Below are 60,948 nucleotides of genomic sequence, written 5' to 3' on the forward strand. Positions count from 1 at the left end.
ATCTTTTAAATCCCTCCAGGGATGGTGACTCCACCACTGCCCTGGACAGCCTGCACCTTTCCAGTGAAGAAATTCTTCCTAATATCCAACCTAACCCTCCCCTGTGCAAACAAAGGTCTGTCTAAACCCATGGTGGACAGTAGCCCACAGTGGGTGGCTTCAGGACCATGTAAGAGCTGTGAAGTTTGGGGCAGTGACTTTCCCAGGACACACCACTGTGGTCACTCACTGGAGCTGCCGTGGCAGAGCTCTCTCAGCCCACTTCTTGTCCTGTCCCCTGGGCTCCTGAATGTCCTCAAGGAAGGCTAGTGAGTAGCTTTGCTCATAGAAGGTCCCAGGGTGCCTCTAGAAGATGAATTTGACTTTGACACCAATTTTTTTTTGTTCCCAATATCTAATCTAAATCTTCCCTCTGTCAGTGTGAAGCCATTCCCCCTGTCCTGTCACTCCATGTCCTTGCTCAAAGTCCCTCTCCGGCTCTCTTGGAGTCCCTTTAGGTATTGGAAGGACCAACAGCAGCTCAGTTAAAGGAGTCACTGATTTTGTGACACCTCCGTGACCCTGGTCCTGTGACAGAGCTGCTGTTCTGGGAGCACCAGAGAGCTCTGAATCATCAGCTGGATCATATCTTGCTGTCCTACCAAGCTTGTAAGGAAGTGAGAATCCTGAAAAACATAAAAATTAGAGGGTTTGGGTTGGTTGTTGGCTTTTTTCCCCTGAACAAGTGTTGTACTATTTTAATTTTACACGCATGGAATCATGGAATGGTTTGGGTTGGAAGGGACATTAAAGACCACCCAGTTCCAACCCCTGCCACGGGCAGGGACACCTCCCACTATCCCAGGGTGCTCCAAGCCGTGTCTGACCTGGCCTTGGACACTTCCAGGGACACTTAGCAAGGATTTCACAAGGGAAGGTCTCCCACGTCCTCTGGTTAACAAACCTGTTTGCAAACCAAAACAGAGGGTGCTGCAAGTTGATGGGAAGTTACTGGGAATGGAGGGAATCGTCCGCCTGCTTTGGCAGGGCGAATCCTTTGCTCTGTGCAAGTTCAAAGGCCTGGAAAGCCTAAGTCTGCTGCACAAGGTCGGTTGCCCTCTTGTGCCACGCCGCTCCTAGACTGGTGTCTGAACAAGCTCGATGGATCATACCAGGATAATACTGGACAGATGGACATAAACCTACTGAATCTTGCCCAAAACAACAGGCAGAAATATCTCCCACGATTTACAGGCAGAGCCCTGTAAATCCTGCCCACAGAGGGGCTCAGGTTAGATCAACACCAAAGACCAGGGGACGGCTGCCCAGGTCCCCATCGTTTCCTGCCCACACCAATGTGCCAAACACCAGCCTGAGCCCTGCCATGGCAAATGCGACTCCGGGGTACCATCCAGAGGAATCACCATCTTCATTATGAGCCACAGGACAAGCAGAAACTGTTGAGGCTGCTTTTGAACTTTGCTGGTATCATTTATCGACATTCAGTGCTCCAAGCCCCATCTGTCTCGCAAAGATTTTCTCTTGACATCAGCTCTTCGTGGAATTTCTTTATCAACTTCACTGCATCTTTCAGCACAAAGGCAACCTGCCACGACTCTTCCAGGAGGCTTTGTAGCAAAACAAAATGGAAATGATCCTGTTCATAATGCTTTACCTACCTTGGGAGTGATTTATGTGTGTTGCTGAATGCACTCAGAGATAAATCTCAGTCGGTTACGCCTGGCTCATCTCCTCAACACCTTTGAAGTAAAGAAGGAGAAAAAGAATCCAAACATAAAACTAGAGCAAAGACCAGCCCAGAAAAAAGGGGGATTCTTAGGGTAACACAGATCTGCAGGATCTCAAGACCTGTGAGGGAAGCTGTCGGTGCCATCTCCCCATTTTAGAGATAAGCAAACAGAGGAAATGCTGTTCCCACTTGTTTATGAAAGGGCTAATGGATTTGAATAAATAAATAAATAAATAAATAAATAATAACGCTTGCTGCCACGTTTCCTCAGCGTTAGAAATTCCTTCACTCTGCAAAACAAAAAGCAACAGGACTGTGCACTTGGGTACAAGTTTCAGCTCAAGCTCCCACTTCTTCTCAATCCCAAGCAATTTCCTTTTCATTAAAAAGGGATAAAAAATTACCAGATCACACATTTATAGCACAGCAGCTCTGACTTCCTCCAGCACTGGCTGCCCCGTGCACCCCAGAAAGGCTCCCTCGATGACAAGCAGCTCTTTTGGCCAACACTGGTGCTCCCAGGACCGGTGCAGCCACACAAACCCTGGCTATTCCCTGTGTTTGGGGTTGTCCCCACACAAACACAAGTCTGGAAGCCCAGAGCCACAGCAGACTGAGCATGCTGAGCACATCTGCCCAGAAAATATAGAGCAGAGCAGCCACACTGTGCACACACAACAAAACCCAGCTGGAGATGGAGGGAGGATGGGATGTGGGGCTGGAGGCTCCTCAGCCTTGGTGTGTTCCTCCCTGGCAGCTCAGCCCCAGGGCCTGCAGGAGCCGTCAGCAGCCCCACGTCCCTGTTAATGGTTAAACAGAATTCGTTAAAACATGAAAAAGGAGGTCCTAACACAACTGAGAGGGCCTTCAAATCCCTTTTGCTCGCCTGGGAGCAGCACTGATACGAACCTCACATCCTTAATTTCATGTTAAGGAGCATTTTGATGCTGATCAGAAAGCAAAGCCGGGAGCGGAGCTGGTGCACAAAGAAGCATTCAGTGGGTTTGTTCCCAAAATGATCTGTTTCTGAACACCTCACAGAGATGCAGCCCCCACAACCTTCTTCCAAATGCTTTTTACGTGAAAGCCCTAAAACAGCAGGCAGAGCATTTTCTCCGTTTCCCAGTGATGAGGAGCAGTTTATTCATCAGCTGTCGATTTTCACCACTTCCTTTCAGGGTGTTTTAGACACCTTTTCAGGAAAAGAAATCTGGGAGTGCTCTTAATCACCCTCATGCTTCATTAGAGGCTTTCACACTGAGCCGGGAAGGCAACACCCTGTTACATCCTCGATGTGTCTGGGGACCAAGAGGAGAAGGGATTGCTGCAAGGCCACCCAGGTTGGCGCTGGAGGGAGCAGGATGCAAGGCCAGATCCTTGGAAGCTGTGAGGATGATTTAATTACAGACCCTTCTACACCACTGCCCTGGGCAGACTGTGCCAGAGCTGGACAACGATTTCCGTAAAGAATTTTTCCCTAATATCCAACTTAAACCTGCCCTGGCACAGCTTGAGGTTGTTTCTTCTCATCCCAAACGCAACTCACTCCCACATGGTCTCCATCCTGGATTTCATCAGGGAAAGTGATCCAAACCCTTCCTGCTGCAAGAAGCCCCCCTTTCCCAGGAGATGTCACCAGGCTTGATGGCAGCCTTCCCCACACCCCCAGACCCAGCTCCCCTCTTACATCTCTCAGCACCCTCTCAGCAACTCTTTCTCCTCTGCTCCCCTCCTCTGGAACCCTCCAGAATTCATGTCCTTGGGTGTCCCACACACGTGGATCAGGCAGCATCAACTGGCCAAAAACACAGCTGAAGCTTCCTGAGGGCACCTGGGGATCTTCTGGCCATGTTATCCCCACTCATCCCGGATAAATACCAGAGCCAGGCTGAGCACTGACCTGGAGAAGAGTGCATGGACGTCCAGGAGGGGCAGGGAGTGAGAAATGGTGACTCCCATCCCACCCAGCCCTGATTTTTGGATAGTGTTCTTCATCACACCTCACTCCTCACCCACACAGCCCAGAAGAAAAGAGCAAATTAGCCACGTCACACCAAAAAAACCCCTTCCTCTGCTTTCAGCCTCGAAAAATGAAAAGCTCCTTGGCCTCTGAGTGAAAGGAAGTTTTCCCACACAATAGCTCAGATCCCATTAAAGCATTGACAAGCAACCACTTTGTGCTTCACTTAAAATTTAGCCAGGAGGGAAAATATTACTTTGGATGGCAAGAAGAGATTGCTTTTAATTGAAACTCTTTCTGCGCTGAACTGCTGTTGACACTCAGTTTTCAATTAACAGTTCCACGGGTTTTAGTTCAGTTCAAGTCAAGGCTGTAAAGTGAGAAAAAAAAAGAAGTAAAATCAAATCAGATCAGAGCTTCTGGCTGATCTTGGAGAAGTTCAAAGGGATTTAAATTCAAGTCTGTGTGGGTTTTTTCCTTCATGTCCTTGAAGGGGTGTTCTTCTATTTCCACCACAAACATTGAAGGACTGAGTTTGGGAGGGACCTCTGAGGTCTTTAGTCCAACCCTTTGGGTCAGCTTGAAGGTCAGAGCTGGCTGTCCAGAGCCTTTTCCAGGTGGGATGAATATCTCCAGCAGAGTTGGCTGCACCTTTAGGGGGAGGTTTGGGACATCCAGGTTTGGCTGCAGCTGGGATGTGCCCACCCTTGGTGCGGGAGCTACGGCCACACATCCGTACAGCACAACAGCCTGGGGCAGGGTGGGGAAAAACCATTTCTGACAATGGAGAAAGGTGCAAATCAGGTGCAATCACTGCAGACACAGATTTAACAGAATTGCACTAAAAATACTTTATATGGGCAAAGTGGAAACACCCCTTATTTTTATATCTAGAGATGTGTTTAAGTGGTGGTGATGCCTTAGGTTTTAACTTTGATATTTTTCAAACCCTGCACTGCCCAGTGTGTAGCTCTGAAGTTTCGTGTGGCCCCTCAGCTGCTGTTCTCCCATGCTGGGTAGACATAACAAACCTCTCTAGGTTTGCTCTTCAAGGACACCTTGATTGTCCCAGGCCCCAAAATGTGTAAACTAAAACCTAGAGGAGGGGCGAACTTGGGGTAATGACATCATGAACTGAGGTTATAACTGGAGAATTAACCCTGGTATGCAAATGGACCAAACTTACAAAAGTGTGAAGAACCCGTGACCCAGGGTCCATCTTGGGTGTGGCCTTTTGACTGCCCAGGGTGAGCCTTTGAAGGCCCTTCAAATAAATACCTACTTTTATTCTCTTATTCTTGTCCAGTCTCTGGTTTTAGGTGGCCACCTCAATGCATCAGTAGCCTTGGCAGTGCTGGGTTAATGCTTGGACTCGATGATCTTTGCCAACTAACTGATTCTCTTCTGTACATAAAGTCAAGGATTTACTGTTGGTATAACTGGAACCACAAGTGTGCATTCACGAAAATTATAAAAATATTTTTAAAAAGGAAACAAATTGAAAATTAAAAAATCAAAGCTGTTTTCTGGCTGTTTCCTCCAGCATTCTTACACATGAAAAAAAATCTCTCTTTACTCACCAGCACAGCCAGGGAGGTTATTTCAAGTGGAATTGCTCCAGCCAAGAGCAGGAGGATGCTGGAAGACGTTTGCTCCCGGCAAAGCCTCTCCATGGGAAAACCATTTGGAGAGGAGCAGCCCCGGCAAAGCCCAGCCCTTAAAGCCAGCTCCTGGCAGAGTGGTCCAAGCTGCAGTCAGCAAGTCTTCCCAAAAACATCAATCTTCACATTCCAGCCTGATTCAAGCACTGGAGCTTTCATTGTCTTCGGTCCCCAGAGGTCGATAGAAAGCACGTCCTGACGGTTGGGCAATTTATTTGAGTCGATGTAATGACTCTGCAATGGGCCGTGAAGGCAAAACAAGATGCTCCATGCTTGAGTCTATCCAGAGACTGCGTTTGTCCCTTTTCCCTTTCATCCCTGGTGATAAAAGTGTAACTCTCCCAGGTCCTCCAAGCTATTTGCTCTTGTTTATTACCCACAAACCCAGAGAGAAGTGCAGCTCCACCTCTTAAATTCTGTGCGGGTTGTTCGTTATCATTTTGGTGAGGTTTCTTTGGGAGGGGTGTAAAAGGAAAAGTTGATTTTGTTTGTGGATTTTTGTTTCTCTTTAGTAAAAAAGGATGATTTTAAAATTGTGCCACAGAGGTTTATGTACCACAGGCACTTTTATGGTCTTAAAACTGGCCTTGCTTTTGATCTAAATTGTCTATCCTACAGCACATCCGGGTGGAATTTCAGCCCTCTGGAATTCAGATGCCTGGATTCCATGGCCAGCCCTGCCAGAAACTCACCCCATGCCCCTGAGAAGATCACCCAGGCTTAGATTTGGGTGGGAAAACTCACCATGGAGGCACAGAATGACACAGCCATTAAGGCTGGTAAAGATCTCTAAGATCTCCAAGCCACCCCAGCACCACCACCATGTTCACCACTAATCCACATCCTCAAGTGCCACATCCACATGTTTTTGGAACACTTCCAGGGCTGCTGACTCCATTGCTGCCTTGGGCAGCCTGTTCCAGTGCTGGACAACCCTTTCTCTGTCTTGCTTTGCAAGCAGTTTGATGTGAATAATTTCACGTGCCTCCATCTGTTCCATGTGTCAATACTGCAGAATAATTGAGGTGGGAGGACAGTTTTGGAGGCCTCCAGTTCAACCTCTGGATCAAAGATGAGTCCTCTTCTAACACCAGTTTATTGCCCTTGGTTATGTCCAGCAGAATTTTGAATACCTCCAAGGATGGAGAATCCACAGCCTCTCTGATCCCCCTTGTCCTATGTTCCACTCTCACAGTGGAAACTTTTGCATCTCACTGGATTTGTCACCTCACGTCTTTCCCTGTGCACTTCCAAGAGTCCATCTTCTCTAAAACCCTCCTTTAGGGGTTGTAGACACAATTTGGATCCACCTTAGACCTTCACCTTTTCCCTACCAGTTTGCCACCTCTCCTGCAGGCACAGAGGGGACACTGGCTGGGTTTTGGGACACAGCTGCACTTCCCACGGGCACTCCACCACTCAGATGACCTCACAGATCCCAGAGGATTGGGTCTAGGCTGGTCTGCGTGAGCTACAGGAACATTTGGGCTCCTCTGGCCTGAATATTTCTGGAACTGTCAAAAGCAGCTCTGCAGCATATGGTGAGGTTATGAAGAGCTGGTATTTCACACTGAAAACAGGTAGGTTTAGCTTGGATACAGGGAAGAAATTCTTCCCTGTGAGAGTGGGGAGGCCCTGGCACAGGGTGCCCAGAGAAGCTGTGGCTGCCCCTGGATCCCTGGAAGTGTCCAAGGCCAGGCTGGATGGGGCTTGGAGCAATGTGGGCTAGTGGGAGGTGTCCCTGCCCATGGCAGGGGTTGGGATTGGATGATCTTTAAGGTCCCCTCCAACCCAAACCATTCCAGGACTCTGTGATTACGTGGTCTGGGAAGTGGTGGCTTCCCAAGTAATGAAGTTCAGTCCACCTGATTTATTCTCTGGATCAGGATGTGCAGCAAGAAAAAAAAAAAAACCAGAAAGGGAGGAGAAAAAGGGGGAAGAAAGGGAGATGTGAATCCAGCATGGAAAGCTGATGTAGGGTGGCAAAATGTGTCTGCTCAGCTCTTCACAGGATTTCTTCCACTTGAATTTGAATGGAGAAGGATGTAATTCACTGTGATATCGTAGTTCTGGTGTCCAGCGTGGGTGGAAGAAGATGTGCATGATAAGAGAACTCCAAAGATAACAGCAAATTTTTGAAAGAATTTTTTAAAATGCCATTAGAAGTGGAGGTGGCCATGCAAGCCCTGGAAACAGGCTGTGGGGATGGGTGAGTATCCAAGGTGAGGCATGGCTGGAAGTTCCTCCTGTCAGTCTTCCAGAGCTTCCCATCCACACATCCTTGGCAGGACCAGATCACTGCTGCTCTGCTGCTCTCCAAGAGTGTGCCTGTACTTTTCCCCATCCCTGGCATAGCTTCCATTTTTATTAAAAAAAAAAAAAAAAAAAAAAAAAAAAAAAAAAAAAAGTAAAAAAAGTTTTGTTTTGCTGATTTTGTTTTTTAACAGAGCCTAACAAAACTCCAGATAATGACAAACAAGTGAGCAAGACTCTGGCACAAGCAAACGAGATTTAATCTGTCAGCCCGTGGGCGGCTGGAGCAGGATAGCGCTGGCTTATTTTCTTAAGGTGGCTCTTTCCATCCCTGGAGCTGCTTAAAATAAAGCAGATGGGAATACAGAATTATCTTCGATGCTGAAATGTGGTGCTGCATGCAGGAAATGTTGCTTTTTGTGGAGTCTCTGCTCTGACACACTAAATCCACACCAGCCACTCAAGCACTGACTGGAAAATGATTGCCCAGACACTTCAGTGGCAGCGCTGGAGCCAGGGAATCAGAAACCCCGGGATGTTTCAGCCTGGTTTAGGGGTTCAGGGGATTGAAACGTATGAGGAAGGGTCACCTGGACTCGATGAAAAGAAGAAGCCTAAGATAGTTCACTGATAGTTAGAACCCAGAAAGCCCTCACTCGGCATGGGTTGCACAGGGAGGTTGGGTGTGAGAGCTCCTGGTCCATGCTGGGATCCAGCCAAGAGCTCGTTTAAGGAACCTGGGCCAAAACCATGGAGCTGTTTAAGCCACCCCATGAGCCAGGAGGTGGCAGTGGCTTTTGTCCTCCAGGTCCCGGTACATTTTTTGCTTCCCTCTGATCCAGACTGTGTTGGGGAGATAAAGGTCAGCTTGGTTCACATCAAAGACCTGATGCATTAAAGCAGTGGGTCACACCAGGGTGGGCAGACAAGACAGAACCACTTAACCACAGAATCCCAGAACCATACAATCACAGAATCCTGTCGCGGTATCCCGCAGTGGTAGGGAGGAGAAGAGAGATCCAGCAGGCAGGAATTGTGCAGCAAGATTGATTTATTTAATTATTTTACAACTCTTTTATAGACTTTTTTTCTTCATAGTCTAATTGATCAAAGGATCAGCCACCCCTTGGGGTGATTGGCTAAAATCCTAAAATATCCATTGTCGAAATATTTTTCTACTGTACTATAAACAAAGCTTTGCATGGTCACAGGTGTTTATAGCTTATAGAACTCTACTAACATCTTCCGTGAGAGAGAAAAATATCTCACAGGACTGGAAAGGAGCAAGAAAAATTCTTGCTAGCAGCATATTTGTATCCACAGAATCCCAGAACCACAGAATCTCGGAAGTGTTTGGGTTGGAAAAGCCTTCTAAGATCAACAAATCCAACTGCTTCCCCAGCACTGCCCAGGCCACCACTGACCCACGTCCCCAGGTGCCACATCCACACGGCTTTTAAATCCTTCCAAGGATGGGGACTCCAACACTGCCCTGGGCAGCTGTGCCAGGGCTGGACAGCCCTTTCCATGAAGAAATTTCCCTGAATATCCAACCTGAGCCTCCCCTGGCCCAGCCTGAGGCCGTTCCCTCTCCTCCTGTCCCTGTTCCCTGGGAGCAGAGCCCGACCCCCCCGGCTGCCCCCTCCTGTCAGGGAGTTGTGCAGAGCCACAAGGTCCCCCCTGAGCCTCCTTTGCTCCAGGCTGAGCCCCTTTCCAGCTCCCTCAGCTGCTCCTGGGGCTCCAGACCCTTCCCTATCTCCATTCCCTTCTCTGGACACTCTCCAGCCCCTCAATGTCTTCTTTGTTGGGAAGGGATAAAACTAAACCCAGGATGTTTGTCCTCTCTGCAGGCAAAGGAAAAGTCAGGAAAGGTTACGTGACTTGGGAGCGCCATGGGAGAAATGGATGAGCACAACTCCATCACTGACAGGACCCTGAAAGGACAACGCTCTCAGGCACAGGGTGGGATTGTTGGGGTAACCTGTGCAGGGCCAGGAGTTGGACTCAATGATGTTTGTGGGTCCCTTCCACCTCAGGAGATTCCATGGGTCTATGATCCTTTAAAAATTTAAGGATATATACAGATGAAAATAGGATCCCGTGGGCATTCTCATGCCTAAAGGTGATTAAAGCACCTTTTCAGCACCTCCTCCTACACATTCTGTCCTTGTGTTTCAGAAGGAGATTGGAGGACAAATCCCTGTCCCTGTCTCTTGGCTTTCACCCCTCTCTGCTGGCTCGGTGGGAGCTTGTCCAGCTCCTCTTTTTGGGGCGTCACTGCCAGACCGATGTAGCCCATCAAGCCCCTCCCTTGAGACCGGTCCAGTGGCTTCAACGGGCAGTGCCCATGGGATGGCAGCAAAATCCATCACTGGGGACATCTCCAAGCCCAGTTTTCCCGGTCCCTCTTGGCTGGGTACCACTGCTGGCACCAGGACACAGCAGGGCTGGGGCTGGCAGCACAGAGCCCAAACCGAGGCTGCAAAAGGACAGGGATGAGGGGAGGTTCAATGGTCTTTTTTCTCAGGGCTAGTTTTGCTTCTCTGTTGAAAAGCAATCCCTAAAAAAACCCCAAAAACAAACCAAAGAAGAAAAAACAATATAGCTGCAAAGCATACCATTCTTTTTGGATGAATCCTCCAGGGCTGGATGCTTTCTGTGGATGGGGAAGAAGGTGGATGGCAGGGGTGAAAAATTAAAAAACTTTGCCAAAAACCCAGCTTTTTTTTTTTCCCCCCCCACACAAATCCATATAAATATCTCAGGGTAGGATTCCAAGGCTGTCCCTCTCCAAGCAGGAACCTCTGTGGATGCTGGGAGAGCAGAAGGCACTCAGGGCAGGCAGAACAGGCTGTTCTGCTCAGGGATGAGGAGATCTCTGCCTAATGAATTGGCCCCGTTTCCGGAATGACTGCCAGGATGAAATGGGGTCTCTCCTCCACTTATTCATGGGAATTGGCTGCTTCCAACCTCTCTGCCTGTGTAATTTCTGGGATGGAAAAAAGTGAAATGGGAAGGAAAGGAATGAGTTCATATTTATGTCCTGGTAGGAATTTTGGCTGAACCCCATTAAAACCAAGGTAAATTAGGCTTTTTATCAGGGCTTTCTAAAGTAACACCTACCTGGCATCCTTTTCCTTGCTCCTCTCTTTTTTTTTGAAGCAGATAAAAATTGCAGGAGGGAGGAAAACTAAATCTGTGGGGTTTGGGATTTTTTTTTTAATTATGAAGTTTTGGGAATTAATTTTTTTTTAATTACGAATTTTGGGAATTAATTTTTTTTTTTAAATACAGTAAACATGTCCCGATTGACTTTCCCCATCCTCCTTTTTAACTTCCATCACAGAATCACGGAATGGTTTTGGTTGGAAAGGACTTTAAAGACCATCTTGTTCCATGCCCTGCCATGGGCAGGGACACCTTCCACTATCCCAGCTGGCTCCAAGCCCTGTCCAACCTGGCCTTGGACACTTCCAGGGATCCAGGGGCAGCCACAGCTGCTCTGGGAAACCTTTGCATGGCCTCACCACCCTCACAAGAAAGAATTTCTTCCCAATATCCAATCTAACCCTACTCTCTTTCAGTTTGAAGCCATTCTCCCTTGTCCTGTCACTCCATCCCTTGTCCAAAGTCCCTCTCCAGCTCTCTTGGAGCACCTTCAGGTACTGGAAGGCTGCAATGAGGTCACCCCAAAGCCTTCTCTTCTCCAGCCTGAACAGTCCCAATTCTCCCAGCCTTTCTTTATGGACAGATGCTTCACCCCTCCTTTCCCTCCAGCTCAGAACAGGAGCAAAGCACCCTCCTCCTCCCTTTTCCACCCATAGCAATTATCCAGCACCTCAGACCTGAGAGCACTGACAGAGGGGAACCTCCCCACCCATCCCACTTCCTGAAAAGGATGGGGTCATGTAATCATCTTTCCCAGCAGATTTAATTGGGAATCCGCCCCACCGACAGAGGATGGATTCACTCCATCACTTTGAGGTCAGTGCGCATACAAATTAAATTCCTGTGCCTCCAGTGTAAAGAGATCTCTTAGGACTGTAGGGTTAGGATTGAAGAGTCTAATAAGGGGAGAGAATTAAGCCTGCAATCACTTGGACTGATTTAAATTAGGGTTGGTTTTTTTCCCCTCTCGCTTTGATTAAAATAAGCCGATTTTCCCTTCCACCTGTGTTTCTTATGCGGGCAGAATTTCCATTAACTTCAGTCAAAGCTTTTTTTAACTTCTTCAAGCTAAAACTTCACGGCATCCCTTCCTCCTGGTTGCCAGGATTTTCCTTAGCACATTCCCCCCCTTGTGATATTAATTATAACATCTCCCTGCTTTATGTACCAGTCACCTCTGTTATTAAATGGACCTCCTGTGTGCCTTTCTTCTCTCTTATTAAAGAACACTGACCTTCATTATGTGTTACAGAATATGATGAATATTCATTATGGGATGGGGATGATCTTGGGCTTACATTGTCTGCAGGAAGATTTAGGTCAGGAATAAAGGAAACCCTTGCTGTGACAGGGACAGTGATGAACTGGAAGGGTTTGGAGGTGGGATAGGGCACGTGGCTTTCAAGCATTCAGCCAGATATTAGGGATGCAGCATAGAGGTGATGCTGATTTGGGGTGAATATGTGGGATCCTGGGCAGCCCTCGTCCTTTTGCACGCTTCCTATGGAAACAGGAGTACTGGAAGTCTTCCAGTAAGTTCTCCCAGTAGCCATCCACTAAAAGGGAGAGCACAATGTTTAATAGCATAATTTTCAAGCTCTGCACTAATTGTACAGTGCTTAAATCAAAGAGAAGACAAAGTAACCTGGGCACTCTTCTCTGGCCATCAATTCATCCTCCAGCCCTCTGTTAATGACACTAAAGACAGTGCCTGTCCCCATCCCCATCCCCCAGATGTATTCATCAATACCCAGGGAATCCTCCAGCAGCCACACTGAGCTCATCTCCCCACTTTTCACCTGGCTTGGAGTTGGGATAATGCCCAGCAATGGGATGGGAAGTGCCTGAGGAGCATGGAGAAGGCTATGGGAGCCCTGGGAGCTCTGGCTGGAATCCACTTTCCTGAGTGCCATGATATTCACAAGGTATCCACACCCTCCTCTTGACTTACAGGAAGCATTCCTTTAAACTCCTTGGATGGGGGCAATCCCGAGCACAAACACAGGCTGAGTGGAGAATGGATTTAAATGGATTAGAATGATTTAATTCCTGGCTGTGAGGGTGGGGAGGCCCTGGCACAGGGTGCCCAGAGAAGCTGTGGCTGCCCCTGGATCCCTGGAAGTGTCCAAGGCCAGGCTGGACGGGGCTTGGAGCCAGCTGGGATAGGGGAAGGTGTCCCTGCCCATGGCAGGGGATTGGAATTAGATGGTCTTTAAGGTCCCTTCCAACCCAAACCAGTCTGGGATTCAATTATTTGGTTGCTACTGGCAGATAAAATCCAGTGAATCTCATTTATGAGGTTACTGGGTTTGCACCTCTCTCCCAGTTTAGCCACTTTAGGACCTGCAACCCAGAGCAAAGATCATTTCTGAGCATCTTGACCTGTGCTGGAGACAGATCCTGCAGAAAGAGACTCCTGAAAAAAAGGTTTTCCCTCTGAAACTTTCTGTTCTGCTTTTAAAATGACTCCTGGAAACCTGCTGTGCTGGTCATCGAAGAAAGCAAGGAACTGGATTACCTATGCCTTGAGCCTAATCCAGCCTGACAGTCCTCACAATTCCGTGTTCCCTCAGTTATCCACAGAGCAGGGGCAGCACACACAGCTCTGTTCCCTTTTCCCCACCACCCAACCGCTAGGTAGGAGCACCCCCATTTGCGGGAAGACAAGGCAATTCAGTCCAGACATTTAACACAGGCAATAAATTCAGCACCAGCAAGGACTGGTGCCTCCTGATCCTGCTGAACCCCTGCTAAATGCTTTCATTTAAAGGATTTCTTTAATTTATTTTTAAATAAAGATACTCTGTCTTCTCCTGCTCTCCCCTGACTTCCCCCAGCAACATGATCCATTTGGATTAGCTCCAGGAAGATGAAAGCCGCCTTGCTGCTCCCAGAGTTATCTGTGTACTCCATGCAGTCCGAGGAGAAAAGCGAATATTCCTGGTCGCTGATGCAGCTCTTGGCCTGCTGTCAGCGCGGAGCTGCTGAACGGAGCAGTGGTATTTCAAAGACAGATAAGGAGACTCTGCAGGCTGCATCCACGCTCATCTCTGCTTGGACATGCAATTCCTTCTGTTTCATGGGCATTTGCAGAATTGCATCAAAATTGAGCGGTGCCTTGTCTGGCTGAATGTGGGACACCTCCAAGGGAAAGCAATGCCCCCAAGCCCTCTGGGCTCGTGGTCTAGCACTTCACCATCCTCAAAGTGAAAACATTGTTCCTTGCCTCTCAGGATGGAATTGCCCTTGCTGCAAATCCCTGTTGCTTCTCATCCTTTTATCACACCCCTCTGAGGGGAGTCAGGCTCTCCACTCTCTATAATCTTAATTTATGAAGCTGAAAAAGAAATTAGATGTCACAAGGCAAGACCACAACTGGCCAATTGTTTGTATGCAAGACTGAAAGATGGACAAACACAGGAAGTGTGGAGAAGTCTGCCACCACTAGGGCAGGGAGCATGAGGACCTGGGCTTGTCACTGCAGAAGTCTGAAAGGGAGATGAATACAGGCAGATGAACATCAGCCCTTGGGTTACACCAAGGTGCTGCTGTGACACAGACACATGTTTTGCTGATAACAAGGTTATCAGAAGCCAGGATCCATCCCCTGGCCAATCCCACCACATACTCAGGAGCACAGAGGGAAGGCAGAGGCAAAGGGATGCTGAGAACGGTGGGGAAAAGCCTTTAGAGGAGGGGAGGCTTTGCCCCAAAGACAACAGGCACCCCACAGTTCAGTCGCCAGCCAAGCCAAAATAAAAGTGCTTTCTTCTGTGCTGCATCCAGGAAGAGAAATGCAGCCCATGACTCAAGCTGCTTGTGCCAAAACCAGGATGTGAAATGGTGAGCAACGTTCCTGTTAAGCAGAGTCTGCAATCCAACTGAGTGCCCTGGATTTATGGGAGTTGGCTGGAAAGGTGGATCTTTGTAGCTAAAAGCCTCCCCTCATGCAGCAAACCCTCAGACAGCTGCAAGTCCCTGTGGTCCCTGGGGACAACCTGAGGGAGGTACTGCTTGGGCACAAGTGCTCCCCTTTTCTTCACCTGCAGCAAAGAAACCAAATTCCATTTTGGCATCTCTGGTTTTCTTTCCCCTTCGTGCTGGTGGATTTTTGGAGACAGGAGAACAGTTCTTTGTTAATTTGTGCTGGAAATCCTGATCATCCAGGTCTTGGTCACTGCTCGGGTGTTGTCAGCTGAGTCACGGACTTTGAGGGACATTTATTACAAGCAGAGCTGAGCCCGGAGAAAGAGATAGGATTGTAATTAAATGGGGTTTAATGGAAACACGGAAGGGACAGGTGAAATTAAGAGGGGCTGCAGTGACCGACTTCTTAACTAACGACTTGTAAATTGGTTACAATTTACATTTTGAAAAGATACGGGAAACTCATTAAGGCTCTAGACAAACAGCTCAATGGGCATGAGCAGAGAGGACAGAGCTCTGCAGTGGGAGCAGCTCTGACTGACAAAGAGCCAAAACAGCAGCGACCTCTGAACATTTCCACCACCGCTGTATCTGTGATGGCTGCCCTCCCCAGGACTGACTTTAGGAAGAAAAGTATTTTAATCTTTGATTTTCAGCTACAAAATGCCAGAGGAGTAGCCTGCTCAGTGCTGGGACCATGCTCAGATAATACAGCTGGAGCTAAGTCTTGGAAAAGACCTCCAAGATCAAGTCCAACTTTTGGCCCATCACCACCTTGTCAACCAGCCCAGAGCAGTGAGTGTCACCTCCAAATGTTCCTTGAACACCTCCAGGGATGGGGACTCCCAACAGGTCTTTTCTATGAATGTGCCCATTCCCAGGAAACACTGGTTAAGAGTCATATGGAATAGTTTATAGTCCAAACAGATGAAGAAAACATCATAGATGGATAGCTGGAAAGACATTCACAGATGCAGGTACAGCCACACAAGGTGTGGTCAGGGACATCCAAAACCACCAGCTGTGTGGCTGCACTGTTCACCAGAGCCTTTGAAAAGTTTTGGTTCTGTGCCCACAGGAAGGAAAGCATCTGAATTTCAGACGCAGGGATTTCACTTCACCACTATTTTTTCCTTTAATCCCCTGTAAGCACAACAATCTTGATCTTCAAATATTTTTGAAGACCTACTCAAAGAAATCCTTAGCCTGGCTGAATTTCTTTTAGACTGATATCTTTACTGGCATTATTTGTTTCAAATCCTCCCCCAGCTTTTAAGGCAAAAGAGGCCTTTATCTGATCAAGTCTCACTCTCTGCATCTCTCAGACATCCTGGCCCAGAAGCAGCTGTGGCTGAACTAGACCAGACACTCAAACCTTCAGAGCAGAAATGAGCTGCCATGAAACACAACACAGAGGGAATCACCTCACAATGATTTCAAGCCTTCAAATTTTCATGCATTTCTTAATTTTGTAATGTTGTTTTCAAGAACTGGGATTCTATTTCGATTATGACCGTTACTTGTATTTAAATTTCACTGTTCAAGGTAGATTTGGAAGGTATCTCAAGCAACAATAAACCATCTTACTTCTCCTGAAACCAATGACACAAGTAGAGCAGTGAAAAGGAAGCAGCAGGGCCTCAACAGACCAAGACAGATCTCAGAAGCTTCTTCAGAGGCTTTGGGGAGGTGCTGAGCTCCAGATGGTGCAGGGAGGTCCTGGGTGGAGCTCACTACCCTGCAATTATAGAATACACCAGCAGCTCTTTGGCACCCTGATGCAGACACTCCCAAGAGTGTGATCCTGCAATCCAGAGCGCTTCCTGGAAGGTGCTGTGTCCCACTGGCACAAAGGAGTGACGCAGAAACGCTCCCCTCCATCAGCACATTTAGAGAGGAGTTGGAAGAATAGCCGAGGTCCACATCCAAGTGCGAGGGAGGCAGCAGGCAGCACTTGTAGCGTTTCTCCGTGTAAATAAATTCTCCTGCACGAAGGTTGCATCCCTGCTGGAAAATAAGGCGTGTCCAGGCACTGGGAAGTACATCCATGGGAGAAAATTGTTAGAAAGTCCCGCTGCACAAACTTGGGTGCCAAGCTACATTTTCCTAGATAATTCCCGGTTCAAGGCACAGAGCAGTCCAGGAACACCTCCCAGCAGGCATTTTGCATCCAGCCACTCTCTCCTGGAAGGCGAGGCAAGCTGACAAGTGTGGAAGAGGGCGTTTTGTGCCAGTTGGCCCCAGGGCCCGGGATACACCGAGTTCCTGGATGCACTTTAGTTTATTAGCACGGAATTGCCTCTCCTCAGAGCCTCATTAGCGGCCATCGATACCTGACGGCCCCGCGCGTCACCGGATCAAAGCCTCGGGGCTGCTCTGCCAGCTGGGCGAGTTCTCCCGGCTGCTACGAAGAAGGGACGAGCGCTCACACGTGGATGTGCCTCCTGCCCGGCAGGGATTTAAATTTAAAGGGAGTTTAAGTGTAGAGGTGGAACTGCGGGGTGGTTTAGTGGGGCTTTGGCAGTGGGGGAATGGTTGGACTTGATGATCCAAGAGGGCTTTTCTCACCTCAATGATTCTGTGATTTTATATAATTTCTATATACAATGAGGTGTTTGAGAGGGGAATGTACTATTTGACCTTTTGTTAAAATAAAGAATAAATTGAAAAGATACCTGTTTTCCCCCAAAACTGCCTGTACTGGGACCAGGTGCTGCCCCCACGCTGGGTGAGGAAATTCCATAGGTCGGCATAAATACTGGATTGTTGTGATACGGGATTTCCAACTGCTGGGACAAGGAGAAACACTTTTAAACTAAATGAGGGCAGATTTAGATTGGATATTAGGGAAGAAATTCCCTGTGAGGGTGGGGAGGTTCTGGCACAACTTTCCCAGAGAAGCTGTGGCTGCCCCTGGATCCCTGGAAGTGTCCAAGGCCAGCTTGGATGGGGCTTGGAGCAACCTGGGACAGTGGAAGGCGTCCCTGCCCATGGCAGGGGGTGGAATGAGATGGTCTCTGAGGTTCCTCCCAACCCATATCATTCCATGATATTCTTGGAGTATTTGCATGACTGAGTGGAACAAGTCACGCTCCAGCAGCAGTCACCAAACTCCATCACCACCCACAGCTCATCACAGCCTTCACACATTCTCCCAGTGTCCTGGTAGAAAGCCAGCCTCAAAATCCTCTGGAATTTACATGGCTATTAAAGAAACCAGAGGGATTTTTCCAGACCTAATTTAGGAAAAATATAAAAAGGTTTCTGTAAAACACAACCCAAGGGATGTCAAATATTTCAGAAGAGTGGTGTCCTATCAAACTGACCTAAGCATCCCTTTGTCCTTCCTCGGGAGTTTAAGCTCAGTTTCTACACGGGGCATTGGTGACACCTACAGGAAAAACTCCTCTGCTCCCTCTGCAGCCCAGAGAGGAGCGGGTGACATCCCATCGTTAACATCACCTCCTTATAAAGGCTGTAGGGACCATGCAGGGAAATAAAGCACTCGGCACTGGAACAAGCGTGTGCTGCCTGCACACAAACAGGGGCTGGGAACCTCCAGCTTCCCCACATCTGCTTTAGCCAAAACTGAACATGAGGGAGTGTTGGGGGTGGATGAGAAGCTCACACGGCCCAGCCAGATCCCTCCGTGCCCTGGGCTGATCCCCCAGCGTGGGCAGCAGGGGAGGGGGGATTCTGCCCCTGTGCCCTGCTCAAGTGGACTCCCCCTGCAGAGCTGCCCCAGCCCTGGCGTCCAGCATAAGGAGGCCAGAGGAGGCCACGGAGCTGCTCCGAGGGCTGGAGCCCCTCTGCTCTGGAGCCAGGCTGGGAGAGCTGGGAATGTTCCCCTGGAGAAGAGAAGGCTCCGGGGAGAGCTCCGAGCCCCTTGCAGGGCCTGAAGGGGCTCCAGGAGAGCTGCAGAGGGACTGGGGCCAAGGCCTGGAGGGACAGGACAAGGGGGGACGGCTTCCCACTGCCAGAGGGCAGGGATGGATGGGATATTGGGAAGAAGTTCTTCCCTGTGAGGGTGGGGAGGGGCTGGCAGAGGGTGCCCAAGGAATGGTGGCTGCCCCTGGATCCCTTAAGTGTCCAAGGCCAGACTGGATGGGGCTTGGGGCAACCTGGGATAGTGGAAGGTGTCCTTGCCCATGGCAAGGCGTGCAATGAGATGGGTTTTAAGGCTCCTTCTAACCCAAACCATTCTACAATTCTATGAATGATTCCCAAAATAAGATTTGAAAGACTATTACAAAAATAAAAGTTTGCCATAAAACACTCAGGCTGTAGTTCAGTTCCCTTTTGAGGACTTCCCACCATGTTGCTGGTTCTACATTGCTAAAATTCAGCAAATCCCTCAGCAGAAGCTGCTTTTCATGTGCTGCCAGATCTGAACTCATCTCAAGCTCGTGACAGGGACACAGGCAGCTGTGGAGGCCACGGCAATGACTAATTAGCTAAAACAGTGCTTTTGATCACCTTTAGATGTCCCATAGCCTCTAATTTGCATTTTCAATTTATTAAAACACTTCCCACACCAAGAGTGCTTTAAAAAGCCATACTGAAGGCATTTCTGAAGCAAGAAATGATCAGCCAGAACTTCACAACTACAAAGCAAGTGAAAATGGGTAGAGCTTAAAACACTTCCCTTCCTCCCAGGATTGGGGCAGAGCCCGACAAACAGTTTCAGATCTAACAGTGGGTGACCATCCAAAGAGGGGAAATTTGTTCTCCATCTCTAGTGCAAGTTACTGCATCTTTTTGGGCTGAGACTTGTCGTGATCTAAAACCAAATTCAGAAAAAAATAAAGAATGAATTAGTTGCCTGCTCTGTCCTGTTGCATGGAGCACTGCTGCCTGCACAAGAGAGAGACAGGAGGCAAAAATCCTCATTCGGCTGCACACCAGCATCAGGCCAGCCTGAAACATTATCTGCAGCCAAAGCCCGCCCACCCGTCCTGGCTCTGCACACAAAAATGCAAACCCGGGTTTTAAACAAATCACGCAGAACCAAAGACCTCCAAGGTCATCACGTCCAACCTGCGAGCGATCCCCACCTTGTCACCAGCCCAGAGCACTGCGTGCCACGTCCAGGCGTTCCTTGGACACCTCCAGGGATGGAGACTCCACCACCTCCCTGGGCAGCCACTTCCAGTGCCTGACCACCCCTTCCATGAAGAAATTCCTGCTGGTGTCCGACCTGACCGTCCCTGACACAATCTGAGGCCGTTCCCTCTCCTCCTGTCCCTGTTCCCTGGGAGCAGAGCCCGACCCTCCCGGCTGCCCCCTCCTGTCAGGGAGTTGTGCAGAGCCAGAAATTCCCCCTGAGCCTCCTTTTTCTGCCACCTGGGAGCCCTCTTTGAGTAGCTTTGTTTCCTCCGTTTTTACCAAGTTAAGCCAGATGACTGCATCAGACAGCTGGTTGTGGGCCAGCTCAATGTCAGCCCGCCTAATTTTGCCAGGGGCACGTTTGGTTCAGGCCAAGTCAGGACATAGCTCCTGACACGCTGCTGAGCCAGGCAGCTCCAGCTTCATCCCATTCCCAGAGACCTAAAAGGCAGAAGACAGAAATTACTCGGAGGTGTAACTTAAGTTTCACCATTGCCAGGGACACCCCGACCGCTGTCAAGGCCTGCCTGCGGTGGAGCCGGTGCGGGGTCACGGCTGACGATGTGCCCAGCCTGGGCCCACCCGCCGCGTGTGGAGGACGGACGCGTCACCAGCCGCCCGCAGCACCCGTGCCGGGCGGCCAGGCCCGCGGGCGCCGCGCTCACGCCTGGTTTTGGCTCAGAGTTTTTAATTTCTCTTTTAACTCCTGCTTTAATTCCGCCTTTAATTCCTTTTTCCGCGCCCTCCCTCAACGCCCACCTCAGGGACACACCAAGACCCTTCCCGCGGGCTGCCCGTACCGCGCCTGCCCGAGCGCAGCGCGCCCGCCGCGCCGCGCCGCCACAGGCACCCCGCGGGGCAGCCCGCGCGCGGGGGGCCTTGCGGTAGGGGAAGGGGATGGGGCGTACCAAGGGTGATGTGGGCGGGGCCGCCGCTGCGGGATGGACGCGGTTCTGCTCGCCGCCGCTGCCGTGCTGCTCGCCGTCCTTCTCTTCTTCGCCACCCGCCTCCGCGGCCAAGCCAGGGCAGGTGGGTCGCGGAGCCGAGCGGACTGGCCGGGCCTCCCTCGCCCCCCCGCGGCCCGTTCCGGTGGGCGCGGCCCTGCTCTCAACCGGGTCCGCACGCGCGGGGGGTTGGGGGGGCGCGTTTCTGAGCTGCCGCCAGGGGGCGCCGTGCCGCGGGCGGCCCCCGAGGGGGACCCGCCATGCTGGGGGGAAGCGCGGATTTTGGGGCGTCCCGAGGGGTTTTGGGGTGTCCCGGGGAGGGTTCCGGGGGTGTCCCGGGGTCTTAATCCTGCCCTCCGTCCGGGTTGCCCCGCAGGCCGTGAGGTGGGAGCGCTGAGGCCTGGTGCCGCTGGTGCGGGGGGCTGGGGGTTCCCGGCCTGAGGCGGCCCCAGGGTGAGGGCGCCGGGTTGGAAGTCTGAGTTCTCTCTCGGGGGTTTTCTCAGGGGCTCTGGGACTGGGAAGGTGTCCCTGAGGTTCCTGAAAACGGGGAGGGGAATGGAGAACAGGTCCAGAGAGTCGGTGTCAGGGGCACAGTGTGTAGTGGGAGGCCTGTCACTGGTGGTGTCCTCCAGGGTTGTGTACTGAGTCCAGTGTTTGTAACTTGTTCAGCAGTGACTCTGACAAAGGAGTTGATGCTCCTTGAGTAAGTTCGCTGATGGTACAAAACAAGGAATGGCCGATGCCTCAGAGGGTTGTGCAGCCCTTCCGAGGCACCTCGAAGGGCCGGAGAGAGGATCCGAGAAAAACCTTCTGAAATTAAGCACAGACAAGTTCAGGGTCTTGCACGTGGGCAGGAACAACCCTGAGCACTGACAGAGACTGGGGTCTGCTTTCATGGGAAGGACGTGGCTGTTCTGGTGGACAACGAGCTGTTCCTGAGGCAGCAGTGTTCCCTTGTGCCAGGAAGGCCAGGGGGATCCTGGGGTGCATCAGGAAGAGCATTTCCAGCAGGTCAGGGGGCGATCCTGCCCCTCTGCTCAGCACCTGGGGGTGCTGTGTCCAGCTCTGGGCTCCTCAGGATAGGAGCGACCTGGAGTGGCTCCAGCAGAGGCTGTGAGGATGATGGAGAGGCTGCAGCATTTCCTGATGAGGAAAGGCTGAGGGAACTGAGGCTGTTCAACCTGGAGAAGAGACAACTGAGAGGGGACTTCATCCATGTCTGTCAGTATCTGCAGGGAGGGCTCCAGGCATGGCCCAGGCTCTGCTCCCTGGGGCCCAGCAATGGCACAACAGGAACAGGCAGGAACTGATCCCAGGAAGCTCCACGTGAACATGAGGAAGAATTTCTTTACTGAGAGCGCTGGAAAAGATTGCCCAGAGAGCGAGGGTGTGCAGTCTCCCTCATTGGAGATATTCCAGAGCCATCTGGATTCAATCCTGAGCCATGTCCCACTTCTCCTTCTCCACCTCTCCCAGTGCTGGCCGTGGCAGTTCAGGTGTTGAGGGAAGCAGGTGGATGATGCAGCACTTCCAGCCCTGTGTCACTGCTGACCAGTGTTAGATCAGAGAATCATCTGGGTTGGAAAAAACTTTTAAAATCACCGAGTCCAACCATAATCAGCACTGCCAATTCCACTGTGCTGGAAGTGGCCTTGTGTGGGTGGGAGCTGAGTGTTGTGGGAAGGAGTCAGATGTGGCTGTGAACTCGCTGACCTGGTTTTGTTCTCACAGTGGAAGGAGGGAGGTTGTTTGGCTGCCAGGTGTCACATTAAGATGTTTAGTCAGGACAAACTCTGAACTCCTGGTCAATACCTCCACAGATTTTGGGGATGTGGGGTGTTCGGGGATAGAATTTGTATTATTTTTCTTGTGGGGGAGTAGCTTTGATAATTTTTAATTAAGAGGAAAATAACCCCACACCTTTATTATAAACACAGTCACTCAGTGCAACATTGCCGGTAAGGAATCTGTGTCAAAAGCAGGTTTTGCTGATAATAATTAAATTTTCCAACACATTTCTCACATACCTCTGCTTCCACAAACCTGGTCTAAATCTTTCTCTTGGAAAGGTTTGGAAACTGATGTCATTTCATTGGATTCTTGTGAATGAAGAGATGAACTTCTGGTAAAAGTGAGGGATGCATGTCCTGGAAAAACCTTATCATTTCCTGAGCTTGACTCCTGTCATGATTTAAATAAATCAGGGGCTGTGGGGCTGGTGAGGATTTATTTTCTCTTTAAGCATTCAAAGTTCTAAATTGAAGCCGAAGCATTTGTTTTAAATAGTGGGAATTATTTTTTTTTAAAGTTTTAATACTGATTTTGAGTACGTTGGTTGAAGTTAATTTACATTCAGGATAATTTAATCATGTTGAAGCCTTTTATTGTGGCAACTTTTTGACATTTCCAAATTGGTCTTGCATTTTTTACTGTGGTGTCAAGATATTTTTTACTTTAATATATTGGTTTCTGTCATGATAAAGCCCTTCACAGGATTTCAGCTGCCGAGGATGACTTTGTTCTCTGTACACAACAGAAATTATTTTTCAGAACCACTGGGACTGCGGTGTATTTAATAGCTACAAAATTTAGTTTTAAGCAGGAATTTGCTTTCCTGTTCAATTTTCTTAGGTGGAAAATGGAATCTGCCACAATTCTTCCAATAAATCTGTGTTGCCACAAGGAAAGGACTTGAAACCAGGGACATTTGTCTTAAAGAAGTGGTGGGAGCTCTCACCTTTCCTCGTTAACATGCAGGGATTGGGGCAGCAGCTTCCTTTCATGTTTTCTCTTGGAAATTGCTTTTTAAAAATGTTCAAGACTTGCATGCTTTAGGGAGCTAAGGATCAGGAGAGGTAAATCCTGTACCTTTGTAGTCCTTGGAAAGGTCACTTGGAGCAGCACAGTGTTTCCAGCAGGATCATGCCTGGACTTGTTCTGCTGAAAATGAAAAAAAAATAGTATTTTTGGTTTTTCATGTGGTTGCCACATCTCTTTGTGATAAACTGCACTGGGCTAAAGCACCTCGCTGGGAGGCTTCCACCTGTTAAATTTTGAATCCCTTTCTGAATTTGACAGGTTTTGCATGGAGGCAAAAGGTGCTGGATGGTGCCACCAGCGTGGTGGGAAGTGCCACCACGTGTGAGGGTGCAGCAGGTGGAGCTCTGTCCCTTTCTGAACACCCTCCAGACCTGCCAGCCCAGGTGTCACCTGCTTGTCTGATGGAACTGAGAGGAAGGTGCTGTCATAGGCAGGGGGATCCTTCTCAAGAAAAGCAGCTTTGCTGTAAGCAGAAGTTTGCACGATTTTGTGAAGGGGCAGATTTCTACCTGGAGAGTGTAAAACCAGGTCCTGATCTGGGCTCTGAAAGATTCCATGGTGTTTTTTGCAGTGGTGCTTCACGTCCAGTTCAGGAAATATTTCTGCTTTCAGAGCACAGTTCAGTTCTCTCTCCCTTCGGGAAGCAGACACAACCAGAGTCTCCAAGCTGCTGCTGTGCCCTGGCTGACAAGTCAGCTGAAATAATCTCTTGACTGCACTGATGCTTCCTGAACACCGATGTAGAGCTGCTGTGCCCAGCACAGAGCTGTTCCTGGGCTTTGGGGGCTGAGTCAGACCCTGGACAACACAGCTTAAAATACAAACTGAGCCCATGTCCATTTCCCAGACGGCTGTTGAGTGTTTTGTTTGTATTACCTGCTAATTTGAGGGGTTTATCTCATGAATTTAGGCTGGCCTGCCATTCTGCAAAGCTTGTGGATCACTTGTCTCACCTCTTTAATGCTGGCCATTAATTTTCACTCAGATGGCTCTGGATCAAGGCTAATTAGTGCTTGTGTGACTAATCTCTGCATGATCTGACTAGCCTGGGGTGCCACTTCTGAGACCTCTGCAGCTACAGGAAAATGAAGAGATGTGTTCAGATAAGTGCAGCAGCCAAACCCCGCCCTGTGCTGCAGGAGGGGGTGAAAAAAAACCCCAGCAGGGACAGACCCCAGAGCAAATCATTCTTGAGCTCAGATCTGATGGTCAGTCCGGTTCCAAGAAAAAGCAAAAGTGATTTTTAAGTGTGTCCTCTATTCTGTGGAGCCTTCCCTCTGTGTGCCATCAGTGGCATGGGGGGAGAGAGAGCACAGCTTAACTTTCAGCGTTCTGCAACAAAGGCTGTGTCTGGAGTCACGTCGGCAAATCCCTGACCCCTGAGGGACCAGGTCCAGGTGTGTTACAGCAGAGCAAACGAGGGTTTGCTCTTCCTCCTGAGAAGGACAGGAAGAAATGCAATGAGTAACATTCGTGTTTTCCAAATGACTGCCCAGCTGAGTGCCTGGCAAACAGAAGCTGTAGAATGCTCGAGTCAGAAAGGTTGGAGAAGCCCTCTAAGATCATCCAGTACCAACCATTCCCCCAGCACTGCCAAGGCCACCACTGACCCCTGTCCCCAGGTGCCACATCCACATGGCTTTTAAATCCCTCCAGGGATGGGGACTCCAACACTGCCCTGGGCAGCTGGGCCAGGGCTGGACAGCCCTTTCCATGAAGAAATTTCCCTGAATATCCAACCTGAGCTTCCCCTGGCCCAGCCTGAGGCCGTTCCCTCTCCTCCTGTCCCTGTTCCCTGGGAGCAGAGCCCGACCCCCCCCGGCTGCCCCCTCCTGTCAGGGAGTTGTGCAGAGCCACAAGGTCCCCCCTGAGCCTCCTTTGCTCCAGCCTGAGCCCCTTTCCCAGCTCCCTCAGCCTCTCCTGGTGCTCCAGCCCCTTCCCCAGCTCCGTTCCTTTCCCTGGACACGCTCCAGCCCCTCAGAGTCTTTCTGTGAGGGGCTCAGAGCTGCCCTCAGCACTGGAGGTGCCCCAGCAGTGCCAGCACAGGGGATGGGCACTGCCCTGGCCCTGCTGCCACCCCAGTGCTGGCACAAGCCAGGTGCCACTGGCTCATGTTCAGCCAGCTGTGTGCTGCTGAAAAAGAAACTGCAGTCAGGAAAAATATTTTAGGGACTGGAAGGAAGAAAAAAGCTTCATTAAAACATTTGTTTTCCTTCTAAATGACAGTCCATAGTGGCTGGGTGTCTTCTGCTGTTAATGTGGATGTTTGGGAGATGTGACATACTCTTCAACAAGTGCTTTGTGTGTTTGACTGTGATATGGGTCAGGTTTGGTGGGGTTTACTGCATCCTGAGCCCACTCCATGCTGGTCACCTTGAGGACTTACTGAGTCTCCTGTAGAGAATTTAATGGAGAAAAGAAGAGAGCTTCGTTCATACATTTTTATCTGTGAGGGTTGAGCTCCTTGGTTTGAAATAAATGCATGACTTATAAATAGATTCCTCTTTCATGAAATGCAAAGCAGTCTCTGTTTCACAGGACAACAGGAACCAAAACCAGAATGAATGAGTGCTGGAACTGCACAGCTCATTTGCTGGGCAGGAGCATCTTTGAAATTACTGAGGGACAGTGAAGCTTGCCAGGTGGAAGGATGCTGACGTTTGAATTGGAGCCTATCTCAAGAACTTAGGAAGAGAAATATAGCATTTGTATAAAAAGCTTTTTGCAGTTTTTGGCATTTATCAGTGTCCAAGAAGGGATCTGCTGCTCTGCCTCTGCAGGAAAATGTTTCCTGTAACATTCCAAACAAGCATTATCATGCCATGAATAGCACTGGGCAAGCCTTGAAGCGGAATGATGGCATCTGGAGCTTGCACTCGGTGCTTTCTCACAGCCCTGTTTTGTCTGCAGAGGTGGATGGGACCGGGAGGGTGACAGCAGTGTGACAGTTCAGTGACTCACTTCCAAATGTCACGGCGTGCTGGGGCTGGAGTTTGTGGGGGGCCTGTGACATCTCTGCTGCAGCAGCCTGAGCTGCTGAAGGCTCTGCTGGCCAAACCCTGCCCCAGGTGGCTCTGCTCTGCAGTCCTCCTGAGCTCGGGGCTGCAGCTGTGTCCTTATCAGTCCCAAAGTCGGTGCTTTGAAGACTGAGATTACTGAGGTGAGCTGCAGGCACACCTTTGGCCGCTGCATAGATTCAGTCATAATGAACCTCATTTTCTGATCAGAGATATGCTAATAGGAGTTTTTTTAGGAAGGCATTGTTTGGATCAGGGGATGCTGGAGACTTGGCACGGTGTGCAAAGCATTTTGTGCTCCTGCTGGGACACATCATAATGCAGCAGATCACAAAATAAATGTGTCCTGAGTTGAAGTAAGTGAGTAGTTCTTACTGCAGTTTTCCGTGAGACTATTTGAATATTTGCCTGAATTAAGGCTTCAGAGTTCATACTTTGGAGGATGGAGCAGATAACACTGTACACAATATTGGTTAGGCTTATCAACAGAATATGCAAAGCAGGTATCAAGCATGATGATATTTTACCATTATCTGATTTTTTTTTTTTTTTTTTTGCATGACTGCCGTAGTTAATAGCAACAGGAGGCCTCAAAAAAAAAAAAATCTGACCGTTTTCTCTGGACAATTTCTGGAATGAACCCACTGGTCAGTTCTGTCCTCCCAGCTGCTCCTGTTAGGATATTCTTCATTTGCCAGATCTTAATTAGTGACTGCAGCATATGCTGAGAGGATGGCAGTGAGAGCTGCAGTGACCCTTGGTGTCCTGTGTGTACCTACCTGTGTTTTGGGGAGTTGGAATGAATGAAGTTACCCTGTAACTGTGTTTATTTCAACTGTAATTTGTGATCCTTGTTTGCTCTTCAGGTTTTGTTTTGTGTGTAATGATTTACATATTCCTCTCTGAAACATTCATACTCCGAGGTTTCAGTCAGACGAATCTAAGTTACACAAATACGAAATAAAAATAAATCTGAATACTTTAGAAAGAAAAATGCCCTTTTGGGTCCTTGCTGTTTGATAACTCAGAACTGGAGGCAGAAGGGAAAGTCAGATTTAATAGGAATATTTTATTTCCTTCTTGCAGCTGACGAGGAGCACCAGCAGAATGTGGCAGCAGCAGCAGCAGCAGCAGGGGCCAGGCCCTGGCCCCACGGGGAGGAACGAGGAGAGGGGATGCCCAGGCGCCGCAGGAACATGGGGAACAGGCTGATGGCCCAGAGGAGAGCCCAGCAGGCAGAGGAGTGGCTGGAAGGTAACAGCGGCTTCAGCTCGTCTTGCAAACACTGAAACGAACCTTCACGGCAGAGGCTGAGGTTGGGGAAGGGGTGCAGCTGCCTCCTGGAGGAAGTTGTTGAGTTTTTCTGATGGATTAGTTACAGTTTGTCTATAATCTGTCTTCTCTCCCTACTTCATCCCCTTTCTCTAAATACTCCTTACATTTAACCTCTGCCTCCTCCTGAGGTGAATCCTGGCTATTTGTGGTGCCACTCTTCCCCTCCTTCCTAAAATCTGCCTTTTGTATTTCTTGCTCAGCCATGCAGGGAATTAAATTAAATTTGGGAAAACAGAATCCACACCTTGCACTGAACAACAAGCTGTAGTAAAATACTGATTTCCTGCAAATTGGTGGGAAGCATTAATTCCCCAATGTAATGTCTGCAAAATGTGGAGTTGTCTCTCCGAGGAGCCATCCAGGTGGGTGATCAGGATCATTTAGATTACCTGGAGATCACCAGAGACTGCAGCATTTTGCCAGCAGGTTGTTGGCAATTTACAGTTCGCAGCTACATTTCTGTGGTGTGGTTGTAGACAAAAATATGGTGATAAATAACGTCTTTCTACACCCTGTAAGTATAACTCCCTTTTCTGGTGAAGCTTCACACGTTATTATCTTTATTGCTGGAGAGATGATATCACCATGATTCACCCCCCTGGATTCTTTCTACTTTCAGATCGTGGGTGAAGTGTTCAGGCTTTCTGCTCAAGTGGGCTCTGCTGCACTTGAGTTTGCAGTGGAGATCAGGGTGTCTTTGTGGTGTGCAGGAGGTGAAAGCACTGAGCACACACCTCTGTGATGCCTTCATTAGGGACTATTTGCCCTTTGTTCAGCTCTTCTTGCCCTGCAGTTTGCAGAAAGCCTCATGTTGGCAGGTGAACGTGCTTTTCCAGCTAATTATGCTCAGCACTTTCACAGATGGAGAATGGACAGGTGTGAACTTTTCAACTTTGGTTATTTCTTCTCATGTGATAACATCCTGGAAAGAAAATGGAGTCTAAAAATATTTGGTTTTCAACTCCATACATCAAAAGTTTGAATGCTGAAGGCCGACAGCGAAGCTGTCAAAGCAAACGGCTCATCTTATCTTATCTTATCTTACTTTGTCACTTTAGCAATAGAAGAATCTGTGTCATTGGGCTTTATAAATAATTCTTTTGCAGCTTTCTGTACATCACATGCAAGTGCTGCTGCTTTTGCATGAAGTTCCCTTTGAAATGACATGCCTCCTTTTATTTGTTTTCTCTAATTTCTTACCCAAATTAAAACGGCTTCTTGCTCTTTGCTTCTGTTTTGTGCTGCTTCTCTGGGTGGTTTTATTCGTATTTTGGGATGGTTTTTCCAAGTGGCTGAGCACAGGTGCACAGCAGCAACACCAAAGCCTTTGGAGACTGAGCACAGACTTGAGCAGAGGAGCTGTGGAGAGAAGCATCTGTCCCTGGTTCCCCAGCACTGAGGTGCTCAGTGACCAGTGGCCATTATTGATTGGGATTAGCCACCCTCTGTGCTGCAAATCCTTCAGCCTGGCCCTGAGCTACCTGTCTTACTGTGGGGTTTGGGTTTTCCCCTTACAAAATGATGTGTTGCATGATTTAAAGCCCTCTCTGTGGACATGTGGCATAAGCCTGGAATCACTCTTGGATTTATCCTCTTTTTTTTGCATTTTCTCTGTGTCACTGCAGTGTAGAGCAGTTTTGCCTAATTGCTGCCTGCATTTGAACCAGCTGGAATAGCAAGTTCTCTCCACAGCAGAGTTTTGTGCTAAAGGCTTCATTGACTCCATGGGAAGAGAGCCCAGTGCAGTGCCAGGCAGTGCAGGACAGGGCTGAAGAGCAGAGTTATTTGGCAATTTAGACAGAAACGCCAAACCCAAGCCAGTCTGCTTTCTCCACTCTTATCTTGTAAATGCTCTGAAAACTTCTGAACATCTGCAACTGAAGCAGATTTTTTTTGTTTGTTTGTTTGAATGTGTTGCAATACTTTACTGGTAAGTTTCTGTTCCGTGTGTGGAATTTCCACTCTGGGCCTCTGCTGAACTTCGGGCGAAGCTGCTTGATCCTACTCTGTCACTCTGATTCACTCCAATAAGTGATTTCTTCACCAACCCCTCACAGCAAGATACCAAGCACTGACCTCAGGGAGGGTGTGAGGATGCCGTGACCATCCCTGTGTCCCTGTAGTAGTCACAGGGTGGAGTCAGGTGGGAAGTGCTGTTGCCACCCAAGAGTTCTGCCTGTTGGGAGCCAGTTCTGCTGACTCTAGGAAATGTCCCCAAAGCAGCACTTGCAGACTTTGGAGTTGTGGTTAGCACGAGGGTTTTCTGTTTTCCATCTAACAATCAGATTTCAATTCCAGAATGAGAAAGAAGCTTCAAGGGTAAAGTTGTAGGCCACGGTTTCTGCTGCCTGTGCTGAGCTGCTGCATTTTTGCCGGGACTCAGATCTCTCACAGAGTAATGGGGGAGGAAAAACAACCCCAAACCCTGGGCATGAAGATTGAAACCTTCTAATTGTCCCTTCTGTAGCTGAAATCTTACTTGCAAGTCTGGATAAGCAGTTATTTAATACAGACAGGGATAGTAAATGATTATTTTCAGTATTCAAATCCACACCCATTGCCAGTGGAGCTAAACCAAGTTGTAATTCTTCCTTCAGCTTGCTGGGGTAGGGAAAGACCTCTAAATTAGTGATAGATTGTCACAGACAGAAAACAGTGCAGCACTAAATATCTTGACTTTCCTCCCAGAAGGAAAACCCACACAGGTGCTGGGTTCCCGATTCCTGAGTTCCATGTGGGCTGTGCTGTGGGACGGGCCTAGTCAGGTGCCCACCCTGCCTCAGTTCACTGAGCAGTGTTTCTCAGTGGGGCTTGAGTGCTCCAAGGAGGTCACCTGTCAGGAGAACATCAGCACCTGCAAATACCCTTTGATAACCAAAGATTGCTGGGAGATGGTTCTCCTTGGTGACAAAGTAATTCTCAAAATGACTGAGACCCCTGAGCCGTTCCACCAGCGTGACTTTCAGGCTGGCTTTATGGCTGAAAAATGGTCTTGATTGCCTTAAATTGCTCAATTTAATTCCAGCCACAACAATCCTGCCTTTCCTGCAGCCCTCTGCAATCTGGGTGACTTGTTAAAAAAAAGCCTCTGTGCTCTGCACATTGGAGCAGGGTGCTGCTCGTCTCCCTGGGGAAAAGGAGTCTGGAAGGAGAGTTGTGTATTCATGTGGTGAGGTTGAGATCCCAGCTAGCAGACTTAATTAACTCTGTGTGTCTTAATTTAAATTGAACCCAGACAGAGGTGGCTTTGTGGACTTGCTACAGCCAAGATGAAAATGCTGCAAGGCATAAATGGGTGAGGATTTCAGGCATTAATCATTTCGGGCAAGAGAGGCCAAGCTAAGCAGTGGGAAAAGGGGATAAATTGGAGTTGGACTGAGGGTTGTTTGGGGCATGGGGTAGTGTAAATAAATAGCATTACCCATTTCTAATTTCAAATTCCTTTTATTTACCATCCAAGGAGGGTGTGCTTGGCTCTTGTTTTGCCTGACTGATGCTCTGAGTGCATCCACTTGAACCCTGCTCACCTCTGGGTGGACATAAGGGTGTTTTGTTGAGTGCTTTTACTTGGTTGCTGATCATGTGCAGAAAAAACACTTGTCCAGCTCTCAAACTGAGCTTGTCCCTCCAAACCTGCCCGTTGTCCTTGAACACGGCAAAGAGCTCAGAGGTGAAGAAGTTGCTTCTCTTGAGACTGCGTTTTGGAGCAGAAAGTGACCCATCCATCCGATATTTACGTCAAGAATGTCATTTCCTATGAAGTAACAGGAAACTCGTGAGGATGAAATAATGACAGGTACGGTTGGGTCATCTTGATCCTGCCGTGGTAAAAATGACAAGAGTGAGGATGTGAGGCAAATGTGTTTGCTTGGAGGACTGTTGGACTTTATTTCTGACAGTGGCTTTGTAAAAACATGCAGGGAAGGAGCCTGCCTGCCTTGGCACTCTGTGCGAGGGCTTTGTGGAGAGGCAGAGGCACAAAGCCTGTCCCAGCCTTGTGAGTGGGACTCAGGTCTTGCAGTCTGAGTTTTCTGTCACTTGGAGGGATGTCTAGGCTAAAACTTGCTGCTGTTGATGTGAGGGAGAGAGAAACTCGTGAGTGTAACTGCCCTAAATCATGGTGTGGTGAGCAAGAAACAGACTTGTCTAAGAAATGACAGCACTTTCCAAAGTGTCCAACACAACAGGGACCACTGGGCAGCGCTCTGGGCCTGGCGGGGGTGTGGGTGAAGAAAAGAGGCAAAAGGGAGGGATGTGCCAGAAGAGCCTCAGCAGCCCAGTCCTTTTCCAGGGAGTACTTTGGAGGGTTTAATTTTGAAAGACACTCATTTTCACATCCTCAAAATGACCTCTCTGACTTGTTGCAAAAAGTGTTGCCAAAAAATGGGACTTAGTGCGGATTGTTACGTTTTGCTTTGGTTTTTTAACAAACAGAAAGTAAGGACTCCCTCAAAGAAATAATCTGGTTTTGGCAGGTTGCTTTTATTACTTACCCCAAACTGATACAAACTGTGGGCTCTCTACTTCTGGCAGCAACATAAAACTCCAAAAGGTTAAATATCCCAACATCTGCATGGCTTTTCTCTGAGCTTTTAGCATTGTACATCTGAGCACAGGTGTTGGAATCTCCACTACAGTGAACATCTGGTTAAATTATTTTACTTCCACAGCATCAGTAATGATAAATCCAACAGCTTTTGACAGTCTGAGTGCTCGAGCTTGTAAAATAAAACATGATAAAGAAAAGTTAATGAGTGCAACATAAATGAAATCATAATTTCCTCTCTTCTTTTGCATGGCAAGACTTGGAGATCAGAATCTCACATTTTTCTTTGTGTTAATCACTATTGAGAAAGAAAGCACAAAAGAAAGAATGTTTTTAAAGTTTTTAAAATTATAATAATTGGGCATTTTAAAATGCCCTTTATTGCTTTGTGTAGCATTTAAGATCAGCATTCAAATCTTGCAGCTAAAAAAAATCTTGTATGAATGTTTTCTGCTGTTTTTTTGGGGAAAATAATATAAAAATAATTTTTCACCCCCATTGAGTGATGGATATTGTGCATAAGTTCAAGAAGAATGTGTTTGTGCTGAAATCTCTTAAAATAAGCACTTTTTCTGAGTGCTGAAAGATCTGGAAAATGTGTAAATTTAGAACCGGTGATGTGGTCCCACGCTGTTCTTGTGAAATGGAGCTGCGTTAATTGGCGTAGTAGTTGAAATTATTTTAATGCTTAATCAGTAGGAAAACCTTTCTAGTACAGTTAAACTTTGACTAATATCCCAACTAGTGAATCAAAAGTCAATTTTGACTTGGTACCACTCATCCCGTGAGTTTGGTGTTCTCGGAGTGCCCCCAGTGAGTGTCTGATCCAGTCCAGGCACAGACAGGGTGTGGAAAGGGGAGGTGTGTGGTTTCTCACTTCTGCCAAAGGGCTTCAGCTGAGAATAAACTTTACATTCTGCTCTAAAGGTCTGCTGTCCTTTGTGTCTGCTGCACTTTTCTGTCCTAAATGTGGCCTGCTTTTTGTGGCTTCAGATTAATAAACCAGTTTCTTGTTCAGGTTCTAAAGTGGATTGCTACCAAATTAAATTTAAAATTAAAAAACACAGAAATTAAGACTAGTTATTACACTATAATTAATCCCACCACAGGGTCATGTTACTCAGGAATGGCCACACCTTCCCAGTGGCTGGTGTCACACATCTGCTGGATATTAATTACATGCTGTTAATAACATCTTCTGCTTTCAGGACGAACTATTTTGCCTGGCATCTTCCCCCCCTTCTTTCTTTCACTCCTTTTGTTAGGTGCTGCATAAATAATAAATAAGGCAGCTGGCTGTGCCCAAGGGACTTTCTGTGAGTAACCACATGTGCAGCTCTCATTCTTTTTCATGGATGGGAATCCATTTGCTTCACCCAGAACTTAGAAATAAACAAGACAAGGACAACTAGATCAGGTTGGATGGGGCTTGGAAAAACCTGGTCTAGTGGAAGGTGGGAGTGGCAGTGGGGTTGGAGTAAGATGATCTTTAAGGTCCTTTCCAATCCAAAGCATTCTGTGATTCTGGGATAACTGAAATACCTGATGCTGGTTGTTGATTTTGGAGGGTTTTGTCTGTTCTGTACACAGTACAGAATTCTGCTCAATTTCTGTCCTTACAGAGAACATCAGCACTCCAGCACTTTTTCTAATGGTACTGGCAAGCATTTTTAAAAAGAACTCTGTAAATTTCAAGAAATTCAGACACCTGTGTGACTGATAACTATTGCCTGTTGTGCTGCCTCTCAGTATGTTCAAAATATTAAGGAAAAGCAGAGATCCCCTGAAGCCACCTCTCAGCTGGGCAGCTGAGCAACCCCACGTTTGTGTAAAGCAGGATACGTCTCACTGGTTGTGCTTTCTGACTCTCGAGATGGGAACTGGTGGGAATGCTGTGCAAGCTCTGGAAATCACAGAATGGGTGGGGTTGGAAGGAATCTTAAAGATCATCCAGTCTCACCTCCTGCCATGGGCAGGGACACCTTCTGCTATCCCAGGTTGCTCCAAGCCCTGTCCAAGCTGGCCTTGGACACTTCCAGGGATCCAGGGGCAGCCACAGCTTCTCCGGGCACCCTGTGCCAGGGCCTCAGCACTTTCACAGGGATGAATTCCTTCCCAATATCCCATCTAACCCTGCCCTCTTTCAGTTTTAATGATGTCAGTGTCGTGGGGTTTCCCAGCTGGGCACAAACACAGGCTGCCCCAGCGCAGCACGTGGGGGATGCCAAACTGCTTTCACACACCATTAACTGAGCATCTTGCATCACACCCAAGGCTCAGGGACAGATGGAGTGCAAGTTCCTATGGACTCACCCCCCATGGAGTCTCCCAGTGTTGTCACAGCCACGAGTGTGTGAGAAGTGATTGTTAAAAGCTGCTGAAACAATCAGTGCTTTATTAAAATGAAATAAAGAATTGCTGGCTGTGTGTGCAGCTCCCTCCCTGCTTTTGGTGGAGCTATTCTGCTGTAACAACAAATTGATTCAGCAAATACTTGGACCATGTGTTTATGTTGCTGTCAGCATGTTCAGGTTTATTTAGTACATATTAGTTGCTGCCAGGTTTGTGTACTGGTGACCTTTCCAGCTCTGCTGAATCACGTGCTGTGTCTGCATTGCCATCTCTGTCTGTTGTTGGCTATAACTCCATGCACTGGAGAAAGCTTGGAGGAAGTGGTGCTTAAGGGGTCACATCAGATACTTCAAACAGGAGGAAAGCAAATGCTGAACAAGAAAGGCACATTTGATCCAGGACTGGAAAAAAAAGCTTTAGAAGCAAGCCTTCCTTAGATTTCTGCTTAACCTCTGGCTCAGGTGATCTTAATATAGATGAAATCTGAGAAGCCCTCAGGTGGAATAGTGTCATAGGTGGGGTTTTATACTTGAAGTGTTTGCAAGAAATAATTTTCTAAACAATTAATTTTGGAGTAATAACTGCCGGTGCTGGGTGTGCTCACTCATTGTGTTTGGAACTCCCCTTGATGCTGTATTTAAAATACAAATAAAGTTATTTTAGGCATCATTAAAATTATAGAAGCAACTGTGTCAGGTCTGAGTATCCCTCCTTGCTCTGTGTGGTGCAGGAAGGGGAACCCTTTTGATCATCTCAGTAATCAGACTCCAGGAATTCTCTGAAGCCCAACTCAGCAACCAGGCTCATCTTAATTCCATCTCCTGAAAACAGCTCAGTTATTTGAGAGCCACCTACACAGCTCTCAGATAGATTTATTTCTCATGATGTCTCGGTGGTTTAACCATAGTCCCATTCTGTGTCTTGGAATTAGTAAAACAAGAGTGTTTCCAACCTAATTCTGCATGTAAAAGAAGGGGGAGTGTCATTCCTCCATATGCTCCTTTCATAGCAGCTTTTTGGGTTCCCAGAAAAGGGGACCAGGTGCTCTGGAGAGAGCTCCCTCCAGAAAACATCCTGGCACCAGCCCTGCCAAATCTGTTGCAGTTTGGATCTGAAGTCAGCATCGAGCAGAACAGCACTGGGGATGCTCAAAGTATCAGTTATTTTACCCAAAAAGGGGATCCATGTGTGAGGCTCCTTCATTTTGATCCTGCCGTGACTGTGAATGTGTTGTGTGGTGTTTGTGCAGTGAGCTGAGGATTTCTCTTGGAGTGTTGAGGTCAGTCCCCAGTACTCTGGTGGGATCAAGGACTGATTTAGACCAGCAAATAAAGTGGCCAAATGTTCCTGAGCTTTGGGCAGGGAGGAAGTGGTTGCCTTTAAAAGCTCTTCTTCCTCAGCCCCTGAGTGAGCAGAAACCCTCATTTGCACAGCCTTTGAGCAAAACTCTTTCATATTTCCCTGCTGCAGAAATCACCTCTCTAAACAACCATTTGTCATACAACAGGCAGATATTTACATTTTGCAGGCAGACCCAAGATTTGCATTTCAAGGGGTTTTTTCCCCTCATCCCTGAATGAATGGTTAGTCCTGTCAGGCTAGAACCAGTGGATGAGGGGGATGCCCCTGAATCCCACTTTTTCAAGGGATGTCTGCTGTGCAAAGCCTGAGGGTAACTGGGAAGAAAGTCTCTGCAGGCCAGTGTTGAGCAGATAAACAATGACAACCATTAGCACAATTTCTGTATCAGAGAAAGTCTCTCTTTTAATTGTGGAAAGGAAGAAATATTTATGAAAAGCATTCCTTCAAAGGATCAAGGAAATTTTTACTTCTGTCTTCATTTGAGTGTGTGTTTGCCTTGTTACTTCTGCTCTGTGGCTTTGGCAGTCGCCTGTGATTTTTTTTTCCCTTTTTCCATCTAAAAGGTCTTGTCTGAAGTGCATGTGTGTCTCCTTTTCATCTGCTGCTGCTTTAGGCAGCACTGAAGTTTCTCCAAGGGACTTTTTTACAGATGATTTAAAATTTGTCATTTATGCAATGTTGCAGAGGAAGAGGATGCTGAGGAGGTGCCAGAATTTCAGGTGTCTGGGAAAATTGGAGCAAAGAAGCAGAGGAAACTAGAAGAGAAACAAGCCAGGAAAGCACAGAGAGAGGTGAGTATTTCCTGCCACGTATTGAGCAGAGCCTGAACAGCTCAGCAGAGAACTGGGGATGAGACAGCCCAGAAAGGCAAAGGCAGTGTCATCACGAAATGGTTGTTTTATTTTAAAATTGTAAATTCAGCTTTTGCTGGCCCAAGAGGGCTATGGAAAACAGTGTCTTATTTTCTTTCCATTCAGACTTGTGGGGAGGAAGGGAGTTAAACTCTTGAATAGTTAAACTCTTGAATGCTCTTTCTTGGATGTTTCCACTGCGTTCAGCTTAATGTCGGCACTGTCTCCCCTTAAATACACCCTGGTGGTGTTGTAACACCCTGGGCAGTTGTGAGGAGTGGTTCAGGTGCTCTCAGAGTGCAGAAATTTGGTTTGGTTTTATGTGCTTAGCCACATTTATTGTTTTTACAGATTGGAGGATATGAAAAGCATTTTGCTTTTGTTAATTTCAGTGAGGCTTTTCAGCCTTCTGAGCTGTGCTTGTGGAAGGCAGCAGTTTGTGCATTAGGTCCTTGGAATTGTTCTATATATTTTTTGCAGACTCTGTATTGTTCTGTATGAACATTTCTAAAGCTTGTGAAATCCAAAGTTGGGGATTTTAGTGTCACCTGAGGTTTAAATCCAGTGTAGTAGATGGAGCAGTTGGTAATAAACTTAATTATTGGTTAAATATAAACTTCCATTATGAACCTTTTCTCACTCAGTGCTTTCATGATTTTGTTGTTACTTTCCATACACATTGTATTTCATTTTCCTTTTTTTGTTGTGGAAAATCTGAGAAAAGTTGGATGAATGAAGTTGGATAAGCATCAGTTGGTGGAGTGAGGAATCTGTTTCATTTTAAAACACGCTGATTTTTTTTTTCCCATGTAGACAGATAAATTCCTTGGATGGGACTTTTTCTCTGAAACACTCAAAGCCAAATCCTCCACTGGAATATTTTCTGCTTGTCCTCTTAATATATTTTCAAATTTAAGTATCCCAAAGAGCCTGAAAAAAAAAATCTTTAAAAAATACACTAAACACCCTTCTTATTTTTCCCTCATTTCGCAGCAATCTCTTTGGCTTAAAAACAAAAATAAAATTATTTCAAGAGACCATTTCAGCTTTTTCTGTAAGAGATTCTGCCCAGGTTAGTGATACATTTGAATGCATTTATTTTTACAGTTTGTATTCCAAGTCCTCTTTTTTTCTTCCTTGGAATCCAGTCTAACTAAACTTCAAATGAGGAGAAATGGAATGCCATGACACAACATTGCTTAGTATCACTGTAGTAATAAGCTCATAAGCACATTCAAAGTTAAACTGTTACTGAGATACGGATAAGACAAGCGAGGAGGGTAATTTCTAAATTTACCACAATGTCAAGCGTGCTGAAGGGGAGGGGAAGTGAAATGAGAATGACTTTTTCTGATTATTCTTTTTGATGTTTCTTTCCGAGCAGGCATCTAAAAGGTGGTGAGAAACCCCCCCTGTGGTATCACAATATGAAATTTTAAAATGTGTGTATTAAAAAAGAATAAGGCTTGGCTTGCATAATGTTTGTTTTAGGCTGAAGAAGCAGAGAGAGAAGAACGGAGAAAGCTCGAGTCAAAAAGAGAGGAGGAAAGGCGGAAAGAAGAGGAGAGAATTCGTCTGGAGGAGGAACGACAGGTGGGAATAATTGTGTTTACGTATGGAAATACTGAGCCAGGTTTGGTTTTGGGATTGCTTCTGGGGGACTTCTGTGACCAGGGACCTGCAGGGACCACAGGGTCTGTCCTGCTCCATCCACAGCCAGCATTTGGAGCTCAGGGCTTTGACCAGCCCGGCTCTTGAGTGTCTCCTAAGGATGGAGATGTCACAACTTCCCCTGTTCCCTTTGAGCTGCCAGCTGTAACCAGCAGGGCAGAAAGTGAAAGGCAGCAGCAACTGATTTTGCAAGTGTTGTGTGAAATTGTGTGATTTCATTCTAACTCTGTATATTTGCATGTGCTCCCCAATTAAAGATCCCTAAGCTATGCGTGTGTTAGCAGGAGTGACCCAGAAAAACAGGTACTGCTCAGCTGAAATGCTTTTGTTGAATAACTTTTCATTAGTGAGGGAGACAAACTTGAGTTCAGAGCTGCTTTTTGTACTCAGGCCATCAGTGCTGCTGGCTGAGAATTTCATGCTCTGGTGCTGCTTCAAGTTGTGTGGTGGCTTTTCTTCTGGAGGAAAGGACAGAGGTGTTCTGCACAGTCCTGAGATGAAAAATTGCAGCCCTCAGCTCTCACTGTGAATTTTTTTGGATTTTTTGGAAATTTATGTCTCTGCTTTGTAGAGATTTATTTTGATTTGTTCCAAGTGCAGGTTGTGTAAGTGGAGTGTGTTGCTGATGGTATTTTTAAAAGGAAGAGAGAATTTTTCCTTTCCTCTGTCAAGGGCATGAAGGCAGGATAAAGAAATTTAAAATCAAATAATCTATACATTACACATACAGATTCTATCCATGAGATCTTTATGTGAATGTCCATTTAGCTCTGGGGTTCTCCCCCCAGTCCTTTCCCTTCTGAGCTCTCATTTCCTTTCCATCAGTAGAAGTCTTGAATTTCAGAAATTGAAAGGAGAGAATGTCAGTACTACAGCATCAGGATGTGTAGAATAGTCTGAGACTTCGTAAAGCAGCTTGACCAAACTTCCAGAGGACCAGTAATTCCACAGCCTCCCTTCCAAGAGAGATGTACAAATGTATTTTTTTAATATTTTCCTGAAGTTCTGGGAATTTCATCCTCTCGAAACCCCGAATAATGGGCTGGCCTGCTCAGAAGGGGCTGTAGCACAGGACTGAGATTTTCTCCTGGGATTTTACCTGGGCTTTAGCAATTCAGCTGCATCATCAGGATCACTCGGGCATCGTTGAAAAGTTGAGTAGAAAATAAGGGTGAAATTCTAACCAGAGATCTCTTCACACAGAAATATTTATTTAGGTTTTTTTTTTTAATTTTGTTTCTGTTCAGTTGAGGGGCTGTGTAATTAATATTTGGTTGAATGAAGGAACTCTTATTTGTTTCTGTTTTAATTTACAGTATTCCTAGTAAAGACTGCACTACAGCACTTCTGTTTCACCAGGCTCAGGGAAAAAGAGGAATATAAACTAAGGCTCTGATTTAATTAATTAATTAATTTATTTATTTATAAATTTTGTGCCCAGCAATCCACAGAGTACTTCCTAGAACTTGGAAAATTGTTCAAATGCCTGAATCCAGCTTGATGGTTACTTTAGCCAGTACCTTCCTCAGCTACTGAAATTCTGTAAATTTTAAGCTGTTTTAGTTTGGTTTAATTATTTGTTTTCCCAGTATTTATCAGGACAGCAAGCCCACCCACCAGGCTACATCAGGAATATTATTCTGCCTCTCAGAGGAAAGTGCTTTCAATTATTTAATTTTTTTGCTTGTGTTTTAAGTTGATAATCCAGTAACTGCTGAACATTTGGAGCGTGGATCAAAGTAAATGTGTCTGACATCATTTAATGTCCATGTTCAAGTGTTTTCTTGTAATTTTAAACCTCTCTTCATCAGTCTTTAACAGGAAACAGATCAATTGAAGAGCTGTCCATGTTTAGGTTCCAGTTCCTGCAAAGGCAGCAGCAGCATGGGGAGTGTGGTAACAACAAACCTTCAGTGATTGAGCCTTGACAGGGGGATGGGAGGGGAAACAAATTGAGTGGATATTTGATTGCTGTGCCTGTAAGCAGAGCCTGTCCTTAGGCTCAGAACATCTTATCTTTCCAATCTTGTTATAGATTCAGGATGTGATGGAAAAGGACCAGCCTCTGTGAGCAGTGAGAGGATCATTGGGTTATGGAATACATAGGATAAAATGTCATTTATTTTCCTCTAGAGGAGGAATTCTTCATTGCCGCGAGTAATGTCTTGGCACCTTGTGGACTTCACACATGATGAAACCATCCCTCCATCTAAGTTAGGAGGTGGAAAGGCAGAATTCTGAAAGGTAGCTCAGGTAGTGACTGATAGTCAGGAGATGAAAACTGGGGGGAGCTGGTTTTTTTAGAGGCATTTTGGTCACTGACATTGCTGTAGTTTATGTAATCCCAGAAGGCACAAAAAATTCAGTGTTTGTCACTGAAGTTTGCCTGAGAAATGTTACAGTTGTCAGATACCTCATTTTCCCCTTCCTTTCCCAGTACCTGAGAGTATTTCTGCAGGTACACTGACAGTGGCAACTCCCCAAACAAGCACAGCCAGCTTTGGTAGCTAAATTCCACTTTGAACCTTTTTTTTTTCAGTCTCTCTCCCAAGAAGTGCTACTAAAATTGTGCTGACAGGTGGGAGCTGTACCTTGAGGGAGTTCTGGGAGCTAAAATTTTGCCTAGTCTTGAGAAAAATACCCTCTGCTTCTATTTCAATGTATTTGTATGCACTTATAAATAAAATGTGGTTGCCCCTTGGCTTGAGTGTTGCAAACCAGATTATGTATTTTTAAATTCAAGTTTCCTTTCCAGTGTTCTGCTGACCTGATTGGCTACAGGCCTGAGGAGGCTCCTTTGTAATTGGCATTTGCTTCAGCTCTGCTTTACCCTGGGGATTTCCCTTTCACTCTTGGAGTTTTTTGGTGGTGAGCTGGGTTTACCAACCGACACCTTATCAATGAGAGTGAACTTCCTCTGATGTTGCAAAACAGAGTCCTCAGCCAAAACCTTGCAGATCGCTCACATTAAAGGCTCTTTTTCCTTTGCCTGTGCACAGAGATTTTGGTAAATTTGCATTTAAGTGCCTACATAAAAATGGTCTGGATCTGCAGAGCTCTAGAAGTGGAGGGTCAGCAGGATCACAAGGAGCCTCTGCAAGGTTTGACCCTAAAGTTTTGCCTCTTTGATATTTGATCACATGAGCAGAGGCACCAAGTTTTAGTTGGTTTATGATGTGAACATCAAGATTTGTGTGTTTCTCAGCAGAGCTGTTCATTATCTGTTGGATATTTATATCCATTTTTCCTACATAAACAGTGCATTTCTAGGGGCTGATGGAGAACCACTTCTAATTTCAGTTGAAGCATCAGTTTTCAAGTGTGTATACTTCCCTCAAAATTAATTTCTCCTAAGGGAGTACAAGCTGAAAAGCTTGCAATAAACCTCATTCTCCTGTGATTTTGAAGGGATAAGGACACTTGCTCTGTCTAAGCAGTGAGGGGGACAGGAGTCCTACAGATCATCTGCTCTGTGCCACATTTTCACTGCAAAGTCACTTTTGGCTTCCTGCAGAACCTGCACTGACAATACAAAAGCTGGATGCTGTACAAGGAAGGTTTCTGTGGTCCTTGACCCTCAAAACAATCAGGATGCTCTTCTTCATCCTACAAATTAAGGAAACAGCCACAAATAAAGGAATGACAGGGAGCAGGTGGTGGCTGAGGAGTGTCCAGTGTTTGCTCTGCCTTCCTCACTACCAGTGAGACCTTTTCCACCCAAGCAGCATCCCAGAACTCCTGAGCACTTTTCAGTGATCCCAAAAATCAAGTTGTGCCTCCAGCTGTAAGCCATAGAGAATTTTTGGGATGCTGTGGGTTTCACTTGATAAAAGGTTGGGCTCTTGTGCAGCTGGCACAAGGAATGTGTTTGGCAATAATCCCTGGGACCAAGGTAAGAGGCAAACAGAGGGTAATGATCTGAAAGGAGCCTCACAGCAAATCCAAGTCCTCTGTGGGCAGGGGGGACTGGGTGAGAAAAAAACCAGAAGGAACAAAGGTTTGAGTGACTAATTTATTTATTTGTTCAATAAAAATGTGGTCAAAGTGGGGTGGTTTGTTCTTCACATGCAGTGGAATAAACTGATCAAAAAGAAATCTTTACACTGTCCAAGCCCCAAGTGTGGGTCACATGTAGATGGGTGAGGAGAGAGGCAAACCTGCTTCAAAAAAACCCACAGAATAAAAGCAGGCAGCTGAAGATGAGCATCTGCAGATACCAAATTTCCATCTGCTGGGATTTCCCCAGCACCCCACCCATGGCTACGGGGTGGCCCAGCCGCTCTCTGATCTGAGCCACGAGCTCAGAAGGCAGCTGAGTGCCACAGATGTGGGGTTTGAAATGTGAGTTTGAGCCCAGCGCCCTCTGTGTGATGCACGGAATCCTGGCCTCAGCTCTGTGAGGAGACCCCGAGGGGCTGGGGGTGTTTCCGTGCCTGGGTTCTTTGTATGGACACACTGGGCTTTGTGGGAATGCTGCTGCCTGAGTTTCACCCTGCAGCTCCCATGCAGCTGCTGCATGAGCATGTGAGAGAAGAGGGTTAGAGAGATGGTGGAACAGAAAAAGCTGGGAATAAATATTCCCAGGAATCCTGACTCTGCCAGGGCTCCCCTGCTCAGCCTCCACATTGCCTCTCCGTGGGCACTTGTGCAAAATTGTCTCTCCTCTTGCTCTGAACCAAGCTACAGTTTGGATTAATCCTTTTTTCCTCCAGATTCAATCATAGGTGAATTTAGGTTGTAAAGCATGTGAGGCTCTGCATGAATTTTTAATTTTTAGATGAAAAAAGCAGCTGGAAATACTTAATGTCATGGAGGAAGCTACAACCACCAGGAAGCTTTGAGGGCTGACACACTTTAGCAACCAAAGCAGTGGCTCAGAGCACCTGGAAATGCTCTGCTGATCAAAATTTAGCATCTGGAAAACGAACTCCTGTTGGCAAAGGAGGGGCTGGTAGCTGAGTGCTTTGCCAGTCTCGTGGCAGAGCTGCTTTTCTGCGTGTCTTGGGAGTGGAAGTGCTGATAGGAACGCACTGGGATGCCTCCAGAAAATGCAAGGTGCTGTTTGTCGGGTAGGGAAGGACCACAGGAAGGAGCCTTGCTCGTTTGTGGGACCTTCCAGAAGCAGGAAAATATATTTTAATTATTGTTGCTCTCAATTACAAATGGGACACTCTTCTGATCTTTTCTTGGTTTTTTGCAGAACCATCTAGAAATTATTTACCAGAGCAGTTTTGAGGCTTTTTGATTGGTTTTTTTTTTTCCCCTCATTTCAAATCCTGCTGAATTACAACCTCTCTAATAGACAGGGGGAAGAACATTATTTTTGTCTTTCCAGGGTCAAGATTAAATTTAATGCTCTTACAAGAGAAGAACAATTTGCTGTTGCTTCCAAATGAAATATGGTTATGTTGCTCTTGGCATCTGAAGTGCATATAAGGAAAAAAATCTGCTGTTGGATTAATTGTTGTGGTGATGAATGACCCAAAAAATGATCTTGTTTTGTCTCAAGAGCTTCCTCAGACCTGTAGATTTTTCATGAGATAGCAGTGTAAAAAAATGGATTTGGCTTTGCAGATGCACTAAGATCCGTTCAGTCCTGTTTTTCTCATTCTTGGATGTTGGCAGGATTCTTCCTCCTGACTTTCTGGGAATTTGATGGGAAAAAAAAAAAGAGACCAAATACTCTTTGTGTTTTATCAAAGGGCAGCTCTCCCATCTCCATCTCTGGTACCTTGCTGGTTTTGGCCTTACGTGGCATCTTTTATAATATGGATATTTTTCTCGGTACTGAATGACCTGTTCCTGCCTCTTCCTGTTTTAATGGAACAAATATTTACACCCCAGCTATTTAAGGAAGCAATTACCATATTACTGTCACAGATGTAGCATGGCAAGCATTTAGAAATCAATATCATTGTTCTTTAAAAGATCAATTCCCCTGCTAATGATAGAGGAGTGTCCTGGGCTTGTCACTGAAATTTGAAGAACTCCTCTGTTTGTTTTAATCAGCCTCTGGAATGTGATGGAGGCAGAGGCCAGATCCTTTTGGAATTTCTTTGTACCAGGTGCTGCACAAACATAAATTTCTCTGTGGAAGAAACTGTCCTGTAAGGAAACATTTTTGTTCTGTGTGAGCCATGGAATCTTTTAGATTGGAAAAGGCCTCCGAGATCATCAAGTCCAACCTTCAAAGTTAATCCAACCTCCTCTTGGAGAAGAGCAAAACAAATTTTAAATTAAAATAATGGAAAGCTGCAAATTTAGGTGTTCCTGGTAAAAAACTGTTGTTATTTGAAACATTTTCGAAGTAATCTGTCATGTTCCCAAACCTTTAATCACCATTTTGCTTTGTGAAGGTGTGAATTCTACAGAACCAGGCATCACCATGCTGGGCTTGGAATTTTCTGGGTCAGCTTTATGGCAGTCTTTAAGGCTTTAAGATTTATTTCAGGGGTAGGCAATGAAGGTTTTTTTTATTGCAGATAACTAAAAGCAAAGCCTGAGGCTTTTGTTTAACAATCAAATGTGTAAAAAACCCTTGTGTTAATATAATCATGCCTTGCCTCCTGTGCCTAAAACACTTTATACAGTCCTTTCCATTCCATGGAGGCACGGCTTGCTGGAGGAAAGTTTTCATAAGAAAAGAGATTTTCCTTGAAAATTTGATTTTACTTGAAACTTTTGCAGGCCAGCTTTTCCTCTCCACTGTGTAACTCCACTGTACTTGTGAGCACTCCCAATGTCCTGTAGTGGCAGAGCAGAATTGGGGCCAGTAACCAAAAGTGTGGATGTTGCATCAAAGTGCAGGGAGGGGCAGGGACTTCCTGTCAGAAGCAGCAGATTCATGCAAATGAAGCAGGCAGGTTGCTATTTAAGAGTGGTTTTCTGCCCTCTGTCAGCTCTGGTAAGAAGCAGCCTTGGTGTGGGAACCAGCACTGGGTGTGAGATGGTCACTGCCTCGGGTGTGGCTTGTGACACTCGTGCCATCAAGGGAGAGCTTGGACTCATTTTAAAAACTTTTTATGTGCTGGCTGCAGATAAAGAAGATGCTGCTTCACTTAAAACCTTACTTGGGAAAGAGCAAACTGACCACTTGTCATCTTTCCTGTCCAGGAAGAGGAAAAAAGGAAGGCAAAGGAAGAAGAGGAGAAGAGAGAGTATGAAGAGTACCTGAAGCTGAAAGAGAGTTTTGTAGTTGAAGAGGAAGGGGTTGAAGAATCAATGACAGAGGAACAGGTATGTGAGGCTGGTTCTGCAGTTCCCCTTCTCTTTGTTAGACTTGCTGCATTCTGTCTCGTGTAAAATGAACTCAAGAGCAGGAGTCAGCCAAAGGTTTTTCCTTGTGAAAGCTAAATTGTGTCCATGGCACAGGTTAACCTGCAATATTTCCTGGGGAATGCTGCAGTTCCTCATACCAGTCTCCTATGGGTTATTTTAGAGTTCTGAGGAAAATGTCTCTTGCTGGAAATGAGTTCTGTCCTCCCTGTGTCTAAGAGCTGAAATAAAACTCATTCTGGAATTCAGATAATCTCACCATCAGCAGCTCTGCCTTACCCACAGAGACTGACCCAGCAAAGCTGAATTTGGAGTTTGAAAGTGCCCTCAGACCTTGGGGGCAATTTCTTGAGTTTGGGTTTATTTTCTACACCAAGAGAGCTGCTGTGAAATCAAATTAAAAACCAAGCTCTTGTCTCAAAAGGCTTCTGATGAGGGAATTCTCAGGACAAACCCACACTGCTGCTCCTGTGGCTGCCTGCGGAGCTGCTGCGGATGGAGGTTGAAATGTGATACTTGATATAATATCACAGCAAACCTGAAAAAGGTTTCCTGTCGTGGGAGGCAGAGTTCTTGTTTTGTCTGCTCAAAACCTGTTAGACACAATTTATTTGCTATCACATCCTGAAATTGCTCTTGGGTTGTAGCTGCCAATTTGAGCTGTCCAGTGCATTTCTGGGGAAGGATTTATTTCAGGGCCATGTGTGCATTTGCTCCTCTGCTAAAGAGACTCTGGAATTAAATGGATTTGCTTTAGTGTGACTGAGAGTGGCTTTGAGCACAGCAGATTGTGCCTAGTGTCAAGCAGCATTGACTCATTACAGACTCTCACTGTGGACCCCTTGCCATCAAGAAAAATTCCTCCACCACACCAGGATTAACACAAAGAGAAGTTGTATCTGGTGATGGGGAATTCCTTAAGATGCAGTGAACAGCAAAATGCACACTTTTATTGACAGTTCCTTCAAAAATCTGTGCCTGTCCTGTTAGGAGATGAGATTATCCCTGAATTTTGATGTGTTCCACTTCAAACACCCATTAAAGCTGGAATGTGTTGATTGTCCATGTTCCTACAGCTGCCTGTCAAAGAGAAATTAATCTTTCTGGATGTCAGAACAGAGAAGGGTGTTCCTCACCTAGAAGAGCTTGGCAGGCAGTTGATGATGCCTGGATCTCAACCCGAGATAACTTCGGTAGGGGTGGGGAGTTAGAACTTGAACTGCAGGTGATTTAAAAGTCATACTCAGAAATTATAACCGGTACAGAGTTATTTGGAGACAGCAGAAACAAGAAAGAAATTAAGTAGCCACCTTGGCCTCGTGGTTCCTGAAGTACTGAAGCATTTCATGATCCTGTTCGAAAAGCTGACTCTGCCTTGTGTTGTCGGAGCTGCTGTGCCAAAATGCTGTGCTGAAAATCCACCTCCTGAGTCCAGAGCTAAGCAGTTAATTAATTAAGGCTGATTGATTTCCAGGGTTGCAGAGTAAGCTGATCTCCTGTGAACTTCAATGCACATTGTTTGCATTGCCTCTGCAATGGAGCTGCTGCCGTTAATGCGCTGCATTCCAGGTGCATCCCTTTGAAATGCTTGAGCCTCCCCAGCTGTTGTGCAGCTGTGCTGCACTTGGCCATCTGCAGGAGCTGTGTCCTGAGTCACTCTGGGTTTACCTCTGCACAGAATGTCCTTGGTGTGTGACTTAACCATGCTCAAACTCACTCAGGTGTGGTTATTTTGGGGAAGAATAAAAAATTTTATAACCTTTCAGAAAATGCATAAATTGTACCTGAGCCACATTCTGTCTGAGAAAATACCTGTCAGAAATCCCTTGTTAAGATTAAATCTGGATTATTTTTCTTCACAGTTCAACATCTCAGTGTGTGTAGTTAAAATTTAGGAATTATGCAATCTAAACACTTTTATAGTATTCATACTCAGCAAGTTTTTGATGCATTTAATGCTCATGAATTTGAAATAACAATTGTTTTCCTTGCTGTCTCCAGTCTCGCAGCTTTCTTATGGAATTCCTGGAATATGTTAAGGTAAGGTGCCATTGGTTTTTCTCCTTAGATTATGTCAAATCCCTTTTGTCAAAGAGGGACATCTTTACTTCCTCTTTCATTTACTTAAATATTCAACGAGTAACAAGAGTGATACCTTCACTAAGTGTTATTTACGGAACCAGCACGAGCACATCCAGCATTGCTAAAATTGTTTCATTCCAGCTGGGTCTTGGCTTTTGGAGCAGGATGTGGCTCTTGCCCTATGTTATAAAGACAGCCTGGTGGATCTCCCTCAGAGTTTATGGAAGCAATGTTTGCTGTGGATTGAGATTTGGGACGTTCAGGTTTTTTTGTTTGTGAACATCAGCCATGGTTTTAAAAACCTGTCTCTCCATGTGAGCTCAGCAGTAAGGAGAGTTGCTGTACCAGGAGGGTGTTTCTGGGCCTCCAACACTGGCATTGGAAAGCTCAATCCCGACTTTTCCTGTGATTCCTTCACTTTTTTCTACCCCTGCAGCTTGCATAATGTTCGGCAGGGCAGTTTAAGAAGCAGCTCACTTGTTTTAAACAGGGTGTGTCAGTCTCCCTTTCATCCCATTGTGTGGTTGGGTATTTAAAACCTGAGGTGTGTCCATGAGGATTTAAAACCGGAGGTGTCCACCTCCGATCGGTGAGGACAAACGCTCTCCACTCTTGCTATAGATGGCAAAGGTCAGATGCATTTTTCTCCTCTCACTCTAACAGTGTCATGCCAATCTTTTTTTCCTAATGAATCCCTTTCTCCCCTTACTGGAATCTGAACTCTCAGGATGTGTGACGTGTGTGGAAGGCTTCTCTAGCAAGCAAATCACTTGGATACTTAGTGAGCCCTTAGTCATTTTGTATTCCCAAATCTCATGCTTTGGGCCGGTTTTGCATGTCCATTATCCCAGCAAAACCCTGGACTTAGAGCTGATTTATCTCCTGGACTCACAGATTGACCTCATGGATAACTCTCCTTCGGGAGTCCTTTGGAGTGATTGCCAGGCAGTTCTGGACAAGAGCTCAGTGCAGAGCCCCTCCAAAGCTCTGCGGGGCTGCTCTCTGCCTCTGTTCTACCTCTGTAGGTAAAAAAGGAGATTCCAGTGTCCCTTGGGATCTTCCACAAACACTGGGAGTTTTCCAAGGGTTGACGCGGCCGGGGCAGACTCTGCCCATTGCCCCGGGGGTTGTGGTGGATGGACCAGGTTAGTCACAAACTCCCAGTTCAGTGTTGCAGCACTAAGTTTTATATCAGTCACTCCATCTTGACGTCAGAGAAATTAAACTTGGGCTGAAAACTGAAGTCTGAATATTCGACACCTGATTTCCCCTGCAGAGCTGAGCTGCAGAACTGGGGCATCGCTTTCTTTTACGAGTTTTAAGTATTTTTCTTTAATCTTGAAAGTGTGCTTAACATATAGATTACATATTGCCCTCATCTTGTGTTCTGTTCACAGAAACCATTGACAGGAAGCAGCGCTGAGCTGCTCATAGCTGTCTGAAAAAATGTATAAATTAATTGGCATTTTTTAAAAAATAAAACTGAATTTAGCTCTTCTGTTGAATAATTTCTTATGCTGGTATCATTGACTGGAGATAGCTCAACCCCATGCTTCATTCTTAAATGTTGGAGTTAAAATGCAGCCTCTTGCTCTGTTTCACCCCTTGCTGAGGACAGCAGCAGCATCACCCCTCAAATGAAATGAATTCAGGAAAATGTGGATATGTTTTTGTTGCTGAAGGAAAGTTAAACCTGGCTCTAGAACATGATGCATGTGGAGAAGTGTTTCATTCCCTTGGGACCTCACATTGTCCTTGTATTCCAGAGCCTGCGTGTGGGGTGCCTCCTAATCCCACCCCACCCCCTCGGGCTCTCATTCCCAGCAGGATCTGTCTTGGAAAGTTTCCACTAAACGTGGTCATTGAGGGGGAACATCTTTTTAAGTGAAGGTTTAAGTCCTGTTTTTCTTGTTCATGTGGCTTTGCACCAACACCCCCCCAGTCCCTTTAAAAGAAGATGTGACGAATGTTGGCAGTTCCCAGCTCTGAGAACTGAATTCCATGGACTGGTTCCAGTTCCATGTGTTCAGTCCATGGTATTCAGTTCTCTAGCTTGGCTGCATCGAACTTCACAACTGCTAAATCTGTGTGTGGCTTTTTTTTTTTCTGTCTGATTTTATTAATGAAAGAGATTAATCTATTTCAGCCTCTCTTTATTTCTTCAGTGGCCTCCCAGTGTATTCTCAAGACCAGAAACAAAGGACTTTATTGTTTGAAGTATTTAATTTGTTAATGGAGATGCAGCTCCTGTGGCTGTACTTACATGGATTTTAGGAATGTAGTCCTGAATATCAACTGAGCTTTCCAACAGTTTTATCTTTTCCAAGCTCCTTGCAAAACACCGCATCCTTTTGCACCTAAACAGTTGAGTTCCTAAAACTTTGGCAGAGAAGAAAACAGGAACCAAGTAGCTCAGACAAGCAGTGCAGGTGTTTTCTCTGGAGCTACAGAGAAGCACAAAACCAGATGTGAGCAGTGGTGGCTGCACCCTGACTGAGAAAAGCTGCAGGAAGAATCTGTCAAAAGCAAAGTGACAATTCGGAGTTCCAGCAGTGACAATTTTAATAAGGTGTTGGCTTGCTTAGGAAGATTATTATGGCATTAATACACACGACATCAGTAAAACAGACTAAAGCACTTAATGCTGCCAGTCTTGCCTGGGTTTTATGTAAGTGCTGATGCACACCAGTGAACGTTTTAAAAGGTGCTTTGGAACATCCCTCGAAGAAAAAAGGGACCTTGATGAAACACGCTGGAAATTAAAGGTAGCAACTGAGGAACTCAGGAGGTGGGGGAGCAGAGCCATGGCTGTTCCTTGTGCTCATCCTGATGGAAGGAAGAGTCCAGGATCAACGCTGGCAAATGTGTTTGAGTCTTGCCCTAAGTGGGTCAGAGCACTCAGTCTTTCCACACAGCTCGCTGCTTTAGGTAACTTGAGAGCTTTTTTCATCAGAGGAAAGTGCTTACTAGGAAAAGTTAGTTACAGGGACAGGTTCTGCTTTGTCTGGTTAATGCATTTTTTATTTGAATGGAAAAAAAAAAAAATCCCAACCTTCTCATTCATCAGCTTAACTCTTGTTTGTTTCCACAGAAAACAAAGGTTGTCCAGCTGGAGGACTTGGCTTCACATATGGGTTTAAGGACACAGGTAAGCACTGACTTTTGGGGTGGAAGCACTAATTTTTGCTGGGTCCCTGCCTCCCTCTTAAACCAGAACTCCATTTAAGTGTGCATTGGGTTACTTAAAGGAATTTATCTGGTTAAAATCTAAATTATAATTTCCTTCTGCAGTCATATAACGACAAGAAAAAGAGAGGTAGAACTGTAGAAACCAGTCTTAAGGTCCAGTGGACCTGCATGCTTGGAGTAACTGTAGAGTAAACCCAGCCATAAATTCAACAAGTTGTTGCTTTGGGTTGGTAGGAGAGGTTTGCTTCTGAAAGGAGCAGGAAAAGACATTAAAAAAATGTGGAATTATTGAGCAAGGACCTTGGAGAAGGACCTCAGTGTGCTTCATGGAACTTCATGGCACTGCACAGCCTTTCCATGGGAAGATTCCTGTAACCCCCTGCTCCTTGAAACAGCCAAGTAATGGAAATAAAAGTCTCATTTAAGGAATAGGGGAATTTAATTTGAACATTCCAATACGCAAAAACAATTCATCCCTCTAAGACCAAAGGGCTTACTGCATCTCTCCGTGTACTGAATTCCTTAACCCTGAGGGATTTAAATGTAAACCCCTCTGTAGTTTATCTGAATGTGTGAAATGTTTTTTGCTTCCCTTTTGATCAGCTTGTTATTCCTCTTTCTCTTCTGCACAGGATGCAATTAACAGAATCCAGGACCTGATGGCAGATGGCACCCTGACAGGTGACAGCCAAAGCACAAAGGGGATCTTTCGGTAGCTGGTGAAGAGGTGGTGGTGCAGAAAATGCCTGTTGCAGAGAGAGACTTCCAGTGTCATTCCTGTTTTAAGGATCTAGTAGGACTTGATAGCTAGATGTTTCTATTTTATTTGTTTACCCATCTGCTGAAGGCCTCTTGGGGTTGCTGAGCAGCAAATGGTGCCCTCTGAACTCTGAATTTGAGAGGATCACTGGGATGATTCGGGGTGGCTTCCAAGCCTGGTGGCTGAAGCCAGGGCTGGGGTATGGCACGTGGGAGAGACAAAACATCCCAGAGCACTGCAGGATGCTGGAGTCAGTGAAGTGTTTTTCCCAGCCACGTATCCACCCAGTCCAAGTTGGAATGGCAGCAGAGACTGAGCATGAACAAGGCTGGTTTGTTGCTGGGCAGCCTTGTTCTTTGCAAGGGTGAAGTAGGGGAAGGTGCCAGCACAAACATTTACTGACCTGATCCTGTGCTCGTGGCTGGGGAACAACTGTCTCAGCAGGTACATGTGGATGCCCTTTTAAATGTCCTAAAAGTGCTTGGAATAAGGAGAAGGATGTGTGCTGTCCTGGCTGGCTGTGGCCCAAAGCCAGGGAGGCTCTGCCTTGGTGTAGTACATAAAAACAGAGTTCTGTTCTCAGTCAGGTTGGAGCAACTGAAATATGGAAAGTGAGCTGCATTCCCTGTCACAGGGGAAGCTGGAAAGGCTGAGCTGGGCCCCACAAGGACTCTCAGTGCCCTCCTGGCCCCTCCAGCTCTGCCTTTCTCCACCAACTGCCTGAGCTGAGAACATGAGCACCAAAAAAGCAGGGCTATGAGGATGGGGAAGGGTCTGGAGAGGAATCCTTGTGAGGAGCAGCTGAGGGCACTTGGCTTGTTCAGCCTGGGGGAGATGGAGGTCAGACCTCACCATGGTCTGCAGCTCCTCCTGAGGGGCAGTGCAGGGGCAGCTCCGATCTCTGGGACAGTGACAGGACCTAGGAAATGGCTGGAGCTGGGTCAGGGGAGGTTTAGGTCGGATATCAGGGAAAGGTTCTTCCCCCAGAGGGTGCTGGGCACTGCCCAGGCTCCCCAGGGAATGGGCACAGCCCCGAGGCTGCCAGAGCTCCAGGAGCATTTGGCCAGCGTTCCCAGGCACAGGGTGGGATCGTTGGGGTGGCTGGGCAGGGCCCCGGTGGGTTCCTTCCGGCTCAGGACATTCTGTGATTCCATGAAAACGAGGCACCTGTGGAGCTCCCAGCCAGCTGTGCCCAGTGCTCAGAACGTGTTCCTTTGAACAGAATGAGCATTCCCAGGGCCCTGGGCTGCTGGCACAGCCCTGCTCCAGCACCCGGCCATGGCGAGGAGATAAAAGCCAGCCTGGCCTAGATAGGAAGTGCTGCCTCAGCAGCTGGAACGTCCCTTCCCAAAGCAGTGACTGATGCCTGTGGGGAGCCCAAGTGCTGACTGCAGGGTCCTGTCTTTGCCCTGCAGGTGTGATTGATGACAGGGGAAAGTTCATCTACATCACTGCAGAGGAGATGGCAGCCGTGGCCCAGTACATCAAGCAGCGAGGCCGAGTCTCCATCGCAGAGCTGGCCCAGGCCAGCAACTCCCTCATCAACCTCCAGCCTGACAGCAGAGCTGTGGCTCCAACCGTGGCCTGAGAAAAAACACTGCAGGAGTTCAACCTCTTAATGAATAAACCACGTAATTAAAAGCAAACAAGAATCTCCCCGGTCCGTTCGTGGTGCCTGAAGGTAGGATGCTCTTGGGAAGCATCAGCTGCAAACTCAGAAGTTTTGCTTTTCCTTCTGTTAGAACTGGTGTTAAATGGGAGAGTTGATTGTACACGAGACTGGCCAGGAACTCAAACACTGATGCACCTGTAACCCTTGGAGATCAGTAATTTATCCCTTGGCAGTCAGTCTCACGTTGCTATAAACAGACCTTTTGTCCTTTGCACGTTCTGATGTCTGTATCAAATAGATTGGGGGTTGATTGCATTCAGGATTCTCCAGGCTTGCTCTGCACTGTGGAGCTGTTTAACTTCATGATGGACACAGCCATAGGTATGTAGGTTTTGGCTGCTGTACCCACACTGGAAGGAAAGAGTAAAAAGAAAATATTCTAAGTTTGTCTTTGTTCTTGCTGAAATATATCCCAAAACTCTGGAAAGAATGGTTGCTCTGTTGTGAAAACTTCCAGGGGCTAATTCAGGAAACCTTTGCTATATAAGTATGTTTTCCTTGGTTTATATAATATAAAAAGTTGGCTTGCAGACAAGCTGCATCATTTCCCTGTAGCCAAGAGACAGAAGCCCCTCCAGGGAAGGGCTAACTCGGCTCATTTATTGTGCAGGCCAGTTCTGCTGATACCAACCAGATCCTGGTGATTCATCCTTTGAAGTCAGAGCCAGCTCAGAGTGTCTGAAGGTCTCAGACACCCCCACCCTGTGGCCTCTGTGTTCTGCAGGTTTGGGGGTTTTAAAATAAAAGCTTCAGACACTCTGAGTCATGCAACTAATGTTCCAAGTTAATGATTATTAATGTATTAATTGTATGGGTCACTGTGTTTCCTGCGTAAGAATATTTATTTTTTAGATCATTCCTTCTCCTTTCTGAAATCAGCAGAATCTATGTGGATAAATTGAGGAGGACAAGAGGCTTTGCCAAAGTTCGAGTTAACTTGAGCAGACTAAAAGCCACGTTAGCAGTGGGATGAGACAGCAATAAAACAATGGAAGGAAGCACTTCCTTTTAATCTCTGCACTGCTGCTGGATGTGAGAGTGCAGGAGAGTGGAGTTCCACCAGCACCACGTGTTGGTGTGAAAGATCAGCACATTCTTAGTGCTGTACAACCACAGCCAGCAAAGAGTTATTTAACATTTGAGGCTTGTAAAGTCTCTTACTTACGGATTTCATATTAAATTTTAAAAAACATTTGGTTTTGCCATTATTTTTTTGTTCCGTCTTAAACTACTCTTGTAATAAAATCAACAATATTGAAAGAATTGCAGAGGTTTGTGTTAGAAATGGGCAGGGACACAGCTGGGGTAAGACATGACTGTGTAGCTCTGCCAGCAGCTGCTCTGCTCTCTTAATCCTCTCCCACCATTGCCATTCCTGTTCTTTTCACCCAGCTGCATCCTCTCAGCACTTAGGAAAACTCCTTTTTCTCTCATTTTGGGGTCTTTGCTGCATGTGAATTGTGAGGCTGGGGACTTCCATGAGCCAGGGGAAAATAATGCAGGTAACAAAAAACATGAGGGGGCTTCTAACTCTGCTGAAAACTCCTGTGGAACAAACTCTGCTCTGCCTTGAAGGAATTCTTCCACTTCTCTGTGTTTCCTGAGTGGCTCTAGGAGGTGAGGACAGGTGGCTGTTGGTGCTCTGACCCTGTGCCTTGGGGAACAGCCACCACTCTTCCAGCTGCAGCTCAGTTTTCTGTTAAGGAGCTCTTGGTGTTTTCTAGGAATCCACTTCCAAAGTCCAAGGAGGCAGTTGAAAGTCTGGAACACCATTGCTTCAGGCCATCTGTTTGGATGGTTTATAAATGAGGCAATTCAAACCTACGCTGCTGTTTCAATCTGCGTCTCTGGAAGTGGAGGGGGAAGAAATTCAGGGCTGTGCCCCCAGAATTACTGCACTGACTGAATTCTAAACAGACATTTCATATATCCCAGAGAGACATCTAATGGGAGGAGAGTTGTTCCCTCCCTGCTGGCACTGAAATAGGGAACACTCCTGGGTGTCCTGGCTGAGCTGGGAGTTGTCCCCAGTGTCGTGGGTGAGGATGGTGGCTGAGGGTGCTGGAGGAGAGGTGAAACAGTCTGTGGGTACTGGAGTGTTCCTCTTTCCCCAGTGTTTAGGTATTAAACTGTCTTTATCTCCCTCCAGCATTCCAGAGCCTAAAGGGGCTCCAGGAGAGGTGGAGAGGGACTTTGGACAAAGTCCTGGAGTGACAGGACAAGGGGGAATGGCTTCACACTTAACAGAGGTTAGATGAGATACTGGGAAGGAATTCCTCCCTGTGAGGGTGAGGAGGCCCTGGCACAGGTTGCCCAGAGAAGCTGTGGCTGCCCCTGGATCCCTGGAAGTGTCCAAGACCAGGCTGGACAGGGCTTGGAGCAACGTGGGATAGTGGAAGGTGTCCCTGCCCATGGCAGGGGGTGGAACTGGATGGGCTTTAAGGTCCCTTCCCACACAATTCCATCATTCTGTGGTCTCAGCCCATGAGTTTTCTTGCTTTTACCCCTCTGATTCCCTCCCTCATCCCATGGCCCTGTGGTTCTGTGAGACTCAGCTGCCAGCTGGGGTTAAGCCCTGACAGTCTGGCACAGTCAGCACCAAGTGCAGGGCAGCAAAACCCTGATAAAATGGTAAATACAGTAAAATTCTGGGCAGGAGATTTTGGGACAATGCATACACAAATGGCTCATCAGGATTATCCTGTGGGCAAGGGCAGCTCCTCCCACTGCCCCTCTTTGCTAGAGGCAGGATGGTGTTGATATTTTGCTTCCTGCTGCTTTCACCAGTCTGCTTTCATCAGTTTTAAAAGGGTGGAACATCCCCCTATTATCTGACTTTCAAAAAACTCCATTCCCTATTTTCTATGAAACTTTGTCCATGCATTATGCAGCATTTTTCCTCATGTTTTCCCTCTGAAGTAGCACAGGACTCCCAGGTACTCTGGCTGTACATGGAAGGAATACTACTACTACTACTACTACTACTAAGTACAAGCTCAATTGTCCTAATTTTGCCATTCCACCCAAAGGTAAAGGCCAGGAAAAATGAGATTGGAAACCTTGTCTCCAGAACACACAAGGTGAGATCTCAAGGATCTCACAAGGATCACAAGGAAAACTCCAGCTTCTCTTCCTATGAAATAAATGGAGTTTATGTGAAGTGTTTACAGGTTAGAAAATAAAAGCAGCAAATGTCACAACTTTTCATTTTTTACCCATCACCCTCAGGGTCTCTGAGTTTTCTCTGTAACTATGGATACTAGGAACAGATTTGGGGTTTTTTTTCTTGTTTGGGGTTCTGTTCTAATTCATGTTGCATGTTCATCATTTTAGGAAAATGTTAAATATCACAAGATGGCAGTGAATTACAAAGCTGCTGTATTCCCCTCTGTGCAGGAACAGCCACGTTCTGCAATCACAGATTTCTTTCTTTTTAACCCTAAAAGCAAATCCAGATCATTAATACGAATCTGTGGCTGCAGGGATCCCTGCAGAAAAAAGCTGATACCCAGGGAAGTGTTGTGCCTGCAGCACTGCAGGGCTAGGACTTTAATTCTTTTCATCTTCTTTGCTACAAAAGAAAAGTAAAACAAAGGAGGGGGGAAATATCTCCTTCCTGCCCTAAGGACAAAAGAACATTTTATGATCTCTCTGGATACATCTGGAGTCATCAAATGTGACATTTTCTGTCCCTGGGGATGAGGTGGAGCAAAGAGCAGCATCAGCTGGCCTGGGATAAAACCCCCACACCTGGGGTGCCCCAGCCCTTCCCAGCCCACCTGGTCCAGGTATGGCTTTGCCTTCCTCACCCAGCCTGGTGTTCCAGGCCAGGCTGGACAGGACCTGGAGCAACCTGGGAGAGTGGAAGGTGTCCCTGAATGAGATGGGCTTTAAGGTCCCTTCCAACCCAAACCAAAAGGGTTCTTCAAAAGGCATCTCATAGTGGCATGGACTGGTTTGGTGATGACATTAGAGGAGCTCCAGTTTTATTCATTGTCCAGTAACCCAGTTCATTTCCCTCCTAGAGCCAAAGACCTGCCCTTCCCTTTCTGAAGTGAACCAGCTGAGCTGGTTATCCCTGAAGCCCATAGGCCCTGTGCAGACCTGCACTCTGGGATGCAGTCCAGCAGCAGAGGCACAGTTCCCTTTGGTCTCTCTTTTTCAGACCTTGTAGTGGCCTGGAAGTTGTTTAAGATGACCAAAAGCAGGGTCAGAATGGTTGCAGAGGGGATCTCGCCCTGTGCTCAGATGTGAACTGCAGGAGGGATGGGCACCTCCTAAAACACCTCCTGGCCAGGTGAATCCAGGGTCCCTGCACAGGACAGAGATTCCTGGTTTGTCTCAGGGGAAAATTCCTGCCAGCACCAAATTAAGAGCAGGGGACAGAGCAGAACAGTGGCCCTGCTTGAGCCTGGCAGGGGATTCTGGGATCAGGAGTGTGGGTGCCACAGTCACGGAGCAGGACATGGATATCCTGGTTCTGATGGTACCTTTGGACCATCTCCCACACCCAGAAGAGCTGGGGGACACTGGTGTGGCTTTGTTCCCCATCCTCCTGCTAGGAAGATGCTCCTCTGGAATGCTGTGTGTGAACTTCTCCCACTTGGCCTGAGCTCTTTGGGAAGGGCAGAGCTCAGGTGTCTGAGGGGATCAGCGGGATCATGGGCCCAGGATGTCCAGGCAAGGAGAAGGCTGGGATGGGACAACCCCTGCAGGAGGTGCTGCTGCAGCTGGAGTTGAGCTGGCAGCACCAATAATCCAAATTTCTCTCGTCTGCTTCAGGGTGGGATGAGGACATCACACAGGAGCACGGCGGCTCCTGAGGACACCTTTCCCTGGGTGATGGTGACCAAGCACAGGGTCAGGCTACCCCACTGAAAATCATTTGATACCTCAGTGTTTCTGGCCATCAGCACAGGCAATCCCATGTTCCAGCTCCTGTCACCTTGTCCCTAAAATGATCACTCACAGGAATCCAGGCCGTGTCTCCCATCTCCTGCCCCACAGTGTGTCCATGCCATCCAACAGCCTGGCATGTGTCTCACGTCACCTTCACGACCAGGAGCCACCCACAGCCGAGGTTTCCATCCTGTGGGCTGGGATCCCTGATCCCCGTGAGCGCCTGCTGACAGGAAGGATGGGAACGGATGGAAAAGTGCAGCAAAGCTGCAGCTCTTGGTTGTAACCCTGAGAAACAAGGCTGAGCTGCAGCTCCAACACATCCCACGCTCATTGTGGTGCCTCCACACAGGCAGAGGAACCTCACACCCATCCCCTCCCATCTGCACCCTGTGCTGCCACATTTATTTCCTTGCTGCCGCTTCCATCAGTGCACTGAGGGTGGGATTAACTCCTTCAGGGTGTTCTCTTCCAAGGGCAGCCACTCTTCATCCTGGGGCTGACCTCACCAGCCCTTCAGGGACTTCCCAGGGAGGCCAGTCCAGCACGAGATGTGCCCAAAGCTCCCAAAATACAACATGGGCAGTTCTGGGCATGATCCTGGTTTGTGCCAGCGCTGGTGTGGCAGCAGGGCCAGGGCAGTGCCCGTCCCCTGTGCTGGCACTGCTGGGGCACCTCCAGTCCTGGTGGCTCTTCTGGGCCCCTTGTGACAAAAAGGACATTGGGGAAGGGGCTGGAGCACCAGGAGAGGCTGAGGGAGCTGGGAAAGGGGCTCAGGCTGGAGCAAAGGAGGCTCAGGGGGGACCTTGTGGCTCTGCACAACTCCCTGACAGGAGGGGGCAGCCGGGGGGGAGGTCGGGCTCTGCTCCCAGGGAACAGGGACAGGAGGAGAGGGAACGGCCTCAAGTTGTGCCAGGGAGGTTTAGATTGGACATTGGGAAAATTTCTTCATGGAAAGGGCTGTCCAGCCCTGGCCCAGCTGCCCAGGGCAGTGGTGGAGTCCCCATCCTTGGAAGGATTTAAAAGCCATGTGGGAACATGGGTCAGTGGTGGCCTTGGCAGTGCTGGGTTCATGATTAGACTGGATGATAGAGGGCTTTTCCAACTTTACTGACCATGATTTGGGGTCATGGCCACTGGTTAAAGTTTTTCTGGCAGAGCCCGCGGATTCAGGGTGACATTCTTCCAGTATCTGGTGGCCCCAGGTGAGCTCTGCTGTGCCCAGACCACTCGGTACCAATGTCCCTGCCCAGGTTTGCGCTGAGCTCTGCCCGGAACATCTCCGACCTGCCCGTGCTCTTCCTAACCTCCCCTCGCCATCCCGGCTCCTCCAGGAGATGGCAGCAGCAGATCTCGCATCCCCCCCTCCCGCGCAGCATTTCCACGGCAACGGCAGCGAAGCATCCCCTAGAACCTGGAGGGCGACCACAAGGTTAGGGAAAACCATCGTATCCCGGCACACAGCCCCTCTCCCGGCTTCCCGGGGCTCGGGAAAGGCTGGAGGAACCCGCTGGTGTTCTGCTCTTCGCCCAGCATTGCGACATTGAGGTGACAACCGGGGATTGGGGTTGAATTAACCAAGGTTGCCGAGTTTTACTTCTTTTAACAGCACGGAAAAGCCCCCGGAGAAATTACGCAGCTCCTGGATGCACTGAAAAAGGCAGGACTGACAAAAAGCTTTGCAGCATCTTCAGTGTGTAGCGGCCATCGGCCGGGAGCAGCCGGAGCAAGGAATTATTGGCGAGCTTAGATCCTGCTGCTCCTAAACAGAGGCTCCGGAGTGTTTGGGAAGCTGGCTGCTCCCGGCTTTCCTCCCGGAGTAAGCAGCTTAGCACGTGTGGTGTAATCCACGGCCGCGCTCGTGGCAGGAGCAGCGCGGGGAGCTCATCAGCACTTGGGGATGCTCCTGTTGGCAGCACGGGGAGCGCCGCGGCTCGTCCGGGGATTTGCACGGCGAGTTTTTGGCAATTAGGCACCTCCCTAATTTGAACAGAACGCTGAACTGTCGCCGGGGACGTGTCCCTCCCTCTGTGGCTAATGCCACTCGCAGCGGGGTGAATCCTGGGCAGGTCATGAGCTGAGCTCTGGGATGCAGCTCAGACCTGGTCTGGAAAGCTCCAAGGAAGGGGTTTTCCATAGAATCACGGAATTTGGGTGGGAAAGGACCTTAAAGATCATCCAGTGCCACCCCCTGCCACGGGCAGGGACACCTTCCACTATCCCAGGTTACTCCAAGCCCTGTTCAAGCTGGCCTTGGACACTTCCAGGGATCCAGGGGCAGCCACAGCTTCTCTGGGCACCCTGTGCCAGGGCCTCCCCACCCTCCCAGGGAACAATTCCTTCCCAATATCCCATCCAACCCTGCCCCC

At 47.3% G+C, this 60,948-nt stretch overlaps 1 protein-coding gene across 1 annotated transcript; it reads left to right on the top strand.

The window, feature by feature from the left end:
* Positions 1-20,709: 20,709 nt before the first annotated feature.
* DDRGK1 (DDRGK domain containing 1) lies at positions 20,710-54,872 on the top strand. The gene is made up of 9 exons (XM_048304268.1): positions 20,710-20,833; positions 27,672-27,839; positions 36,865-36,971; positions 38,523-38,624; positions 45,816-45,938; positions 47,979-48,017; positions 51,151-51,207; positions 51,881-51,929; positions 53,424-54,872. The coding sequence occupies exons 1-9, from the start codon at positions 20,746-20,748 to the stop codon at positions 53,594-53,596; spliced, it is 906 nt and encodes a 301-aa protein (XP_048160225.1). The 5' UTR covers positions 20,710-20,745; the 3' UTR covers positions 53,597-54,872.
* The last annotated feature ends 6,076 nt before the right edge of the window (positions 54,873-60,948 follow it).

Source organism: Corvus hawaiiensis, chromosome 5 (genome assembly GCF_020740725.1).
Source record: "Corvus hawaiiensis isolate bCorHaw1 chromosome 5, bCorHaw1.pri.cur, whole genome shotgun sequence".
Lineage (NCBI taxonomy): Eukaryota > Metazoa > Chordata > Aves > Passeriformes > Corvidae > Corvus > Corvus hawaiiensis.

Bases quoted from the DNA above. Each gene is read 5' to 3' on its own strand.
- DDRGK1 (XM_048304268.1), top strand. From the start codon at position 20,746: ATGGACGCGGTTCTGCTCGCCGCCGCTGCCGTGCTGCTCGCCGTCCTT. The intron at 38,625-45,815 runs GTGGGAATAATT...TTTCCTGTCCAG, and splicing joins GTCTGGAGGAGGAACGACAG to GAAGAGGAAAAAAGGAAGGC. The intron at 45,939-47,978 runs GTATGTGAGGCT...TGCTGTCTCCAG, and splicing joins AATCAATGACAGAGGAACAG to TCTCGCAGCTTTCTTATGGA.